A 70688-nucleotide genomic window follows, 5' to 3' on the forward strand; every position below is an offset into this window, starting at 1 on the left:
TCATCATTAATCACCTTTCCTTCAAATTTTGTTAGGCCCCAATATAAATCGACCACTTTGACCTAATTTCTATACTTGTGTTATAGCAAAATGCTGAAATGAGCCTTTTATGCTATGGAATATAAAATATTAAAAATATTGTCTTATGATATCTTAAGTTTTTGAATGATAATGCATAATGGTTCTAATTTCGAGTGTTCTAGACAACTTTATGTAATTTCAGGGGTCTATTCCTTGTGTGAACAAATGAAGATATTATTCAAAATAGCCGAATCATTTGATTATTATTAAGGGTCCGTTTGGCATTAAGGATCACCCAACGTTAGTAAGAAAAATCAAAGTTAGGATAGAAGCATATAGAAAATGTTTCTCTACTTTTCGATAGGATTGCAGAAAATATATTATAACTACAATGACCCGACTTCCCAGGGGGTCATCCATCCTAGGACTACTCCTCTCCTAGCACGCTTAACTCTCTTAACCTCTTGGGTCTTGTCACCACCCAAAATGCTTAAGCCAGGTTAAGAGTTTAGCTCTATTATATCTTATATATAGGACTATCTGGGGTCTCACAATCTCCCCTCCTTTAAGCCCTGACGTCCTCGTCAGGCTCAGACTCATAAGTACCAGACGATGTGAGACTCGTTTTGCTAGCCCGTCATCCAGACCCTCGCTCAGCCGAGACTCATCTCACACTTCCGGCTGGTAATTGGCTCTGATACCATCTTTGACGCCCCGACTTCCCAGGAGGTCACCCATCCTAGGACTACTCCTCTCCTAGCACGCTTAACTCTCTTAACCTCTTGGGTCTTGCTACCATCTAAAATGCTTAAGCCGAGGTTAAGAGTTTAGCCCTATTATATCTTATATATAGGACTATCTGGGGTCTCACAAGAACAGACTTATTGCAATGTACGAAATATGAGATTACTGTATAAATAATTAGAATGTATTTTAATATTATACTTTTTTATCATACATAACGCAATTTCCATGTAATATCAAATGTACCCTTGCTGATAGATACATTGAAAGTGACTGTGTAACATTCACATATATAATTGGTTCTGTGGCATGACTAAGTGGCACCCTGTGTATGGATTAGCTTTAAGTATTTTATGCACACTTTACCTAACATAATTTGATTCAAAAGATACAAAATTGACTCATCAATAAGGTACAAGAAATAATTCAACTCTTTTACATCACTATTTATACATTCTTGGATTTCATGACCCTACATTCAAAGCAAACATGGTCTAACCGACCTTGAAAAATCTTATTTGATTGATTGGTAAACATTTTGAGGGATCTCTAATCATAGTAGTACATACATATATGTAGCCCAGCATATGCTGTATTTCTATTAATTGTCAAAAGAAATTAATAATGTGAAAAGAAATTTGTTTCTCAACGTGTTGGGAGAGCTTAGGTTTTTACTTTCTTTTTCTTTTTTTAACCCCTAAGATATGATAGAATATTCCCTCCTAAATTATTTAGGCCATGTTTGGATGCAGAAATAAGTGTATGAGAATTTTATTATAGCATGATTATAAACAAGAAGTTTGGCTTTTTGCTTCTTCAGAGTTGCGCGATTTATGATTTTGTAGAATAATATATTTCACCTACAAGATAATTTATATTATTCTGAAAACATGACTTTAAATCTGAATATTATATAAGATAATATTTAATATTTGACCATACTCTGCATCAATCAAATATATANATTTTAATAAATTAAACAGATATGCCAAATAAGATTTTGATGCATCCAAAACAAGAACCTTATTATTGTAAAAATCATTTCAACCAATTGAACTGTGAATCAGCTCTTACAGTAGTCAATGAATATTTGGTAGCTGGTGAAAGAGATCCCAAGTATGTGTTTATATAAATAGTGCTGTTTTTAGAAAATATAGTAAATCACACAATATGTGACATTAATGCAATTCAAACCACAAAGTACATAGTTCATCAATTCATTGTTGCAATATCTAATATTCCAAATCTACAAATTAAATCTGTTTCACCCATTTGGCCTCTAGAGCTACTATATATTACTAGTCAAGGCTAAGGGTTAGCATGAGCAAAGCATTAATACGCAATTTATAGGTGATTACCAACCTCTCATTATTAATTTGTAATGTTGATAATCTAAATCGACGGCGATTTATGATGTCTATATATACCATTGAATAGTTGCAGTGGAACCTAAATTCATCTATATCTTTGATTTCTACTAAAAATTTGTTATAGCTAATCAATGCTACACCCAAGTGCTATGTCTACCCTTTTTTGAAAGCACACGCATGGAGATTTGGAATGTAAATAATGGTTGTTCCATTGGCTAGAAATTTTCATTAATTACTTAATTTATTACGACATGCGAGTAGTAATAATTGAATTTGAACTATCATTATCGTATGCAACGCAAAATCACTCACAGCATCGCAACTGCCTACGTAGCTCAAAATCACTACTTTTCGTGCTATCACTTGTGCAGCTTTGTGCTACTGTATGAACTACGTAAAGAACGATTATTTCATCAAACAAAAAGGACCTTTGAACATAAGGGGATTTTTTTAATAAAAATTTAGAAATTTTACGAGAATATATGATTTATTTCAAAAGTTGCAAGAACATATAATCAATATATTATATGAATTATGGTAAAGTTTGGGAAAAAAAAAACATAGCAATTAATTTGGAAGTTTGCAAAATAAAATACACCAATAATTAACTCTACAATCATGTGAAAGATTCCTCCCAAAAGGTGGTAGAGGAATTCAACTAAAGGACAAATTAAGTACACAACAAAGGCAAAGGTTTGACAAAATATTGGATTAATTTGACCAATTTACGATCATGTTGAAAGTGTCCTAAAAAGTTGGAGCTGTTAATGTTTACTTCCCCTTAAACTAATTTTTCTTCTAGAATGGTTAATTATAAGCCAATAACACACATAGTCACACATCTCACTCCCAACAAACAAATTGATTAGGATTAATACTAAAATATGTCAGGGTTGAGGGTTCTCATAGTATATATCGGTGTATTATTATTATTACACACATGATCGCAATTTGTCAATATATTGATTGTGAAACAACTTACTATTCTAAACGATTTATACTTTGTTGTTTTATACTCAATGCTCTCACCGACTTCTACGGTAGAGACTTTTTACCTAGACCTAAGACTTTGAACTTATATTAACCAATAGCAAATTGAATAACATTCGGAGCTTAGTAAGATTTGAAATCAATACAAAATATTAAAATATTATTCTTTAAAATAGTTCGAGTTTTTAGAGACAAGAGGTTACTTCACATGATTAATTTAACATGGTATATTCGCGTAGGAGATCCTTATAAATTAAAATCTCACCAGACTCTTAATCTCATTTGATTAATTGTTTCCCATTTAATTTAATTCTATATTTAGGCCTATCAAAGTTTTGAGACATGCAGATATATATGAAAGGAAATATTGAATGTAAAACATATAATAAATATGAAGATAATATATTCCCTGAGACAGATTAAGCTTAAAAATATCGTTTTCTAATCACTTTCGGTCTTTGTTAAGAACCGCTTACTTTGATATCATATGCAGAATTAAAAGATAGTATTTTGGGAGGGCCAAAAGATTTCTAATAAAGAAAAAGCAAAGTCATAGACGCTTTGGAATTACAATATATATCTACAGTGAGGTGACACTCCAAGATGTGGGAGAGGAGCTAGATTGTGAAAAAGAAGGAACCAAAAAGAAAGGCGTGGGCTTGGAATTCACATGGAGAAAATAGCCACTACATTATCTTGGTGGCCTTTTGGTTTGGTTTCCTTCACATTCTACGTCGCTTTTGCTTTGACTTTCTCGTGCCGTTCCTTTTGGTATTTAATGGTGAGTCGACAAGCACATATGAGCTACTCTCTCCGACCCATATCGATCCACACTTTAATTAAACATAAACACACCTTACCTGTTAGGGATATACTTTGTGAAGTGGAACCTTTTGTGGACCCAAAACTATATTATATACAATACGCAAAAGAAACTCTCCACCACTTAATATATTACACCGAATTATTTAGTCATAAGTTTAAGCTGATGAAAAATGATGTGTTATAATTTGAGATTATGATCGTCTTAGCATAGTTAATTAGAGCTTTTTTGCAAGTACTATTGGATGATTAAAGTTGTTTGTAAAAATAATTCTTAATAATTTTTCTCTATAGTAAAAGTAAAAAAAAATAATAATATTTTTTGAAATAGAGGAACGATTTTAGAAACTATTTCAATACCATTGTAGCTAGCTATCCGATTCCTCCAAAAGCTAATTATTATCCTACACTATAATAGCAAGGCTCTATTATTATGTATGGTGCAAAAATTAGTAGAATATGCTAGAGAGAGAGAGAGAAGTGCCACGTATGTGAGCTTTGGAAAAGTTGCCCGTATTGTGTGGACTTTGCTTTGTGTTAGATTGCGACTGCAGCGAAAAGAGAATAAAGTTATATTTTGTATTTTTGTGCTTTTATGTATTATTATGATTTATTATTGTTATGAACAGTGTGGGGTTGTAAAGGTGTGGCTTGGCTCACTCTTTACATGACTTGAGCTTGTGGCTTTACAGGGAATAAGGATTTTGGCCCCAGTTCACCTTCACCTGCTTTGGGCTGTTTGTTTGCCCTGATTTTTCAGACTGACAATGAGATTTTTAGTTGAACTGAGAGTGAAGTTTTTTTTTTTTCTTTTTTTTTTCTTTTTTTTTTTTCTTTTCTTTTGAGAAATGCTAGCCTTTAATATAGTTTGGCCCCAGTTTACTAACAGGAGTAGCCGTTAGATCATACTATTCAACAAACCATTCACTCAATCCTAGAAAACTACTATCATCCTAATCGGAATCCACTACCATCTTAACTGCACATTCTTTTATCCAATGACCAAAATTTTATAAATACAAAAAAATCTATACTCATAAAAGTAAAGCAGCCACAAGAAAATATAAAAAGTTACAACAGTTATTTTTTTAATTATTTTTTGTATTATCTTTTCTTCCATAATTGACATTGGCACTATCTATATAGGTTGAAGTCAATTAATTTGAGAAAATAAAGTTCCAAAGGAATTTTATTTATAGTGAACCAAACAATATGAATGGATAATTATGACTGAAAATAACTTTACTTTTCTTTGATTTCAGTGCAACAAACATACCCTACAAAACAACTTTAGATGGGCTCTCCCTAGCTAGTGTCGCGAAGAGGCCTTGGCCCATCACGCATCGAAACTCTTCTAGTGCACTGTTCTTAAAGCAAGCAAAATATCGATTACTATAATATCGGTAGTATGTAGGCCGCCGTTTGGTTGGGGTATAAGGGGTGGGATAAAGGTTATCCTCTTTCTTATATCCAAACAAAAAAAAAGGGTGGGATTGCTATCCCACTCCTTAACGGGTTATTCTGAAAATTTAAAACTTTGAATTTTTGAATTTGAGGTTTTTTAAATTCAAATTTTAAATTTTAAATTTTGAAATTTAACCCTTATATATGTAAATTTAAAATTTTAAATATAAAATTTAAAAATTTTAATGCAAATATAATAAAGAGGACAATATTATTTTTTATTTATAATCCCTCACTATTCTTCTTAATCTATTTACTCCAACCAAACATCATTTTGTTTATATCTGAATTAAATCCAATACTCAACCAAACACAAAATTAATCTATATCCATCTTATACCTCATCTTATATCTATTTCTAAAACAACTAGCTTTTAATTATACTCGAACGAATAGGAGTTTGGTTGGTGGGGCGCTCCTTAGCAAGTACTAGAGCGTACTAAACATTTTATTCATTTTTTATTCCCGAATATTTATTCAGTCATCAACTGCTCTGTTACTAGACGGAAAAAAAAAACAAAAAAAGCACTATAGTTTAACTTAATGCCAAACATCTAATCGTTGTTTCTCGAAGTATAAAGCTGTTTCGAAAGAAAAGAAAAGACGTGCAAAATTCGTAATCTATGAGCTTCAACATCATGTGGTCCGAACCGAAACTAGAGAGTCTACAATTGAGTAGCCAAACTTAGTTATCCATCTTTCACCATGTGCATTGCATTTAAATGGGAACAGTTATTCGAGATCATAGCAAAGGATGCTCACGTCCTATGGAGATATTATTCCAAGGACTACATGTGGTTTGCTCATCGAGAGGGGAACAAGACATGTTCTCCACGATGTGAGAACTAATTAGGGTGGATCACTACTCCTGTTGTGCATTTTAATTCAGACTATGTTAACTACTTCGCTCCCCCTTAAACACTCGATAACAACAATTACTTTGCCACTACATTGAAGTGTGATCTACACTTGCCTCAAAAAAGCGAGAAAAGTGAGAAATTAAGTGCGATACGAAGACGCTAAACCTGAAATCTTTGAATAGATAAGCGATTACAGTAGGGTCCACCGCATTCAATCAACGGTATGTTGGTAACATGTTTCAACAGGGTTAGAGAAGTACGTACGAACTAACGTATGCTGTGGACATAGTACGTACGTTCCAAACCTGTGATGATAAGCTGGCGAGTTTAATTAATTACTTATTTTAATTATATACTGGATCCAGCTCCAATATTAGCTAAAAATTATCGTAACTAGGGTCGATTAATGCTTTCTGTACCAAAGAATGTACCTCAAAGTAAGAATATTTCGCGATGATTATAAGTTCAACATAAAGTCGACTACGCTTTCGAAGATCTTCACATTGCCTTCCGCAGTGAATTGCACAACAAATTGTGTAGAGAACATTGGAAGAGAAAGGATTCGCGGTTAAGGACAAATCTCTTACTGATGGAAGTGCAAATTTGACTTAAGCAGACTAAAATTTACTGCCCGTGATTACTTCTCATATGCATATTTATGATACTTTGACTTGCTTCGTACTCGTTCGTTTTGAACTTCGTCAATCAAATCAAAAATCAAGTACCAAAATCGAATTGCTCAGTTTGCGGAATGGGCAATACTATTTGTACACTCATTAGTTTATAGGCGTGAGATTTTTGTCTACTCTTTCAAACATTAAAATTTACTTGTGTAATCAATTTATTTTTTTAAAAAATACTGAAATCCGAAAGAGGTTTCTCTATTACATCAATTTAATAGCATCAACAATTACATTATTGTAAAATTTATTTTATTACAACAGTTTGTGCCATTACCATTATGATAATGCAATCTTATTAGTTAGTCATTTATTACCACAAGTATAACAACGATTTGCAACGATTCTTATTTATTGTACAAAATTATTACTGCAACTAATAGTTATCAATTGACAATAATATTTACTGTTGAAAAAGAATAAATTTCAAGTGATATGAGAATGACATACAAAGGTATAGCAACTTAATTTTTTAGGCCCTACTTGGCACATAAATATGTTATTCAGTATATTTTTTCGATTTTTAATTATTCTGCGATTTCAATAAGATCTTAGTTATAGTAGTTTCCTAACAAGTTTGATATTTCTTTTTTTCTTTCCGACATGCTAGATTCTATCAATAATTGATTTTATCATGTTACTAAAACATAGGATATAATTAAGTTAGGTGCCATTCGAATGATTTCTGGTTGGCCTCTTAAAGCTTGAGGACACTTGGAGACGAATTTATTTAATTTCTTCACTTGTTTTAGGAAAAATATAAAATAATTTGTTTCCGTACTCTATGTAAGGAAAAAAACACACCTATCTTATCTGAACTATGAACTATTTTAATTTGACTATTTAGTTTTTTAAATTTTAATTTTAATTTTAAAACTAACAAATAACTCTAATCAAATAAATTAAAATATTAAACAGTATAACCAAATTTTTTAAAGATTTAAGTAGATGAATGATAGCTCAGATAAATTCTATACGATTTTATCTTTATATAAATAAACAATTGTATTAAAGCTTAAAGCCGTTGATGACTTAGAAATATCCCAGAATCACAAGTCATTGGTTCAAGCACTAGATTAAACAGCATTACCATAAAATTATAAATATTTAATTATTATTTTTTATAGTATATAATAAAAAATAATAATCAAAGTATAACACTATATTATTTTTGAATATTTGAGCACGGATTGTTAAAATACTAACATACAATTTCAGCTGTTTATTACACTACCGTCCCTAGAACAAATGATAAAGGACTTGATGGTTGGTACCCGAGACCCAAATTCGAATCCTAGTTGATTCACATTCTAGCTAAGTCTTAGTTTGGTATTGAGATTTATCTAACGCTATAAAATGGAGTTGAGGAGGGGTATGCTTCTGCACTCTCCAATGGGACCGCAGAAAATATATCGTAACCGACTCATCGCGATATGCGGAACGCAATATTACATACGCAATATTACGTACGGAAACAAACATGTATTTTTCCAAAGTACTTTTTTACCGCATGTAAAGTAATTTTTCCGCATTCCCAGCATTTCCAAACGTAGCCTAAATTTATTTCTAAATGAAATAAACGAAGCAGGTAACGTGCTACCTATCTCTCAAAAAAAAAAAAAAAAAACTATTTATTACACTACCAAATAAGAAAAATTCGGCGGAATCTTAGAAATTCTGACTCAAAGCAAATTTTAAATTAGTCCGATTATATGAGTTGAGTCGAATTGATTTGTGCAGCAAGTCACGTCCAATCAGTTGATTTGATCGATCCGAGTCCTAAAATACTATTAAAGGTAAATTGCACATTCAGTCCTCAAACTATGAGGAGGCTACGATTTAGTCCTAAAAATTTTAATTCATTATAATTTGTCGCTTGAGCCTTCAGAATTTTTGCAATCAAATTTTACAATCCAATTTAAAATTATTGGCACATCATTTTTTTTTAGAGAGATAGGTAGCACGCTATCGCTTTGTTTATTTCATTTAGAAATAAACGTAGCTGAAAATGTGAATTAACTAGAATTCGAACTTGAAACTTCGGGTACCAACTATCAAACCCTTTGCCACTTACTCTAAACACATCATCAATCAGCATACTACTATATTTTTTTTTCTATATTAGTAATATATTAATACTTAGTCAACTATACTGAGTTATAAGATCTAGTTGTAATAATTCTGAAAATTAAAATCAGAAATTATTATAGTAAATTAAAGTCTAAATATGAAACCTCGAATATCATCCATTAAATTTTTTTGTCACTTGCGATAAGGACACAGTCGGTCACTTGCGATAAGGACGGCCAGTAATTGATTGGATATGGTTGATGTAGCGTAGGTGTGATATAGCAAGACATTCTCCTATTGGGGTGGGGCGGAGTGGAGCCAAGCCGAGCTCATCGGGTTGGGCGGAGTGGAAGCCAGGCCGAGCGCTGCTGGGACCGCGGGCAGAGAGATGGCCACGAGTTGAAACGTGTCGCTGGGCGTATGCCATCGGTACAGCCAGGGCCTCATAAATACCAAAAGTTTGCTTTTTAGCTTTCAGTGCCGATCTGTCCCGAAACAGTTCGATGTCATGTGGACCCAAACCCAAACCCAAACCCCAGCCCCACTCCTCCCTCGCCATTCTTCTTTCATACTATATATATATATATATATATATATATATATATATATATATATAGNATATATATATATATATACTGTACTATACGATTGATTTTATTTATATTTATATTTATATTTATATTTATATTTATATTTATGTTATTATTATCTAATCTATTATCACTCACTCTCCCTCCCTCCTCTGAAAGCCCCCTGTTTTTCCGAAAATACCCTCCGTTTCGACTCCCGCCTTGAGCGCTCTCCTAGAGGGCTTTTTCGGGAAGTGAAAAATGGGAAGAGATGAGGGAGGGAACTCTCTCTGCCTATAAAGCAAGATCCCGTTCGGTTCGCTCTCCCCTGTCCACTGCGAGCTCGGAGCGTAAACGGAGAACGAACGCTCTCTCCTTCGACTCTTTTAAATATATCCCCACCCCCCCCCTCTAAAAATCTCTATATTTCCCTATCACTCCTCTAATTTTCCCTCTCTCTCTCTCTTTTTCTTTTTTTTTTCCCCCCCTTGGCGGGGGAGTGGGGGAGGGAAGGGAATTAAGTTTTTGGAATTCTCCTCCTCTTTTCCCTCAGCAATTTAATTAGCTTCGAATTTCACCCAAAAATCGAAGGAACAAACGAGAAATTGACGAAGTTATGGAGAGAGCAAAGCGAGAAAGCCTAGCGGAGATAGCGTCGTTTCCGAGCGACATAGGCTCCGCCAGCTCCGCCGTGTCGAGCGTCCTCCTCTCCGGCACCAACGCCCTCGACTCCATCTTCTCCCACCTCCCCCCTCCGCTCCCTCCGCCGCCCCTTCGGCCGTTTCTCCCGCCGCTCTCCGCCGCGGCTGCGCCGGAGCAGCTCGGCTCCGGCGTCTACCTCCGGCAGACGGAGCTCCTCCGGCGGCTCGGCGTGGCCCTGGCGCGCGCGCACCCCTGCTACGCCCACCGCGGAGGGTTTGGGGGGGCGGCGGCGGCGGCGGCGTCGGCGCGGGGGACGAAGCTGTACCGCGGGGTGCGGCAGCGGCAGTGGGGGAAGTGGGTGGCCGAGATCCGGCTCCCGCAGAACCGGGTGCGGGTGTGGCTCGGCACCTACCGCCCCGCCAAGCCCAACCCCAAGCCCAACACCAACCCCAACCCCAGCAAAAAAGATCCCCCGGCAAACGACGATAGTAATAATAACAACAGCAACCATAACAACAATCAGAGTATCAATAATTCTCACGCGGTGGTAGCACCAAGTCCGTCCCAGGAGTGCCCCGCGAACACGTCGTCGTGGTCGTCGTCATCGTCTTCGTCATCAACCTCCTCGGAGAGCGCGGCGACCGTCGGATTCGCCGAAATGGACGGCGAGTGCTCGCTCGCAAGGATGCCGTCGTTCGACCCCGAGTTGATATGGGAGGTGCTAGCTAATTGAGCTTCCCAGCCAGGCGCGCAAGGTACTAGTTCTAGAGTTATGCAGAGTGTACAAGATACAGCCATATGTAGAAGAGAAGGAAATTTACAAATAACCAACCCTCTGAACTTTATGAAAATTTTTAGAAATCCTCTCGCTCCGGAGTCCGGAGCAGTCCCAGACCTGTCAATGATCTAGTTGGTTTTGTTTAGGTGACCTTTTAATCAGCTTCAAATTCAAATTTTTGCTCAAATGGTTTTTTTGAACCAACTAAAAGATATTATAAAGTAAGGGGCGGTTTGAAAATTTTTGTTTATGTTTGCTCGTTCGTGGGCAACTTGTTTTTGATAGTTGTTATGAAGTAATCACGGCGGGAGTTCAAGTGGCAGGTCAAGGATTTTTTTTTTTTNTTTTTTTTTTTTTTTTTAATCATAAAGTTCAGGGGTTGTTTGTAAACTTCTCACAAGAAATTGAGAGTTGATGTTGGTTGCTGCTGAGTCTTAACAGAGCAGCAGTTTGAGTTTGTATTCAAATCCGAATTTTACATGGATTTTATTGTGAGTAGATAATCATGTGTATGTGCTACTATGGGCTTTTTTTTTTTTTTTTTTTTTTTTTTTTTTTGTAAGTTGTATGCGTATATGTAATTTCTTGAAATTGATTCTCTGCTTGATGATCCCCATGTGCATGATTTATAGAGTTTATGAAGCAATTATCCCCCAGAGGTAGCGTACATGATTTTGCTACCGAATTCGCATGCTTGCAGCATTGTACTTGGTGCTTGTGCACATGACTTTGGTCCTCATTGTCTTGAATGCACAACACTACATAAGTAAGCATCAAGTTTGTTGGTGCTTCTAGTTGAAGCCTAATTAGTTTATATTTTTAACTTGAGTTTATATTTTTTTAAAATAAATGAACCGGATAGTATGTTATTTTTTTCTCTCTTGCTTAAAGAAAAGGGTTGGCACTTTTTGCCCACGGCAGGTTATATCCTTTTCTCTGGAAGACGGACCAAACAGGAGCTAAAATACAAATAAAATTGAGTTGAGTGAGGTAAAATCGTTGGTTAGGATCTTTGTAAGCTATTGCTAAGATGTAGGCACTAATATATAAAATTAAACATTGAACCTCAAATCTACATAAAAAGGAAGCAAAAGTCTTAAATGCGAAAATCTAAATCGGGCTTAATGGACCTATTCAGGGGCCCAAGGCCTAATCGCCGGCCTAAATCTAAGCCGAGCTCAGACATGGTTCGGCCCTAAATCAAAATGGACGTTGGTACGAACTCACTGGGCCTATTTCTGTGTGGACCGCACCTGATCGAGGTTCGATTTGGGTAAATAACGTATCGAATGTATGATTTAAACTCTCCACTCTTCTCCCGTAGTCTCCGTAGGAAATTTTAGTCACTCGCGGTGGGAGAAGAATCCACGCGCGCGGGGTGAGGTGGTGCTTTGAGAAACCCCTAACTTCATGCAACCGAACACTTGCTACAAACCCTCTGCGCCCCAAAACTGCCATAAAATTACCGCAACAACCCCTCTGTTTCGCAACAGCAACAGAGCAGGCGAAGGGCATTTCCGTCCTAAAACCCGTTAAATGTGGGAGTCGACCACGGCACACGTGCTCGGTGATTCTCCTCCTCTCTTTCTACACTTGTTCGCATTAAATAAGAGGCCTACGTTTGGAGTGTGAGGGAGAGGACAAAGAGAGGAGGGACAATTTGTGAGAGAATCATCGGTTTTCCAACTAATTATTCTCTGGTAACCCAAAAGGTTTGATGCACACCAACTATTTGATCCATGACACCACACTAATCCAGCTTTCGGGGGTGATTCCCTACTCTATTGTATTTTAATCCGGTGGGTTAGTGGCTCCTTCTCTGTTATCCACACTGGCTTCCACGAGACCTCCTCGCTTTTCTTGCAAGTTTTCTATATGTTCCACCTGCTAAAGTAAAAATAGTCTCTCCGGTGCACCACGTCAGCTCGTGCACTGCCTCCTCTTACAACCGGTTACTATCTTATCCACTCAAAAATGCCTTGCATTGATAAAATATTATGTAGATCAACTTATTAAAGATCTCCTAAGCTTCACCTATACGTTTCACTTATTTTCCACATTGTTTAAACATACTCGCTCCAACCCCTTTTTCTTTTTTTTTTTTTTTTTTTTTTTTTTTTTTTTTTTGTGCGACTCATACGTGTTTATGGAGGGTAATATACCGTCCACGATTCCAACATCTTTTTGCTATTCTCAGGAAAGTTGTTGGTTTACAAAACGTAAAATCCGAAGATAGAAGTGTCGCTTTCTGGAATTTGTCCTCAAACTTAGTATCTCTTTTTCTTAAGATTTTATTATTTTGGTTGGGACTTGGGACGGAGATCCCAAAGTACCACACTTCACGACACCGTGCACACACTTTGTTTTAGTTGTTCCATCGATCGCCGTCCGTTATGCCACGTCAGAAGGATGTGATCACATCGGACGGTGGATCCTCCGAACGCATAGGCCTTATAAATGTACTTGCGTAGGGAGAGACGTCATGTGATTAATGGGCATTTATGGCATTTCACCATCTTTCGCGGTTTCGTGGCTTCTCTAATTTTTATCTAATTAATTTATATATTTTTTTAAGGAATTTTGGTTTTACTATTAAAGGGGCGATTAGCGATCACCAATGGAGGATGGGGAAGGGCGAGGGCGTGGACGAATTCAGATTACTAAGTTTGGTAACCTCGTCGAGATCACAGCGCCCCTCCTCGGTCGATAGCGAAAAGGACGAGAAGAAGCAGCAGCAGAGGAAGAAGAAGAAGAAGCAGCATTTGCGATTCCCACCACCACCGCGGCGGCGGCGGCCGCGGCGGCGGGGATCATGGCGGTGAGCGTACCTGGTGCGTCGGCGGCTCCGGCGATCGCGGCGGCGGCGGCAATGGGGAGCAGCCCTAGGATCGTCGGCGTCCCCGCGACGAAGGAGTTCGGCGGGATCCGGCGGTCGTGGTCGGAGCCGCAGCTCCGCTGCTCCGTGATCGTCCCCCGCGCCGCCGCGCTGAAGAAGAGCCGCTCGATGGGGGTCTTCCCCTTCTCGATCTCGGGATCGATCCTTCCCGGCTCGATCCGGTCGTTCCTCTTCGACTCCGACGACGCGCGCGGCGAGATGCGGCTCGTGGACGCGGAGGAGGGCGACGAGGAGGCGGGATCGGAGGAGGAGGAGGAGGCGGACGAGAAGGCGGAGAGGGCGAACTGGGTGGAGAGGCTCCTCGAGGTGAGGACACGGTGGAGGGATCGGAAACAGAGGGAGGAGGATAATGCGAATTACGATGAGGAGGAGGAGGACGAGGACGAGGAGGAGGACGAAGCGGATTACTACTGCGGCGTGAGCTACGACACGGAGGATGAAGAGGAGGAGGGAGAGAGCAAAGTATCGGATCGGATCGCCGAGTGGGATCGCGACTCCTTCTCGAAGCTTCTAGTCCGAGTCCCCTGGTCCGACGCCATGCTCTTCTCCCAGCTCGCCCATCTCTCCAACTTGGCCTACGTGATACCCGAGATCAAGGTAACCTAATCGCTCCCCATCCTACCCGTCCATTTCTCAACGAAAGGCCCCTGATCTCATCATTACTCTTTTTTTTTTTTTTCCCTCCTTTTTTTTCGTATGTGCGTTGTTAAGCGCGAATTTGTGTGTTCGGTGGCATCACTACTGCATGTGGGGCCCGCGATTTTTATCTAACGTCGATTTCATAAAATTTTAGGCAGCGGAATTGAGGAAGTGGTACGACCTGCTGTTCGTGACGTCGTCGCTGGAGAAGAAAGCGGAGGCCGCGGCGGTGGTCGCCAAGCTCGAGCTCGACTCAACCCGGCCCAGCGCCGGACCGGCCCGTTCGGACTCGGGCGCGGCCGAGCCCAAGCGCCCGGTCCGCCCCGCGGTCGCGTACGACATCGCCGCGTCGGCCGCGTCCTACGTGCACTCCCGCGCGAAGGGCCTCCTCTCGCTGGGCGCGCGACCCGAGGGGGTCGAGGAGGACGAGGACGACGACGATGACGACGTGGCGAGTTGCAGCGCGGCGCCGTACAAGTCCGAGGTGGCGGCTTACGTGGCGGCGTCGACGATGACGTCGGTGGTGGCGGCCGAGGAGGCGGCGCGGCGGGAGGCCGCGAAGGACCTGCGCTCGCTCCACTCCTCGCCGTGCGAGTGGTTCGTGTGCGACGAGCCCGCGACGCACACCCGCTGCTTCGTCATCCAGGTGAGCGTGTGAAGTTACGCAATCACCCCTAGCGAAGGTGTTCGATCGGAGGTCAACTTCGAAAAATAGTATTGGAGAATAAATTAACTATAGACAATTTTTTTTAAAAAAAAAAAGAAAAAAAAGAAAAGAAATCTTAGCTACCCAATGCCCCGCCAAACTGGGCACGTACGTATAGTAGCATTACTTAAATGTTCTGTAGTTGCTCAAAATAATTGTTTACTCTAATATGTTTACTTATTAGAGTAGTTAATTAGTTATTATCGAATTGCTATTTACCTCAGCGTGCATCTCGATCTTAAAGTGGAAAGATCAATCTTTGGACTTCTCAATAGCGTATTTTTTTTATTTTTCGGAAATTAGAAATTATTTGTCTCAGCGTGCATCTCTTGTTCACATTACACTTTTTGCCAGTATAAACACCTTTAACATGTTGGACGAAATGGGCAGGGATCGGACTCGCTGGCTTCGTGGCAAGCCAATCTACTGTTCGAACCAACTAAATTCGAAGTAATTAATTAAGCTCACGCAACTCATTAATTACTCCTCTCTGTAAATTTCCTACGACTTCCCCACTGAGGTCTCTTACGTGAGTTTCTTAACGCTACTTTACCCAGAACACTGGAGTTCCTGTACATAGAGGAATATACGAAGCCGCGAAGGGGATCTACGACCAGCTGTTGCCCGAGATCGAGGCGCACTTAAAGGCCCACGGCGACCGGGCCATGCTACGGTTCACGGGCCACTCCCTCGGGGGGAGCCTGGCGGTGCTGGTGAGCCTGATGCTGCTGGCGCGGGGCGCCGTTGGGCCCGGGGCGCTCCACCCGGTCGTCACCTTCGGCACGCCCTCCGTGTTCTGCGGAGGGCAGCGCGTGCTGGAACGGCTCGGCGTCGGCGAGGGGCACGTGCGTGCGGTGATGATCCACCGCGACATCGTGCCCAGGGCTTTCTCCTGCAGCTACCCGGGCCACGTCGCGCTCGTGCTCAAGCGGCTCAATGGCGCGTTCCGATCCCATCCCTGCCTCAACAACGAGGTAGAGTCCCTGAATTTGACGTTAATTAAATGCCGACCGAGTATTAGTCAATGTCGCATCGCTCGCTACCTTGAACTGACCTAATTAGTTCTACTTGATTAATCTGACTCTTTTCTTGATGTTCTGAACTTTCCTTTTGTTAAATATTCAATCTCTATTTAATGAAAGACCGGCTTGTTACTGGGGAGTCACTTACGTACTAGTCCTCTCAGTAAAGGCATCAATATTAAAAAAGAATTAATAAGAGTCAAAACTTTCTCATCCAATGCTTTTCCTTCCTGCCTGTACGGCTCCACCAATATTAGCTAAAGTGTCATTTTAATATAATTCTTAGCGACCGTGGTCGCATTCGGTAATATAATAGTTAAAAAATATTATCTTTATATTATATTATTTTTACCGCGTAAATTTAAAGAATCTTTTCTCCATTGGGCGAAGCAGAAGGTGCTGTACTCGCCGCTGGGCCGGACGTACATCCTCCAGCCGGACGAGAGGTCCTCCCCACCGCACCCATTCCTGCCCGACGGCGCGGCCCTCTACGCCCTCAAACCCGCCGGCGGCGCGGAGCGCGGATCGCGCCTTCCTGAACACGCCGCACCCGCTCGAAACGCTGAGCGACCCCAAGGCGTACGGCTCGGAGGGCGCCATCTTGCGCGACCACGACTCGAGCAACTACGCCAAGGCCATCAGCGCGCTCCTCAAGCAGCACACGCGCTCCGTGGTGCGCCGCTCCCGGGCGCAGCGCCTGCACCACTGGTGGCCCCTCCTCACCCGCCGCGCCTGCCCCGGCTCCAACGCGCCGGCGTTGGAGACGCGCCGCTTGGTCGCCGAGGAGCTCGTCACCGGCGCTTAGGCACTTCTCGCACGACTGATGTTGCGGTCTCGGTCCGTGTACTCGACTTAAATTGCGTCCGTCGAGGAAAAAAAATAAAAAAAAAATAAAAAAAATTAAAAAAAAAATAAAATAAAATTGGTGGGCTTGTTCTTTGCAAAAAAAATTTCCTCAAGGATTCCTGTACATGCTAAAATGGGCCGGGCTTGTTCATTCGTTCCTTTTGTATCTTTTCTGGTAAACAATTATCCGGATTCAGTTTATGTTTCATCAGAGATTCAGAGCACATGTAATATCTTTCTCGCTCTCTACTCTCACCCCAGGCCCGGACCAGGTTCAGGTCCAGGTCCAGGTCCAGCTTTCATCGAGCCACAAATTTTTAGATCCCACCCCATATAATGAACCGGGTCGGGTCTGAACCGAATGCATGGAGCCGGGACGGGCGATCCTGGTCGGGAAGATCAGGTGGGATTTTCTTAGTTATTGACTCTCGACGCGAGTCCGAGACAGAAGATGTTGAATGGACTTCGTGGATCAGTTAGAAGGAAATCCTCGAACAAATTACAAATTGAAGGATCCTTAAACGATACAACTGTGTGTGTTGTATACTTCTTTCTTACCTGTATGATGGGGAAAAGAATAGCAAATCACGGGGCAACAAAATTCCTAATTTGGGATCAAATTTAGATCCTTGGGCCGACCCACAGATCCCATTAGTGATAGACCTGCTTTTTCGACGATCCGAGGCTTGTCGAGCAGGTCAAGCCAGATGTTCAAAGAATCAAGTCCTCAGATCATTCGGCCCCGGTCTCGCCTATAGCTGGGCTCAAGTGCAGAGCCCAGTAATATATTACATATGAGAACTTGATGTGTGTTGGAAAGGGCACGAACGTGCCTGGGTTGATAGATGAAAATTTTTATACACATTATATACAGAACAGTATCCTTGTTTAGATCCAATGCGAGATTTCCTAACAATTTCTTGACACATGTTAATTACTACACGGAATAATTCTAATATATATATATATATATATATATATATATATATATATATATATATATATATATATATATATAGTTTCTGTGGATGTCATTGTTCATCCTGTTTCCATTTTTGTGTGATTTCTGCATTTTTTGCATAACGTCAATATATGATCTTCGTACTACCTGGTTTAATGTTCATACACCTGGTTTCTAGGTGAAAGTATGCTAATCTTATAGAGATAAANACGGAGCCTTCCGTGCTTCCAGCTCGTTTTCGATGTTGCGACTTTCGAATCGTCGATCGACTCCGTTAAACTTGATATAGAGTATTTGAAATACCTAAAAAATAAATTATGCAATTTTTCGATATTATTTACCTAGTGAACGAAGGGGCTCAAAATTAACGGCTGAAAATAAAAATATTACAAAACGTGATAATATGACATTAAAATTTTAGATCAAAGATATTGATCTTGTACGTTTTATATAGTATAAAGAATTTTCTTTCAAAATTTCACGTGATTTGGATATTTCTACATCGTTAAACTTGTAAACGGCTCACTACGACCATTAAAATTATTGATTTTGAGCCCCTTCGATCACTAGGCAAATGATATCGAAAAATAATAAAATTTATTTTCTAGGTACTTCAAATACTCTAGATCAAGTTTAACGGAGCCGATCGACGATTCGAAAGTCGCAACATCAAAAATAAGCTGGAAGCACGAAAGGCTTTGTATTATGGCAAATGAAATCCCACTCAATTATGGCACAGATCCAACCCACATGCCTAGTCCCTTAAACAACTACATGCTAAAATACAATTAGGTTGCAGGCGGATAATGTCTCTTATAGATCACGTCTACGGTGTTGGATCCTCGACTATTCATAACAAAAGGCTTAATGGTTGGTATCTGAGATTTCAAATTCGAAATATAGTTGCTTTACATTTTTAGCTAAATTTATTTTAAAATAAATAAACAAATTGGACAGGCATACTATTTTTTCTTAAATAATGAAGTGCTTCAACTCAACTCAATGTATGCCTCCTAATCATATTTAATTATAAAAATTTAGAAAATAGAGGTGCTACAAATTAGAAATAGATCACTTTATTAATCTTTTCTCAACTTTTTTTTTTTAGATTGAAAGATGATAAGCTATCGGTTATTTTTTTTTAAAACAAATAATTTTTACTAAAATCACGAAATAACTAAAATTCGAACTGAAAATCTCGGATACCAATCATTAAGCTCTTATCACTTACGCTAAGGTATAATTTTCCCAACCCGATTACGCCATTTATCGAATTGTGCGCGCCAAAAATGAAGAGGCCCCATGTCCAAAGCTAAGGAGCATACAATGCCACTGCCCTAGCTACCATTTTTTTATGGCCCCGTCCCACTCTTTTATCTCTTGGGATGTTCTCAGACAAAACTCTGAACAGTATTTTTTTTTCCTTAAAAAAAACAACCAAAGCGCCTTTACCAGAAAGGGTGGAAGTGGATAAGCACGCACACCGTACCGTCCCTCTACGCATCCACGAAGAGCCACGCGCCGCGTTGCGCCGCTCCCATTCGTCCACGCGTCCCCGTTCCCACTCCCACGGACACTGTACTACGCGGTGGAGAAACTGTTGCGTCGTCCGAGGTTCTCCGAACACGAGAACGATTAAAAAATGATAAGCACGAACTCAAATGCAGAGTTGTCGGTGTGGAGTGTTCTAGCTAAATTACAACTCCTCGTACATTACTAATTTTCCCTGCCGTAAATATCTATTTGTTGCTAATAGATAGGGATGCAAACGGATCCGGATTGGTGGTGCTCTCATCCCGATCCGCTCCGACGGAGGCAGTAAATGAGAGAAAGTAATCGGATTCGGAACAGAAAATGGGATAAGTTTTACGATCCGAGACAGATTCGGGGCAGGAAACGAAAAAAATTTTGACCCGCCCCGAATCCGCCCCGTCATGATCCGCCCTGAATCCGCTCCGAATCCGCTCCGAATATCATTTGTATTTTTAAAAAATATTTTTAAAAAATAATATATTTATAAAAAAAGTTCAAAATACAAATAAGTTATTACTCTCATTTCTAATGTATTTGAAACATTTGAATTTGTTTTGAATTGTGATTCATATTTTTAATTTTTATCATTAATATTGTTAAATTATATATATATAATATTATTAAAAATTATTATTTTATATTTTATAAAATATTAATAATATTATAATTTTATAAAAAATATTAGTTGGCGGGGCGGATTTGGAGCGCCGGTAGGAGACGGGTTACGAGGCAGGGCGGATTATGGGATGTATTTTTTAACCCGTTACGGATTCGGGGCGGGAGGCGGGGCGGGTTTTGCTAGTTGGGGCGGGAGGCGGGGCGGGTCTCCCGCCCCCAGATCCGCCCCGTTTGCATCCCTACTAATAGAACAGTAAGAATATTGCTCCCATAAAATCGACTGTTCCTTGTGCAAGCGGTAAAAATTTTGGTTGTTGATATTCGAGATTTTAAATTTAAATTTTTGTTGATTCACATTTCCAACTAAGACTTAGTTTGGTATTGAGGCTTATCAAACGCTATTAGATAAAATGAAGTTGAGGAAAAAACATATAGGGATATGCTTCTGCGTTCTCCGATGGGACCGCAGAAAATATATCGTAACCGACTCATCGCGATATGCGAAATGCAACATTACGTACGGAAACAAACAGACTATTTTTCTAACGTATTTTTTCACCGCACGTAACGCAATTTTTCCACAATTCCAAATGAAGCCTAAGTTTATCTTATAAAAAAATAAACAAAGCGCGGGCAGCATGCTACCTTTTTCTTAAAAGAAATATTACTCCGATAAATAACTCTTCTATAGAATTCGTTAATTAATATCCGAACTCATTAGCTGATATTCATGAGTCCGGCTGGGATACTATTGATAGCACCAAATATTTGGTGCTATTAAGCTTTCCGTAGTTAAATTTAACCCTTTGACTATTTTCATCCGTTAGATTATATTATTAAACCAATAACTCACTCAACCCTAGAAGGCCCACATCATTCTAATTAACTACACATTTTTTCATCAAAGGGCCAAAAATTTAATAGCACTTACCAATAGCTTTGTGCTATTAATAGTATTTCAGCCTAGATCTTACATTTATTTGTCGGGAGGAAAAATTGGTAATAAGTACAACACCGCCCATTTTGATTCTATATTTGTTCGAATGAAATGTTTAGCTAATTCTATACGTCGAACCAAAAAATTCTTTCTTTTTCTGATTTTTCTATCTTTTCATTCATTTTCGACGGACCCTTCGTCTTCTAATAATTCTATTTATAGAGAAAAAAAAATAGCTATCATTCTTTTTTCTGACGAATCACGTAATCGTACAATGTTGTGACTAATAAGGTCATTAAATGAAGTGTGACCGCAATTGAAATGATCGATAAAGAGATATATATATGAGTTAATATAAGCTCTAAGGTCCCCGTTGATGTTGTTTCCAATCCCCTACGCATTTCATCCTCCACCGGAAATTTTCTCTGCTCCTATCGTACTCCAGCTTGATAGTTTCCACCGCCTGTTCAAGGTTGAGCCCTAAAATTTGACGGCGGACTTGACAAGCCACCAATAAGCGCTTTACGCCCAATTATTCTGAATAACGCTTGCATCCTTTGTCTTATTGTGGCTACCGGTATAGAGAGTTAGCTGATACTTATTCCTCTGATATGTTCTATCTAAATTACAAAACTCGATTTTTTACAAATTTTTACAAATCTCGTGTATTAATTATCAAACTTCTAGCTAACTAAATTGGATATAACCAGTAAAATATTACACCAAATAGTCATACAAAATAATAGTACCATTAAGATAACTTCTATATTTTTTTTTATAAGATTGGCATTTTAGATAATATAATATCAGAATCAACCCTAAACTCATTATTTTAGAAGTGCTGAGACGTAATATATTTTCATCTATTATTTTGTTGCCTTCCTCGCTACCTCTTCAGTCATTCCACAATATATATATATATATATATATATATATATATATATATATATATATAAACATTAATTTCAGCTTATATATTTTGTGTTAGCCATAAAAGTCATCAATTAAGCGAGCAAACATCAGTCCGACTCAGCTCGAATTAGATTAAGAGAAAGCTCGAGCTTGCAAGAAGCNATATTATAATTTGATTATAAATTTTAGAAAAAACTTCATATATTTTTTCTATAGTTCATCACTTTTTAATCTTAATATTTTATAATTATAACTGTATCACTTATATACCATGTGGTTTCTGTTCTCAATTTCTATTAGCACCCCGTTAAAATAGTCATGTAGCGCGCACGTGTGCGTCATTGATCCTCACTTTTTTTCTTTTTTTTTTTTTACCGTCGAGGACTCTTCAAATACGATCAGAATTAACCACTAAGGGATCGATCTCATCTCTTTGCATGTCGATTTTCTGTGTCTTTTTTTATTAATTTTGTGAAACATTTTTAACCCACATACGCGACGCATGATTTTTTTTTTTTTTTTTGGAGAGATAGGTAGCATGTTATCTGTTTCGTTTATTTCATTTAAAAATAAATTTAGCTAGAAATATGAATCAACTAGAATTCTAATTTGAAATCTCGGGTATCAACTATCGAGTTCTTAACCACTTGCGTCAGAAACTGTCGGTGATACGCGATCATTAACTAGTTCCCAGAGGAGGAATTCTACACTGTCACACTTGCACCACGTCATCAATAACAAGCCAATCACATTCCTTCTTTTCAAACGAAAGTACAATAAAAATACTTTTGACATATATTTTTAAAAGAATTAACTTGATTGGTTTGTTACGCCACGTCACTAATATACCCGTTGCATTCTAGAAATTTTCTTCCCAGAGAGGCCCAGTTCTACAAATCATGGTCCATGCAATAATTTCTCGAGTGACATGGCTCAGGTAGCTTTTTCCTATTTGGAAACCAAAAATATCTCTGATCTCTTTAGCCGGCACACTCTCAACAATCCCCATCCCACAGTAACGGAATAAAAGAGGAACCCACCCACGCACTGCACTGTCCTTCTCACACGTGGACGTCTCCCATTGGTCGATTATTGTGCGGACGTAAATGAGCCCTCTCAAATAATGAAGAGGACACCTGGCACAATACCATTGGCCACATAGTCACGCCCCCCTCCCTTCGTGTGTTTATTTATTTAAGAAGAAACTTCAAATATCTCTTCTGTGTTTCACATTTTTTCACTTTAATATTTTATAATTTAAAATATATTAAGTTAGTATCTTGAGATTTCGCACTTTGTTTTTTTAATATCTTTTAATTTCAAATGTATCAATTTAGTAACTTGTGATTTTATTTTTGTATCAAGTGAGTATCCTGTGATTTTTTTTTTCTTTTTATTATCTTTTTCGAGGTATATAATTTAACGAAATATTAAACCAAAAAATACTAAAGTGAGAAAGTGCGAAACCACATAGTACTAACTTGATATATTTAAAATCACAGGGTACTAAAGTGAGAAAGTGCGAAATCACATAGTACTAACTTAATACACTTTAAACCATACGATACTAAAGTGAGAAAGTGCGAAACCACATAGAATATTTAAAGTTTCCCCTTTACTTAATTAAGTTTTTGGAATGGAGCTACGGCACCGGAGTAAGTGCGGCACACTTACACCATATGAGAAATAATAAATTAATTAGATTTATTTTTAAAAATTATAATAATTTTTTAAATTATGATAAGACAGATTAATTCAAAAAAATTAATTTGATTAGTTGAAAATATCATATCACTAGCATAACTGGTGTATTTTAAAATTTTTCAATGATGAACACGTGGCAATGCTCGTTTGGGGTTTTAGGTTGTCCCTTTTTTTTCCTTTTTTTTTCTCCGTACCCACAACTTAAAAAGTAAACAAAGTAGGGCCATGTTTTACTCAAAAAATAGGGCACCATGCTTTTCCAAAATTTGGCATTTTTTGAAACATGTAACTGTTGTTATTAATTGGCTTTATCTTTGAAGGATACTTCTTGTTAAATCTAAATCATAAACATTTAATGGATCAAGCAATCACCGTCCGTTGCTTTATCCATTAAGGATCGCGATATGATTGGTGCATGCGCATTTCTCGATTATAACAAATTGTGTCCAGCATCGACTGTCCCTAGAGCAAGTGGCAAAAGGTTTGGTAGTTGATACCCGAGGTCCCGGGTTCGAATCCTAGTTGATTTACATTTTCAGCTAAGTTTATTTTCTAAATGAAATAGATGAAGCGGGTAGCGTGTTACTTATCTCTCAAAAAAAAAAAAAACAAATTATGTCCAGCTGAAGTGCTATTAGAAACAACAAATTTTTGACGCTATTAATTTTTTCGTCCTTGTGTTAACTTTCTTGACATAGAGAGCCTAATTAATAGCGGAGCTATTTAAAAAATCACTATATCTTTTTAGTTAAAATTGTTTCGACCAACTTCTGCAACACATATTAAAAATAAAGTCTTCGGGATAGGATTTTTTCTAGCTTTTCGTCACATCAAAAAGTTATAGGCTTTTGTCAGTCAAACCTTTGTTTGCTACACCCGAAGTAAACAACCAGCGAAGTAATCACGATCGCACCGACTTCTTAATAATCTTATCCTGTTGAATTCATTGTCAAAACTATTGCCTGAAAATGTGGGAATTAATTTTCATACTTATCTTTCCAAATTGAAGAAATGTGCTACAATATCTACCAATTGTTTTGCACTTATCTTTCTCCTTCGATTTAATGTTGTTTTTCTAATTTAGTGTCAAATCAAGTACAACTCTCATCGAGAAAAATAAATGAATAATAAGTAGATGTGTAAATTGATTATTCAAACTTTACCTTTCTTTTCTATTAACATGGCTTTTTAAGTTCTTTGTATTATGATTAATTTTAATTGGATAAATAGTTTAAAGATTAAAATTTTGTTAAATTTGAATTTTTTTTTTTTTAGTTCTCTAAAAAGGTTCAATAACAGTTAACAGCCTAAATTATTAGACTTTATTAAATATAACCTAAACTAAAATGCATTAAAAATTAAAATAATATAAAAATAGGACTTAATTTTTAAAATGGTTTATAGTTAAGTGGTCTCCATATATATACAACTACTAGCGAACCCGCGCTTCGAAATAATTGTATTATTTTATAATTTAGAAATATATAACTTATTAGTAATTTTGTATTGTTGTATTGAAGAAAATTATATCGCATGTATTACATATTATATGGATACGTAATCCACATAGGATCAATGTCTAAAAGTTGTATATAATAACAAAAATAATAAATTTAGATAGCAATTTAATAAGGCTATAAATATAAGACTCTTTTTGAGTAGAATATATATAAATACATTTTATGAAGTACTTATATAAATAGATGATATAAATAATGAGGACTCCATTAATATCATGGATGAATTTATTATTTTTGTTATTATATACAACTTTTAGACATTGATCCTATGTGGATTACGTATCCATATAATATGTAATACATGCGATATAATTTTCTTCAATACAACAATACAAAATTACTAATAAGTTATATATTTCTAAATTATAAAATAATACAATTATTTCGAAGCGCGGGTTCGCTAGTAGTTGTATATATATGGAGACCACTTAACTATAAACCATTTTAAAAATTAAGTCCTATTTTTATATTATTTTAATTTTTAATGCANTGAGTAGAATATATATAAATACATTTTATGAAGTACTTATATAAATAGATGATATAAATAATGAGGACTCCATTAATATCATGGATGAATTTATTTATTCTTTTATAAGATATATAGGCAAATATTTAATCTAAATAGGATCTTATAAAGATCATAATATAAGATTACCTTTTAATAGACTTTTATACACAAATTTTTATAAAGAGTAACGCATACATGATTTTTAAAGGGTCTTAAGAAATTTTTATGTAAAAAATTCAAATAGGAACTGAACCATTAAATCTAAAATATTAACCAATACGAATTTTTTATATAAAGTATATAAGTTGAATAAATTTATATATAAATACCTTATAACAATAAAAGTCCAAAGACTTGTATATAAATACTAATTTTAAAGACTTGCGCATAGAATTATATTTACAAGTTGTTAATTGTTAAGGATTTAAATGCAAAAACTACATAACGGGCGAAATGGTAAGATCAAATGTGTTAGAATTTGACTAAGAAACTGATATAGTTTAATTCATATTTTTAATAAATGAAACGAATAATGTACTACTCTTCTCTAAAGAAGAAAACCGAATTTGACAAAGGAGTATTAAAGTACTTTTATATCATGCACTTTACATACGCTATGTATATTTTGCTTACAAAGCCGAGTGTGGATAAATGATGGTAAGAAGTAATCGGAATAAAGTGACACGTGTTCACTTCAGGCCTTCTCATATCGATATACACTAGTGAAAGACCCGCGCGATGCTGCGGATATAAAAATATTTTAATAATAAATTTTGATTTATATTTATATATATTTTATATAGTTTTATAAGTCTAATTATTGATTAAGTAAAAGTTATGTTAAAAATAATTTAATAATTAAATATGTTTAAAGAAAAATAATTAAAACTGGTATATGTGCAACATAAATTTATATAACAGTTTATTAATAATTAAATTATTTTGTAAAGATTTATGTGAAAAAGATTTGAGATAAATCTATTCAAATAATTTAAATAAATCAGTAAATAAAAGAAAAATAAATAGTAGAAGAAATTGTTTATAAAACTATATTTATATATATACAGAGAAACACACACTATGTTTATAAATTGTTATTCCAGAAATTTAAATTTTGTATTTTTTCATATGTCGACATTTTTCATGATTTAGATTGTATCTACCAGAATGGATTTTATTACGCAATTTATTATGCGTATTATTAATACAATTAATTAATTATATAGGGTTTAAGCGTTTAAATTTTGAAGTTTGAAATTTAGAAATAAATATTATAAAATTTAAAATCTGGAGCTTAAAATTTGAAATTATAAACTTTAAAATTTTAATATCTAAAATTTTAAATTTTAAATTTAGAACTTAAAATTATATATATATATATATATATATATATATATATATATATGTATGTGTGTGTGTGTGTGTGTGTGTGTTAGTGTGTGTAGAAGGAGAGAGAAATGGAGGGTTGGGGGGACACGTGTCACTCTAAAGTCCTTCCAAACCATTTTTTAATGTAGTTAGATGGATGTCCTTACACCAGGTGGGTGCCACAAGTTTAACCTTTTACGGATGAACTTTTCATCAATCACAATTTTTTTGATGAGATATTGATCCAACAGTTACAACAAAAAGGATGAAAATTCGTGAATGCCCTCTTTAATTAGAGGTTGTTTCGAAACAGCCTATCTCCTGAACCATTTTATTGTAATTGAAACTCTCAAGTTCTTTTTGTTTAATTTGAATTTATGTATTTACTTACCATTAAAATTTTATCAAATTTAATAATTTTATTATTAATAATTATTGTTGATTAACTTATTTTTATTTGTTAAAATGTGATACGGAAGTAGTTGTTTATATTCTGATAGACCCACGTCATCCACCCAACTAGATGTCTTTACACCGACGTCTATTTTTTTTGTTCAGCTATCCAATCTTAAGTGAAAATAAAATAACTTTTAGGAATAAAGAAAGGGTATACAACGTGGATTGAAAGTAATAATAGGACGTGATGGCGACAAGAATCAGGATCAATGTAATAGTTTTTTAAAATATTGGGCTTGGGGAGAGAGAATTTTATTAATTCACACTACCATCCCCATTAATTATTGGAAATCAAGAAGATTCCAGAAAGCAGTATGATCTAAAATTAATGTTTAAAAATAGTAGTAGTTGATGCAGATAAGGGACCTTCTCTTGGCACTAATGAAATCTAATAATGACAATCCTATTGTTGTAGAACTGGAGCAATTTACAATGAAAAGCAACACACAATGTTGAAAGAAGGAAAGAGTGAGCACATATTATATGTGTCATGTGTGGGGCTTTGCACTGATGTTTTTTTTTTTCAATTTATTTTTTGAGACAAATAATTTGTTGTTACTATGCCTGGGGACCATTTTAAACATATATATATACCCTTCATTTGGTGTAAAATCACTTTGTCACACTTTGTTTTTACTGTTTGGGGAGATTTGAGTTGGCCCCAAAAATAGATCAAGAAGATATATATCTACATGAGCAATTCTTTCTTCAAATTAAACCTCTCTGCTGCATAAGGTGAGACAGCCAGGATCTCAGAAGGGCGGAAAAGCAAAAAGACAAAGGTTCACGAAAAAAGACTAAGAAAAAAAAAAAAAGAACTCAAGACGAGGTCCAAACCAAGAAATAGCCGTAACGCAGGGCTCACTCTTTTGCCAACACTTCGATACGATAGGCTGTTAGATGAATGAAACAGATAGCATGCTACGTTTTTCTCCAAAATAAATAAAATAAAATAAAACCTCTCTGAATTTTGCCTAACCAGCTTATATTCCCATTTTTAGTATATTTGTGGTATTTGCTTTTTGTTTCACATATCTTAATAAGTATTGCCATGTATTCTTGAGACATGCATGATTAGTTTCCTTATTCAACCTCATCTATGACACTCTTATGCTCCATCCAGCTCATGTGAACTATTTATAGGAGTCAAACAAATAACTTATCATGAAAAAGTTGGCACCCAAACTGCTAGCTTATAGTCTTGGTCAAAATTCCCTTTTTGGACAGGTAAGGTTTGAGAAAATTGTACCTTAGGACCATGCATGAGTGTCCCCTAATAAAGGGCCAATTTAATAATCCAATCGTCTCTAACGCAAGTGACAAAGAACTTGATAATTGATATCTAAAATCTCAGATTCGAAGTATAGTTACTTTACATTTTCAGTTTAATTTATTTCTAAAAAAAACAAACAAAACGAAACAGGTAGCATGCTATTTTTTTTAAAAAAAAAATTTAATAATCTGAGTAGTTGTTACCTAGATTTAGCGCACTATATATGTTAATCGTAGAAAATTTTGACTGCCATCCATCTTATCTTTATATCAAACTATCTCGAATTTAAGTTTGGAAGAGGAGATGGAATGAAGAGCAAATTAAAGAGGAAATGAATTGAAGAGCAGATTAAGAAACGATACGTGTAATTTATATTAATATGGTCTTGGCACTCCTGTTCATGTATCTGTTGAAAATTAGGTAGGCTCGTCGTGTACACCGCCGACGAAAGTAACATAAGAAACAACAAGGAGGAGTTTATATTAAGGGCGTGTTTGGTTCGCTTTTTTTTCACCCTCGAATTAAAATTGGAATGGATAAATTCGTTTGTGGGTGTTTGGTACGCGAGAGTCCCATTCCGATTCCGATTTCGATTCCCGAGTGGAATGGGAATCCCCCAATCACCTCTTTTTTTAATCCGGCCTACGAGACCGGATTGAAAGTTGAATCCGGACGTAATGAATATATATTTATTCAGATTAAATTTATTTTTTTTAATTTTTTTTAATTAAAATATAAGTTAAAATTTAAAAATTAAATATATAATTTTAAATTTTAATTTAAACTTAAATTAAAAATTAAAATTTAATCAAGTATTTCGAATCTAACTTATGAATTTGAATTTAAATTAAATTTTAATTTATATAAAGTTTTTATTCAAATTTTATTTCAAACTTAAATTAAATTTATGGATTCAAATTAAAATTTAAATTGTAATTTTAAGTTTGAATTTAAATAAATTAAAATTTAATTTCATATTTTGAAAATTTTAAAATAAAGTGTTTTTTTTAGAAAAAAATAGCACGCTACCTGTTGCATTCATTAGAAGAATGAATTAAACTACAGCGGTGAAACATCACAGGCCTCGAAAGGTGCAGTAAAAAAAAATAAATTTCTGATTACGCTACCAATTACAGTAGTGACTATTTACTGAAAGAAGTTGCTCCCATAAGTTCGTCGATTGTTTAATTTTATAGGCTGTTCAGAAAAAATTTGACTGAATTTTTCAGAAGATCACGCCATTCCTGACTGCCCAAGTGACCCACTAAAATTTGTCATTTGCGAAAGTTTGTAAATCGGATGGCCGGTCCGAGTAAAATCAGGAGATTGGCGAGGGCATTAATGTCATTTCGAGTGAATAACGCTGCGCGCTGAGGCGGCAAAACGATGCACGTGACAAAATGTACGGGCGGTCGAAAAAGGCCCGGGGACAGTGCCGCATTTATTTTTTATTATTTTTTTTAATTATTTTTATTTTTTATTTTTTATTTTTTATTTTGGTTATAAATTGCTAATTTTCACAGCACTATCTCCTGCTCTCCCAAGCAAAGGCGACGAGCGAGCGAGCGAGCGAGCGAGCGAACTCCACTTCTTGTCCTCTTCTCCTTCCCTTTTGCTTCGTGCGTCGTACCCGAGCCCGAGAGAGCTAGGGTTTCGGATTGAGGAGGGGGAGGAGGAGGAGGAGGAGGAGGAGGACGCCATGGTCGGAGATCTCGCAGAGGAGGACGCCTCTCCCCGCAGCGGCGGCGGCGGCGGCGGCGGCGGGGGCGGCGGTGGGGGGTGGTGGGCGGAGGAGATGGACGGACGCGGATGCAGCAGCGCGGAGGAGGAGGCGGAGCTAGTGAGGCGCCACCACCGCCACGAGGTGGCGGAGAACCAGTGCTCCTCCCACCTCGTCAAGCACATCAAGGCCCCCATCCACCTCGTATGGGAAGAGCAGAACCCTAGTTCTAGCCGCGGATCCGAGCGATCCCGTCGTCTCCCTCTCTGTTTTTGATCTTTGATATCGATTTGGTGGCGATGGTGATGCAGGTGTGGTCGCTGGTGCGGAGCTTCGATCAGCCGCAGAGGTACAAGCCGTTCGTGAGCCGGTGCGTGGTGAGGGGGGAGGGGGAGCTCGAGATCGGGCGCGTGCGCGTGGTGAACGTGAAATCGGGGCTCCCCGCGACGACGAGCATGGAGCGGCTTGAGCTCCTCGACGACGACGAACACGTCCTCAGCATCAAGATCGTCGGCGGCGATCACCGCCTTAGGGTTCGATTCTGATCCGACACTCTTTCCTTCGCTTCTATTCTTCTGCAGCATATAACTTTAGCTTGATTTTAGTTCAATATACTTCGAAAATTCTCGCTATCCTGATCGTTTTTGCAGTGTTTTCATGTATACAGTAGTAGTAAGCAAAAATGAACTTAGAATTCTGAGTTCGAATAATTCAATGTCCCCGCGAATTTGGTGGTCGAAACTTTTTTCTACTAAGGAGAATGCAAAAACTTGATCGCCTTGTTCTTCGATTTTATTGTTTGTTTTCTGCAGTAATCAAAAATTAGAATTAAGAAGAACTATGTTGTTGACCGCGTCAATAGACTAACGACAATTCTCTTCATGTTGGAGTTCATTTGGTGCTTCATCCTTATCTTTCGTACAAAACACAAGTACAGTGACCACCGGTCCACAATCTTAGCCATTAGCTATTTTGTATCATTTAAACTTTTGCTCTGTCTCTGCATTATTGCATCGCATTTGGATGGGAAATAACAGTTAATAGTAATTTTCAGTGTGAATGCTATGAAAAAAAAAAAACAACTTTGAAGCTCACCAGTTTATTCCAATCGGTAAGTAATATACTGTGTCTACGGGCCTGTTTGGCTCGAGTGGAGCTTCTGTAGCGTGCGAAGAAGCATCAGCAGCTTTTCACTTCAAATCTCCACCACATTTTTCTTTTCTTTTTTTTTTTTTCTTTTTTTTGAGAGATAGGTAGCACGCTACCCGCTTCGTTTATTTCATTTAGAAATAAACTTAGCTGGAAATATGAATCAACTAGGATTCGAACTTGGATCTCGGGTACCAACCACCAAGCCCTTTGCCACTTGCTCTAGGGACGGTCGGTTCTCCACCACATTTTTCAAAATGAAACTTTTCACTTTGGAGGGTGCGCAGGCTAATTTTACGGTCGGCCACACTAAGTCCTGGTTAAGTGCAAGTTACTGTTGAATCCTTCTAAACCCCTGAATATTTCAATTAAAGGGTGTACTTCCAGTGTCACACCCAAACCTATCTAATCATAGATATGTGAATTAGGGGGGAATCGAATGTTCCGGAATACATATAGCCCAAATCTCAGGCCCTATTAGATTTGCCCTTGATATTTGCAAGATTAAAAATATTATCTTCTATCTATCATTCAAAAAGTGCATCTTTAATAGCTTGCCCTGCTCTCTAATGTATACAGTATACAGAATAAGTGGATCAGTTCTGGGAATCAGCTTTATAGGTACTAATATCTAATCGGCTCGTCCATCGGTGGATTCAGGTCTATTGATTCTCTCCCCACTTTGCTTTGCAGAACTATTCTTCGATCATCACCGTCCATCCGGAGATCATCGACGGGCGGCCGGGGACCCTGGTGATCGAGTCCTTCGTGGTTGATGTGCCCGACGGTAACACCAAGGACGAGACCTGCTACTTCGTAGAGGCCCTCATCAAATGCAACCTCAAATCCTTGGCCGGCGTTTCTGAGCGGCTCGCGGTGCAGGATGCCACAGAACCTCTCTATTAGAACCTCGGCTCTCGGCCGCAATAATGACTATTGAGGTTGTTTATAGACGAAGATGGTTACGACCGAAGCCGCGAGGGGCTTTGAGATTCTTCGCGCCAACTGCATTATGTCATCTTGTAGTGTTTTGCTATGATTTTGTAGCATTGAACTCGGAAAATATTGGGTGGCAATGGAATATAAGTAAAAACACCATTGCCTTATCTTATTAGCTTTCCCTGCCCTATGCCTTGACTAGAAGTTTCTGTATTTAGATGTAACTCCCCTCTGACCAAAGGGTTTAAAATCCCATTTGTGTTGCTTGTGTGCATAATCATGTCTCTGGTGTTGAACAGTGGTGATTATTCAATATAACCAGAAATAGTATAGGTACATCTTAAACGCCATATTGATTTCTAGTGCAACATCGGCTATTTGTATTTTAATATTTGGATTTTGTATTCCCTAATGTGTTTTGAAATGAGTTGGCCATATAAAATCTGAATGGTAAATGGAAGCTCATCTCACCTCTATTTCAAACCTCAACAACCTACTTAGCTGCAGCTTTGTCAGATATTTTTTTAATATATATATATATATATATAAATAGAGAGAGAGAGAGAGAGGGAGAGAGAGAAAAAGAGTTGTGTTGGATATTATTAATAGTACAATGCTATCAACTTTGTAATTATTGGATGCCTAGAATTTGAGTGGATGGTCAGGTAAAAGTAAATAATATGTATCATTAATAATATTCTAGCTGGACACTCTCTCTCTCTCTCTCTCTCTCTCTCTCTCTCTCTCTCTCTCTCTCTCTCTATATATATATATACACACATTGGATATACAAAATTTGAGATTAAAATAAATGGCTGATTTCTCGGCGGTCCATAACCCAGATGGATCAAGTTTAGCCAACGATTCTCCCTTACACGGCTGCAGTAAAAGAATCTCGATTTGCTATATTTTCGAGAACTCATAATTTTGTTATAGAGATCATTTTTTACATAGAGATAACATTTTCGTATACTAGGTTGTGTTTAGTTCGGATATAAATAAGAACTACTTATTTTAAAGACATTTACAAATTCAGGTCTAAGCAAGAATTAGACCAATTTTACGAAAAAAATTAGGTTGTTCTTTGAAATAAGATAAATAGTGTTTGGATTGTTAGATTGGAATAGGAGGGATAAAAGTTATAATTTTAAATTAAAAATATTTTATCTATTTAATTAACATCAAAATATTAATTAAAAATAATTTAATAAATTAATAAATTTATTAGCTAAGATAATAAAAATATATTAATTAATTAATTAAATAATAAAAAAATAATTTAACTTTTTAATTAGTTAGTAAATTATTTTAGTTAGATAACTAGTAAAAAAAATTAATTAGATTAATAAAAATATTAATGATTGACCAATACAAATATTAGTTTATGAATAAACATATTAAATTATTGTAATTAATTAGCTAATTAATTATAAGTAATAAATTAATTAATTACTTTCTTATTTAAGAAATACATAATAACTTAAATATATTACTTAGATTAATTAATGATTTAATATCATAATTAAAATTAAATTTAGGCTTTGATTAATCTTGTTCCTATTTGGGAATAAGATTGTTCCAGAAAAAAGAGTGGAACAACAGCTCTAATCTTATACTGAATTATACTAGTTTATTCTAAAAATCTGAGAACTATTGTTTTCGGGTACAAAAATTTATGTTTGGAAATAAAGGAGGGAATAAAGACTTGTTCCTCAACTTGTTTTTGAGCCAAACGCTCTCCTAATACCGAATTTTTTTACACACTTAGCATTCCGAGAGTTTGCGATAAAAAAAAGGGTTAATTTCATATATATTGCTGCAAACATGATGAATGATAAATATATTCCTACAAAGTTCAACTTTCATATGCCGTCTCTATAAAAGTTCTAATATTTTCAAATATGTCCCTTTTTGTTTGTTACAATTTATATTTTAATTTTGTCATCATAAATATATCTCTTTAAAAGCCATACTAATATAATATAAAGGAACAAAAATATCAAAAACTATATTGGGTTAAGTATTTAACATATGGTTAACTAACTTTTCCTAACAGATTCTAACGGCAGGAACATATTTGAAAATATCATGACTTTTGCAGAGAAAATATATAAAAGTTGAATTTTGTAGGAATATATTTACTATTTACTATATTTGTCAGGACATATATGAAATTAACCCAAGAAAAGAAAGGGGGAGGAAAAAAAACAAAAAATGATCGTACCTGTGGATAAATTTTCGAATACTTAGGTTTAGGTGGGCAAGCGCAGAAAATCCCGACGCACTTGTCCGTAGAGTGTTAGTGTGTCATGTCCTGGCGCAGGTGATGCAATTTTTTTTTCCTGCAATAAAAGAATGAGCCCAAAAGTGTTAGTCGGCGCCGTAGGAGTGACCTCTACGGACCAGATGTCGAACCCTGGTGGAATTGCCGCAGTAGGACGGAGAAGATAACGGTAGTGGTCGGCTGAAACGGTCACCGCCATCTCTTGTCTCCGGACTTTTTACTCGCGCTTATGTATGTCTCCAATTTTACTTTTCATTTTTATAATACAATAATAATCATAATCTAACTTCTTCTAGCAGCTATTGTTATACAATTATTACTTTTAATTGGATCTCCTGAGTCAAAATACTGTGCGGATTTGGACAGGAATTGTCGTGTGCTGGGACAGCTAAGTTACATCCATTCCCCAGAGACGAAAAAAGCTAGTCAATAATCTACTGCCACATAATAATAATATCTATTAATTAACTATATATATATATATATATATGATGATGATGATGCTCGTAAGTTATTATTATGTGCATGAATTAGTCAACAGCTTCTTACATCGAGCAAGGCAATGAATGAATAACAAAGCAAGATCTGAGGGAACTCGCAAGTTTTCTGATGACAACGAAGGGCCACCTCCTTTCTTTCTCGGGGCTGCTATGTTCAATGTCGACGCAGTGAATGTGATGCCCCCCGTGGTTGCGTGGCTCCCAGTCCTCGTGTTTTATTATTTTGTATTCAGCTCTACAAAGTCATGAATTTGCCTGCAGCAGGCTTTTTCTCCGAGCTTATCCCCCTTCAAACTTTAAAAGCTTCGCTCCTCGGCGGTTGAGTGCTCGTGCGACCGGCTCGTGGAGGGGGTCGTCTTTTAGGCGAGCGATGATTGAAAAGGCGTTCGATTTACGAGATCAACGATGGCGGTCACATCCCCCCAAGAAAAAAGTTGTTGAAAACTTTTTTTTTTGAGAAATAGGTAGCAAGCTACCTGCTTCATTCATTAAGTCTAATGAACTGAGCATATAAGTTGGTGGCAGCTTAGGCCTCCGAGTAAGCGGAAAAAAAAAAGAAAAAAAAGAAAAAAAAAGAGGAGGTACGTGAGGGCGTCAGAGCAATGTACTCCAAGAGTTGATCAGAGCTTTGAGGCGATCAAGAGACCCAGAAACCATGGGCGACTTTTCATTGAAAATAGAGTTGTTTCTATCTGTCCAGATTACCCACCAAGTCGCAGCCAGAAGGACCAAGCGTTGGTTTCGCAACGTGGCGACAGGAATTTCAGTACCTTTGGTCCATAGAGCTTTAGCATCACCAGTGTTGTCTACGTTTGCGTCCGGTAGTCCTCCCATACTGAGAAGAAGATACCGAACGTAAACACAGTCGTTGAAAAGGTGGTCGCAGCTTTCCGTATGAACTGCGCAGAAAGCACAGTTCTGGTCTACGTGCATGCCTCGGGCGAGCAGTCTGTCGGAGGTGGGTAGTCTATTTCTAAGGAGTAGCCAAATGAAAATTTTAATTTTAACTGGGATTTTGAGCTTCCAGATGTGCTGATTCGTCAGGACACGAAGTCCAGAATCCGTGATGAACTGGTAAAGGGATTTAACTGTGAATAGTTGGTTGGAGGTCCATCGCCATTTCACCAAGTTGTTGAAAACTACAACTACTACATCAACCTGTAAGATCAAGTAACTTCAAGTGTGCTGTGTGCGCGCGCGCACATATATGCATATAGTTCTGCAACTTATTGTTGGGTGCAGAGTTCACGCATATATGCATATAGTTCTGCAATTTATTGTTGCGTGCAGAGTTTGATCGGCCCCAAAGAACTGCTTAGAAAACCCTCCGAGGCTCTGACTATTGCATCTTTCCATCTTCACGAAAGTGAAACCAAGTATTAATCACATTGCGAGTAATATTGAATACCAAAGCTATTGGTTAGTCAAAATCGTTACTCTCTCCATCATCTGAGAGTAGCGGCATTTAAACCACAGCCGCATCTATTACATCGACAGCGCTCTTCTAACATTCGAAAGATTTGAATCTTGAACAATTTAGTAAAGCACTCAAGAGAGCAAGCAAAAGAAACCACTCTCAGTAAAATCACCCAAAGCTATACTAGATATGAAAAGTTACAAAACCAAATAATAGAGACAAATGACATGACTAACCAAGAGTGCTTAATTGTGACTGCAACAACGTGTCAAAGTTGAGATAATTTATCTGCAATCATGTCGCCCACCATAACAACAAGACCATCCAAGAAATTCAAGTATAAAGCATCATTACTGTATATGTGTCATCAGTAATAACACTGCAGCATACAAGTTACAGCAGCAACCAAAACTGAAAATTTGTAAGCATAGAATCTTATTAATGGACTGGCCTTTTGTAAACCTAAAAATAACAAAAGAGCATGAAATTGAAATAACAAGAGCACACAAAATTTCAGCAACCTGAGCTCTCCTTTAACTGCTGCTCTTTACAGCTATTGCTGACACATGACTAGAAAAGTGTTTCTTTTACGCTCTGACACCCTCATTCATCAGTCCCCCAATTTCAAGTTTGAAGAAATATGATAATTCCCGCATCTCCTGATGGTAACCAATTAGCGGAGAACGTTTCTGTGGCTACAAATAATATTTTCTGATATCACATCACTGTACACTGCTTTACAGTTGGGAAAGATTGGTCTACGTCAATGCAAGCTCCTCCAATTGATTAGAAAGCTCAACTTCTGGGTCGGGGTTGAGGATTTGCTTAATCTCATCAGCATTTAGTGTCTCGTACTCAAGTAGCGCATTCGCTAACGCATGCAACGCCCTTTCATGCTGAAAATAAAGAGTTAGAATTTAATGAGAAAAGACAATTAGAAAAACAAAAATTAGGAACTTTCGAGAAAAATTAGCTGATGCAGAATGGCACAACCCCTAAAAACAGACCTTTCAAATTATCACAATGATGCAACCTTTCAGATCTCACTACCTTCAAACTTTCAAACAAATAAATGATCACAAACAACCTTCAAGCCAAGGATGAAATCTTGATCTTTCTTTCTTTCTTTCTTTCTTTTTTTCCTTTTTCTTTTTAGTAATCTAATGAATGCTTATGCTAATCATCATACCATCTATCCACAACTAGGAAGTAAAGCATGCACTAGTCTGCAGTCATCCAATATTCCCCTGCATAAACAGTTGTTTAGACTAATCTGTTTTTACAACACCTGTAAAGATTACTAGCAATTGTATTCAGTAATCTGTTTTTACTCCGTGTAAAGATAAGCTAGCAATTGTATTCTTGCTCCCTATTTCTTCTTTGTATGATGCAGGAAGGAGTAGCTTCATTCATTCTAGAAGTTTGCTGATGGCAATAAATAACGGAACAACCATTATCTCAATACTTTGATCAGTATGGCTAAAAGGAAATTGAAAATGTACATAGATGGAGAACTGATGATACAAAGGCCCATGGACAGTTAAAACGACACATTTCAGAGACAAACCTTCTTAAGCAATCGTTTGACTCGATCATATGCTTCTCTCAGAAGTTTGACTACCTGCATGAAGAGAAAGCTTTTAGTCAATTAAGGTTCTGTAGAACAATACCAAGATGCAACAGATTATCAAAATAGCATACCTCAAATAAATCAGATGGCAATTAAGATTGTAAAGTATCAGAAAATATGTTGAAACAGCGACTGACGCTTCCTTAATAGTAAATTATAAGATTGGCACTAAATCTAAAAAATATTGAGGCTGATAATATGCAAAAGGCACAGACACAAATTTCAGGCGGTGACTCAAAACTCAGTCTGGTTATAACATGGGAGTACTGATCAATAATACCAGCTACAGCCATGCAAGACAATATATAATGAACAGTAGATATTATAATCTAGATATTTAAAAAAGATATGTAAGATAAGGTTCGTAAAACATGCCTCTGCATCTATCCGTGATTGCATCTCTGAACCTGGTCTCTCTTTAACATGAACAGGGCCAATTGCATCACTCATCCCACAAGTTGACACCTAAGAAATGTATAATAGGTTCAAACGTTTAATATTGACTAAAAAAGAAAATAAAAAAAGGAGGTTTTCTGGACATAATATTGTACCATATAATGAGCGAGTTCTGTCGCTGTATGGAGATCATTACTTGCACCAGTCGTAACATAATCTTCACCAAAGATAAGCTCTTCAGCAACTCTCCCTCCCATGCAGACATCGAGGCGTGCTAATAGCTGTTTCTTGCTAACAGACGTTTCATCTTGAGAAGGAAGCTGTGTGACCATCCCAAGGGCAGAACCACGTGGCATTATAGTTGCTTTATGGATAGGATGAGCACCATCGGTATTAAGAGCAACAATGGCATGGCCACTCTCATGGTAAGCAGTAAGCTAGAAAGAAGATATAATACCATTGTTAATACCATTGTAACATTCCATGGTTCTCTTATAGTCAGTCTGGCCTAGTTGGAATTTCTGTAGAAGTGTTGTTTAAATAAATCTGTTTAAAGAAGCACTAATAGCATTCTTTGGAATCTACTCAGTAGCTTCTTGCTGACAGAAGCAGAAGTTTCATATTTAAGGTTCTGCTTTTGGAGATTGATGGTGCATTATAGCAAATTGCTGCAAGCAAATGCTCCAGGTTTTTTATTAGCCAAATCTTGGAGCACAGCCAGGCACCGAAAACAGCTAAGCATGGCCAGAAACTAATTGTCTGAAGCGAAAAAAGGCAACAGCTCAAGTTCACATGTGAAAAGATTATCAACACACCTTCCTTGATTCTTCAGATATATACATAGTCTTTCTTTCTGTTCCCATTATTATCCTGTCTTTTGCAAACTCCAACTGAGCAGCAGTTAACTTTTCAACGCCTTCAACTGCAGCCTTAATGGCTGCGATATTAACCAAATTTGCAAGATCTAGCAAATAGTGGAAAGAACACTTAGTGTGGCACTTTAGGAACTTCTGGGTGTTAAGAAAACTCAGATTTCAAATGCTGCCAAACATGGTGCAATTAATAATTACTAATTATGTCCATAGATATGGTTTAGAAGTAAGAAAGCAGACCTGCACCGTTGAAACCAGGTGTACCACGAGCAATTGCATTGATGTCTACATCATCAGCCATTGGTTTGTCCTGCAAGTAGAGCTCCAGTATCTCTTGTCTGCCACGAACATCTGGATTTGGGACAACAATCTGCAAGAAAATAAGAAATCAGAAATGAGGAGGGAAAAAACCAAAACACATTTTTTGCACATTTCAACTTCCTTGAAAACTAGTGCAACTAATTAATGCATTTGTTCAGTAATTTCCTCATTAATGAAGCTAATGTTTTCATCGACCTAACTGCAAATGGAGCACCCAAACAATAAGCAAAGCTCTTGAAGCACCCTGATCTAAGCTTATTCATCGAATAAAGTTATATCAAGTCTCTGAGCCGATGTTTGAGTACATTTATTTCCTATTTTCAGGTGCTTTTAATGAATATGCCCAGAATTTTTAGGAGAACTTATACTCTTGACAAAAAATCACAGAACAAAGAATTCATCCCTCAAACTAAGAGAGTAAATAACTAACAGCACAATTTTGCAGAGTCTGACTTGTTCCCAATAATACGGGACTCAACCTTTTTTTACAATTGTTTTTTCAACATATTCCAACAATTTATTTGCAAAAACTTGTCCTGTAGCAAAGTTTGAATAATACTTACATGCCTGTCAAATCTACCAGGTCGTGTCAATGCCGGATCAAGAATGTCTGGCAAATTTGTTGCAGCCATCACTATTATGCCCTGTATAGAAAATTAATGCACTTAAGAATTACATAGTGGCTTGCCTCAGGGTACTACAATTATCAATATAATATACCTCATTCTGCTCAAATCCATCCATCTCAACGAGTAGTTGATGCAAGGTTTTCTTTGTATGCCCCTCCCATTGCTTTCTAGTGGAACCGACAGCATCTATTTCATCAATGAAAATGATGCAAGGCGCCTATGATGAGCACAAAAATATAGATAACATTGAGAACAAATAATATCTATTGAGAACAAATAAGACAAATAAAATGATATGAATTTAAATTGTAGCACAACAGGACGATGAGCAGGAGAGTATGTTTACCTTCTTCTTAGCAGCCTGAAATAAGGACCTTACTCGCCGGGCACCGACGCCAACAAACCTAACATAAAAGATCAAGTTGGACTCTCTAGTTGTAAAAAAGGACAATGTATACTCTACATTGAGATAATAAAAAAGACATAATTGCACATGAGTGAAACCTCATAAATTCCCCAGTAAACAAATATTCTTTTTATCTCCATAAAATTTCTAATCAAGGGGAGATTTAACTTAAAACCAATTGATTTGTTTGGCAATTGATTCCTAGCAAATAGGCAAGAGCACACAGGATGCTGGCTAAGCAGCAAATCGATGACAATACTTGTTAAGACTTAAAGAGGGACCAATCAACATGCCAACTATTTGCAATTTGACAACAAACTGATAATATAGATTGCGCAATCCAAAATGGTAGCTTACATTTCCTCGAATTCTGAACCTGCTCGATAGAAGAAAGGCACCCCAGCTTCTCCAGCAATAGCCTGAAGCAACAAACTCAGCCCATCAGAAAAGTGAGTTTCAGTTATAAACAACGAGCAATTCGCATTGGCCTTAGAAATTTAGAACATGTATATCAACATCAAATGTTGGCAATTTGGCATCTGGTGGCTGCTACCCAGCATGCAAGAAATTCAAGATTCCCTAGTAATACCTAGAATGTCTGTCAAAACTTATCAATTAGAAGTGTTTTAATTCATTAAATCATATCCACAAAAATGCATGTACGTTATCTGCAATCATTCAATATCAACATGCAATTAGAGCAGCGGAAGACTGAACAAAGACATAGTCTTTTGACCTAAACATTTCGAAACAATTTACTTCATCAACAGGCAACCAAATATCAAGTCGATATATCATAACAAAAATTTATTTACTAAATTGGCGTAAGCACATTAGGTTGCACAGTGAAAGTGTATATTACTGCTCAGGGAACCTTTTTCTCACGAAAGAACACTTGATTTTCTATTATTTAAATAAGTTTAAGGGTCAAACTAACTAAAATACCTGTGCCTTAAATAATCAAAGAAGAGTGAAATATCAAATTACATGGTAGATAAACTCGCCTTAGCAAGCAAAGTCTTCCCTGTTCCAGGTGCACCAGTCAAAAGAATTCCCTACAAAGCCATTATTTGTCAAGTTCATGAAGCAGTTCAAGAGAAATTACAAACAATAATCAAAATGATAGCTCGAACTAATTGAACTTTGGCATACCTTCGGTAGCTTTCCCCCGAGGCGAGTAAACTTTGATGGATTTTTAAGATACTCCACTACTTCTTCGAGTTCTTTCTTTGCATCATCACAGCCTTTAACATCCTTAAATGTTTTGACATTCTATATACGGAAAGTCATGTAGAGCATCCTCCATCAATGAAAAGTTGGAACAACAAACCTTTTTTCAGAGTAAAGCAACAAGATGCAAGTAACTAAAGCAATATGCTGAACAACATGTCAACAAACTACTGTATATTGTTCAGCATATTGCTATTATTTAAGCAAATGAAGCTTAAGCACATGAACAAACTATGAGTACGCAAGAATGAAGAAAGTTGAACCTCATAAAAATAAAAACTAAAAGAATAAACAGACATAATAGAGCCATACTACCTTCTCTGGCATAATTTCTTTGTTCAACTCTTTTGGGGAATACGTAGCACCAGAACCAACACCAGAGGTCCCTATGCCACTCAAGCTGCCAACATATTTTTGGAGTGCAGCTGCCCCCATTACCCTGGCAATTACAAGGAGCCACTAGTGAACCAGACAGAAAAATACAAGATCACATTTCAGTTGAATTGACCAGTTTGAACCATCAAAAGAAGCTAAGCAGCAGCATCTGATTTGTTAATAGAACTTAAAAGTTGCAGTTGGTTTTCATATAGTTTGAAGAATAGAATAATGCACATCATAGAAGCAGGAAAATATTTTTTTTTCAAAGTATACAGTGATATATTGAAGACTCGAGATGCAATAATTCAGCATACAAGATCCACAACATAAATACAGTGGAAAGAAAGCAAAAATAATTTAGACCCGAGGTGATAAAGAGCAAACTTCTATTTAGATACAAGATGTTAAAAACGCTTGATGTAACAATAGCCAAAATTAAAAACGCACCACATCAGACCAACAACAACTGTGAACAGGATTGTTGAGAGGAGCTCCTGAGCAAACCTTGTTGACCTACTTGATGCTTTAGGATCAACCTGAAGCGAAAAAACATGAGAAATAGAACAAGAAAAGACAGCAAAAAGCCTAAAGCACTTGATTGATACTACCTATATCTTATAGCACTTTTCCCATCACAAACAATGTCCTAACAGAATTTCTGCTATATACTTTAACTTACCATAACCACATGCAAAGGATGCTTCTCTGATATTCCAGGGTTCAAGAATAGTTCGTCCTCATTCCCAGATGCTCGTTGCTTCAACTCTTGCAACTACTGACAAAAAATTTAAATTTCTGGGAAAGTCAAAAGTTCGTAGCAGCAATAAGAAACTCATTAAAAATGAAAATTTGATAGCAATTTACAGTTTCAAACAACTCCAGTAAACAGGTAGAGAAAAAAAAAAAGAAAAAGATATCAAGAAAATGTTGAATTGGTCAGTGTTGGTAGTAAGATTATAAAACCCTAGAAAACTTTTGCACTTAACATTCAACTATTCAAGATCAGCAATGTAGCTTTCTAAAGGACGATCAGCAAATTATAGTCTAAAATTTGTTAAAGATGCATCTATCATTGTTTACTCAATTTTCAACAAATGCAAGACACTTTTCAAGAGGAACAAAAGAACAAAAGAAGCTAGAGAAAAATGGTCTTAAGAGCAAAAGAAATCATGCATATAACATAATGAAATAAAATCATCCATAGCCCAGTCAAAATTGATATATAGCATCATTAGAAAATAATCAACTTTTAGATTTAATGAAAGCAACAAATGCTTAAGACAAGAAAGTAATTATCCATGATTCGCAATCTAATAACAAGGTGAGAATTATGAGTACCAAATTTGGGAGAGTAGAAGGTTTCCCTGACTGCTCGTCTGGTAGATATTCTGCTATAGCATTAGTCATAACAAGAGCTCGTAGATATTCTGCAACTCCTTTGCTGTCCACTGCATGGCTTCTTTGCTCAAAACGCCTAATTACAGACTCAGGACTGCCAAAAAAGAATTAGGTGCCGTTCATTAGTGTACCTAAAAGTTATCGCTTTTAGAAAAAGAAGAGCAGGCAGTAGTGGCACTAGTGAACAACCTCTAGCATGGGAAAACAACTTTTTAAATTCACAATGTATTCCAAAGAGAGTAGATATGAACATAGAACTTGAAAATTGATTAAAAGATTATTGATCAAAAAATTGGCTCTCCTTCTTTCATTTTTTTTTTTTTTTTCCTTTGATGCATTAGATAGACAAGCATTTTCATTGAATAAAGAATCAAATTTACATCAAGTAGTACAAAGAGCAGGTTTTATGAAATGCAACAGGTAATTAGAGTGTGCAGACTTTTTAAGTATTGCTAGTATAATCAAAAGATGAGCTCTCTACAGTACTAATCCAGGTTCTTGTACTGGTTATCTCTTATATGATCTTTTAACAAGTTCCTTCCTTTTCCAATCGATCTTCTACAATTTTGCAAGTCTTAACAAGATTAGTGATGTCCTATAAGCAAGGTGCTAAAGAAGGCCCCTGTACTCTCTAGTCTCTGCTATCTGATTTTATCATTTTAGTAGTTGATCCATCTCTGTTCTGCTTGGACTCTCGTTTTTCCCTAACTCGAAGGATCGTCTACCGCCGTAGATTCATAAATATCCAACTTTGCATCAAGTTCAATTTGCTTCCACTTAAAAAGATCAAAACTTTCAAGGACTGCGGCATCCGGCAAATAGAACTAACGAGGAACAGAGAAAGGAAAGATGAAAATAAACAGAAATTTGACCAGCTAAAGGGAGAGAACCTAGAAACCAAACCTGTGTTTATTGAGCTCCGAGAGAAGAGCGCTCTGCTTCGCGGCGTCTCTAGGGTTTGCATCGGCCTCCGCAATTAGCCGCTCCAACCTCTTCTCCTGCCTCCAGAACGGCCACCAGCTTAACCACTCCGACATCGCCAATGTATCGAGCCCCTTCCTCGCCGAAGCAAGCACCCCGACCAAAAACGCCACTACGGGCAACCTACTCTCCGCCCCCTTCCTCTCCCCCGCCGCACCATCCGATTCCGCCACGGAAAACACCGCCCCATCCCCAACCCACCCACCCTCCGCCGCATCCTCCGCGGCCCCCGCCGCGCCATCTCCGCGGGAAAGGTCGGAGCTTCCGACGTCGCGGTACTCCACGAGCGGGTCCTCGCCGGGCGAGGCGGGCTCCCGGCCCGAATCCGCGGCCTCGGGGGGCAATGCGCGGACGCGGAGGCAGTGGCGGTGGCGGTGGCTGGGGCGGGACCTCGGGAGGGCATCAACGGAGACGAAGGCCGAGGCGGCGCGCTTCGGGCGGCGGAGGAGCCGGACACACGGCGGCGACGGCCGGAAGAGGAGGAGGGAACCTTGCAGCGCCGACATGGTTGCTGCGGCGGCGGCGGCGGCGGCGGCGATCGAGTTCCTCGTAGCTCTCTCCGTCTCCGCCTCGCTCTCTCCGGAGAAGGGTGTGGGGGCGAAGAGGAGGAGAGAGCGAGGGTTTTGAGGTTAATAGCCACACGCGATGGGGGGGGCCTTATCTCGAGCCTTTGGGTGTTTTTAGTTTTAAGTACGAATGGTTTGACTCGTAAATTAAGGGAGAAGAAAAACGAAGGGACGGGGAGATGGAGAGAGGTTGTGGCGGCTTTTTATTAATTAATTAAATTAGTGTGTTAGCCTCGGGCGCAAGAAAAGTTGCATAGATACTTTGATTGCTGTGGCTGCAATTCGATAACTTGTCCTCTCTCCTTCGGATCCCTTTTTCGGGTTTGAGTAGTCTTATGCACAAATGTAGTAGTTTTGAATCCCAAAATATGATTTTTCTTTTCTTTTCTTTTCTTTTTTCTTTGTGCAATGCAATTTTAAGTTAGGCCTTAATTCTCTTTTATTAACTAAAATATGTTTTAAAAAAAGTGCTGGAGATCTTATCTCATCCCTTAACCGCTTCAAACTAAAAAAATCTGAATACAAACAAATCGTGCTTATTATGAGCTATACCATATTTGTAACTTGCTCTCTGGAGCAAATAATGTGATATAGTTAATAGTTAATTAGGTCGAGTCAAACAGCGATCATCTTTGGATTTGAAAGAACCCAACCCAACCATTATTACACTAATTAAGATTATATTGGGTCCAACGTAATCTGTTAATCAAATTGTGTTTGGTCGGCTCATATGATCATATCAAACTCAACAACATTCAGACTATTGCTGATAGTACAGTTAGTACATCAGAAAATGGGAAAAAAAAAATTACATCGTGTCTATCCATCCAGCATCAGTAATTTTACACTAATCTTCTTATAATGTTTTTTTTTAATATTCTAAACTTGAAAGAAATGTTGAGCCATCAACTGAACCGTCGTAAGATTTACATTCTACTTTTAATTTAAGCGAAGGAGCTATCTTATTATCCAAGAGGCAGGTTACAGATCAACTTAGACAAAATGTTCCCCTCTGCAATTAAAACTCAAATGTAAGATACGGAAATCGCCACAATTCCAAAGCACCAAGAACTCAGCTGCAGCCTACATATCATGTCCTTCGTTTCTTGCCAGCGACGGGGAACCGCGTCCTAATGAACCGAAACCGCTCTCGCCTCCTCGCCCGGCCGGCGCCTTCTGCTCTCCTCCCAGTTCAGCGGGACTCGACCTTCCCTGTCTCGACTGAGCCTCTCCTGCGCCCCGCCACGGAGCTTCTCCAGCCTGAGTCCATCTGCTTGCTGCATCTCAAACACTTTCAGTACATTGCATAGTCCTCCGACGAAGAACAGCAGGCTCCCAAACAGACACAACCATGCCCAGCTCTTTGCCTGCACGTAGTCGGTTAGCAACCGTATGACTCAGTTTCTAAAACAACTTCAGTAATATCAAATAAAGTATATGAAGATCATACATTAAAGTTAACTTTTAAAGCTTGTTTCTGCAGAAACCCTGGTGGCAAGTAACAAGGTTCTGACTGCTTGAATAGCTGTGGAAGCTTACCATGATCTCGGACTCTGGATGAGGCGAACCGGAGACGTAGTGCCGATTGAAGAAGCCGCCAACCAAGAAGAGCAAGCTACCCATGAGGAATGGGAGGTTTACGCTTGATTGCAGGATCTGGGTGCGGCCGTCGGCTCTCTCGTAAACCTGGCACGCGTTGAGGATCGAACCCACGAGCCACAACAGCGGCCCGGCAATCAGTGCATTCAATGCGTGCTTCTCCAGCCTATAACTGTATCCTCTGTTTTCCTGCAGGATTATTTTCATAATAATATAAACTATGATTTGATTAGATTAAAGCACATCCGGGCCCAAATTAAGCGTTTTAGGGCATAACTATGTATCTTGGTCTCAAACACCATTCAAATCGTTTATGTTTAGTTAAGACTATTGCTAAATTGTCTCCTAACACAGAGAATTATGTTGAACAAGGCGACAAGGATTTATCAGGGCAATTGGATTATGGAATTCAGATTTTGCTGAAGAAGTGATTATTGGATATGAAAATTCTCGTCATAGTTCATCAAGATCATTCCGCAACACGCTAATCAACCATTATGCCTCGTTTATTTATTTATTTGGTAAAAACATATCGAACTTATGTAAATTATAAACCATTTTTAATTGACTATGTAATTTTTTTTTATATATTTTTCCACTCAATTTTTTTAATTTGTTTAATTTGAATCAGTCAACGGCACCTTACCTTTAAAATTAATTATTTTTTCAGATTTAGTTACGATACATTATACAATTCTCACCTTTATAAATTTATTAAAATAAGTAATTAGCTAAAATTTTAAATCAACGTAATGTGTACCAACTCAAATCAAATAAAAATTTAAACAAATTAAAAAAAATAAATAATAAATTAAAATTTTGAAAGATTGGATAATTATTCAAAAATGGTGAACAATAAGTTCCGTGAGTTTTTTTTTTTTTTCTTTTTTTCTTAAATCCGAAGCTCGGGCTTACACTGAAATGTGTGTGGAGAGTTTTGAGTATTTGAGCGCCGGACCAAAATTAATGCACGCACCTGACTCAGTAGTAACAGCACTCCGACGAAGCTAAGGACCGATCCCAAGAAGCACACCGCCGGCACTGCAAACTCGACGAGCCCCAGCTGCAGGTCGAAGCGCACGAGCCCGACGCGGCAGTCGATCCCGGCAGCGTGCGCGGCGAGGTCGTGCGCGCTCGCCGCCGCCGCGATCGCCAGCGCCACGAGCGCCACCACCAGCCCGAACTCGCTGCTTCTGCTTCGCGGGCCAGCAGCGGGGAGCTGCGCCGCGAAGCCGGCGAGAAGCAGCAGGGAGGCGAAGACGTAGACGCCCGCGTTTATGTACTCCCAGCGGTTGCGCGCGCCGCGGGGCCCGTACGCGCGGCTCTCCCGCGCCGTCACGAGCTTCACCATGTATATGTTTTTTTTACTAATGAATTACAAATAGCTCAGTGGGACAGAGAAAAGAATAGAGAAAAGATTCATATTTCATAAGAATATATGTACAAAGCGGTGGTGCAGGTCAGGAATGAGAGAAGCGTGAAGGGATTGAGGGAATGGACACGTGGGTTGTTGCATGCATGGGATCGCGTGAAGGGCACTTGCGTGACACGCATGACTCTGGTGTATCATGTATGGGTGGAAATGTAGAAGAGGATTTATCCCTGTGTCTGTGTGCGTCGAATTTTACTTTTATTTTTACCAATGTTAATTAATATTTGCTAGTAGTTATATTTATTTTTCTTAAAGAAATTTAATTGCATATGTGTCCTTACAAGGCAATCTAATTGCATTATTTGTTCCTCAAAATTCTTCTAATGTTGCATAGTTTTTAAATATATTTATCTCTAATTAATTTTTTTTCCTACAAAATAATTATTATATTTTTAATTTCTTTAATACCAAAAATTTAAAATAAACCGTCTAAACTTTTGCTAAAGAGAGAAAAGCACTGTTCAAAATCATTTTATTAAATAGTGCTACATTGTTTTAGTAATATTTTAGTATAAAAATCTCTCTTTAATATTATAATAATTCGGATCCGGGTTCATCCGACCCGACCCATACTGTAGTCAACACCAACACACCGAACTCGAATCAGCGTCTACGGCTTTCACCTCGATCGGCGCTCCCCCGTCCTTCGAGCCAGTATCCAAATGCCGACGCGGCGGCGCGACCGCCGCAACCCGCCCGGTCCATCCGAACCGGCCAGCCCGAACCGGCCGGCTCAGACCCCACCCCCCGCCGCATCAAAACCGCGCCTCCTCCTCGTCTTCTTCTTCTTCCTCCTCCTCCTGCTCCTGGTCTTCGTATCGCTGCTCGCCGTGCACCGCTCCAATCGCGGCTCGCCGAACGCCGGTGCACCCGCACTTTCGGTCTACGAGAGGGGCCTCGTCAAAGCCGATGTTGCGTTCCGAGAAATCCTCGCCGTACGTTCCATCCTTCTCTATTCTCTTTCTCTTCCTCACTGTGATCGATACATATCTCCTTTAGAATTCGCGACATGTGCTTAATTTATACAGGAGAATGCTAGGGTTTCGGAGAACCGATCTCGCCGCCACTTCCCGAATCCCGTCTTGGCCTACGTTACTCCCTGGTGTGTTCTTCGTATCGCGATTTTTTGAGTATTTTTGTGTAATTATTCTATGTATTTTCCCCAATTTTACAATTCCTAGCAACGGGATTAGATAGAGGTTAAGTTTCTCGCTTTTTAGAGAATCTAAAATGGGCTTCATTTTGGAGCTTTTTGCTTCTAATTGCAGCTTAAAGCTGTTTGTTTCACTGTAACGACTTTTATATGGTAGGTGACAGGATTTGCTTTACTCATGGTTATTTAGAGGATAAATTAGTTGAATTGTCTTGTGTATTTTGATATTGTGTCAGATTTGTTAGTTGCATTTGAATGTTCGGAGTAAGGAGGTAAATGATAATCATATATATATTCATGATGATTATGCAGTTATCACCTGAGTTTCTTTTGCAATCTCTCAATTTATTTTTTTTTATTTTTTATTTTTTTATTTTTTTATATGGTTTGCTTGTATTTGGTGTTATTTCTGGATGTATTAATGTATAAAAAGTATGTAATGCAGGAATTCCAAAGGCTATGAAATGGCGAAGCTATTTACTTCAAAGTTCACGCATCTGTCGCCTGTGTGGTATGATCTGAAAAGGTATGAAGAACATTTCTTATTGAATAACCAACTGTTGTTATTTCGTCCTACTGTGTGTGTCGTGTATTCTTTCAGTCTAATAACCTGCTGCTGCTGCTTCTGCTGCTTCTGCTTAGCGAAGGGAAGAACCTAGTTCTCGAGGGACGACATAATGCTGACGTAGGATGGATATCAGAACTTCGCAAGAACGGGAATTCTCTGGTATATCATTATCATCCATTCCGATTGTTACTGGAACTTGTTAAGTCGTTTCTTTGAATACATTATTGTTAATTTAATGATGTTTCGAGTGTCTTTATGCAGTACGTAAGTACGTTGGCACTTAATTTTGGAAAAACAACACGGAGATAGTGATTCTGTGATTGAATGCATATTTTTGCAATCTGTTGATAAATATATCGTCTAGAAATCAATGACTGTTTGTTCTTGTATTTGTAATTTGATGGTAGTAGTAATAACCAAGCAAACTAGATTTATGTTGTGGCAAACTTAATATATGTCTAGTAGGTGGTCCCTAGAGTTGTCCTAGAAGCATTTCCTGTGGAGATACTCTTGAAGAAGAAACGGTGGAGTAAGGCGATCAATTTAATTGTAGATGAATGCAAGTAAGTCCTTTTTTTAAATAATTTTTTACCAAGTATTGATGTTACATTTTAACTTAACATCTTCTTGTGAATTCATAGGGAAATGGGATATGATGGTATTGTGCTGGAATCCTGGTCAAGGTGGGCAGTCTACGGTGTTCTGAACGACCCAGAGTTGCGGAATTTGGTATTTTCATTATTCACTAATGTTTAAGTAGCTAGTTACGATTTGAAATGTTAAATTTGCATAGACTATGGTATGGTTATCTGGTGGCTTTTTATTTCCTTTAATATGATGTATCGATAAAGAGTGGACATTGTTATGCCTGAATAAGTTGAGTACTTCCAGCTGATATGCAGCTCATTCTCTTAGCCGATAATAGTTGTATGTTTCACAGACGTTGCAAGTATCTAGAAACCCATTGATTTGGGATCGTATACATCAATTTGGAATGCATAGTATCATGTGTGCATTTGAATACACTTCTAAATTCCATTCACGTTAAAATGTTTCTCTGCTGTTAACATGCTATATTATTAAGATTCTTTCACAGCCTCACCAGTAGTATGTTAAAGTTGTCGAAGTTTTGTTATCTACTTGTCTATTTATCCATTAAGTGTCAACTGCAAGTTACCAGCACTATTCTTATGTTTCATAAAGAGAATTTTGCTCGATGTAACATGCCTAATTGCTTAGCATCTTCATTTTATCACTTCTCCAACTTTAGGTAGATAATTTTATCTCTCTTATCTCATTTATATATGTAGATGAATAAGCTAGTATAACTGCCTGTGCTCCGTAATATATTTTTCTCATCCTTTCATCTTGCACAAATCATTAAACTAATTTCCTCTTGTTCTGGTGAAACATAGGGGCTACAATTCATTAATCAGTTAGGGGAGGCTCTTCATTCAGTCAACTCGAAGTCAAATCTCAACCATCAGTTAGAATTGATCTATGTCATCCCACCCTCACATTCAGAGAAGCTCAGTTATCATGATTTTGGTCCACAAGATCTTCAGCAGCTAGGTACTGCTGTGGACGGCTTTTCTCTTATGACCTATGACTTCTCAGGGCCACAAAATCCTGGTCCAAATGCTCCTTTGAAGTGGATACGCGCTTCTCTCGAAATGCTTCTTGGTGGTGCTGACTCTGAACATGCTCCCAAGATATTCCTTGGTATCAACTTCTATGGCAATGACTTCGTTCTCTCTGGAGGTAAACGTTTGCTATTTTGGCCTGAGAATAGATTTTGAAAATGTAATAGTTGTTCCTTCAGAGACGTGTTGCAGTGAGAAAAGGACAATCACATGACATTCAACAAGATTAATTTTGACCAGAAAACCTTTTACTCTCTTTTTCCTTCTTTTCTATGAATTTTCCGCTCTAGAAACGTAAAAGACAAATCCCAGGCACGGAAATTTCCTTAATAGAGTGGCACAAAAATTTGGATTGATCGATTTACTACTGTTAATCTTTTATCCGGCATGTTTGACTTGAATGCAAGTAAATAATGCATTCTACATTAGATGATTTGACTATTGTTGGTTCCTTCACTATTCTGTGGCACGCAATACTGCTTGTATCTATAATTACTCATTTCGTGACCGACTGTCACAACGATAAAAACTTGGAAGCCTATTCAGAGCATGTTTAATTGATGTTCCTACAGGGAAGAAATCAATCGCCTTATAAATACATGAAAAGAAAACCTTTACTTGCTTCAGTGAATTTATCATTATGAATCTCTGAATGGTTTCAGGTGGAGGAGCTATCACTGGGAGGGACTACATCTCCTTGCTGGAGAAGCACAAACCAAAGCTGCAGTGGGAGGAGAAAAGTTCAGAGCACTTCTTCGTATACTCACTTAACAATGTGAAGCATGCCGTGTTTTATCCATCATTGATGTCTATTTCCTTGCGGTTGGACGAAGCGCGAGCGTGGGGGGCAGGTCTCTCGATTTGGGAAATCGGGCAGGGCTTGGATTACTTCTTTGATCTTCTCTAAGTTTCTCACCTTTCCATTAGGGCGTTTTGTTCGCAGAAACTGTAACTTAATCATGAGTCTCATTTTGTTTTGACTGTTGATATGTCTTCTATTTATTACCAAATAGTCCTAATTAAGTTGTGTAAATTGTGCAGCAAATAGCTTTTCAAAATTTGTATTTACTCTTGGCTATTAGGTTGGATTTTTTTCTTCTTTCTGCGAAAGACACCTTAATACTCAGCTATTTGCTACTTACTAGCCCATAATGATTCATGGTGGTCTCCTATTTTGGAGTGTTTGATTGTAGGTTCTTTAGTATCATGAATGGAAATTTGAGAATATGTACTTGCCAATCCTGTTCTTCTTATTTCCTTTTCTTTTAGATTGTCTCTGTGGACCACACTAACGCATCCTATTTCTGATGATGAAGTGGGATACAAAACGGAAACCTCGTGCCCGATATATATAGCATGCTTATCAATTTCTCTAAACAGTAGAGGTTGTGACTTATTTACTTGATTTGTCATAAAATGTATTAATGGATTTGTCAATAATTTATACATTTATTTATATTTTCGACTGTAAAGCATATGCTTTTTTTTTTCCGTCGCTTCAATTTAATATATTATTATATTAAATTTGATTGTAATTGTTCTTTATCTGTATTGAGAGCCTAAATACATCATTTAAGGGCCCGTATACCTTTTAATCTGCGCAAAATATGTAAATGTTTTCTGAATAGGAAATTTTTTTTTTTTTTACAAGAGCAATACTACATATAGAATCTAAAGCGAGATGTACATCTTTCATCCATTTTTATCCAAAACTGTTAATACTTTACTTATCATATTAATTTTTTAAAATTTTTGCTAAAAATTACTTGCTAGGATGGAGGAAGTATAGAAAGTATTTTCTTTTTTTTTACAAAAAATACTAGGTCGATTTCCAAAACACGTCCCTTCATTTCAAATTACACTAATGCGCACAATCTCGCTTAGTGGAGGGTACATACGCAAATAATATTTCTCGGGGCACTAATATGCAAAATCCTCTGAAAATATCCACAGGGGTTTTTGTTTCCCCAAACCCTCCATTCCTCGTGCCGAGAACACAAAAGGGTGCTCAACCCCAATCTCCTCTTCTTCAAAGTTCAAACACCTTCACTTCACTTCATGGTATGCTCCTCTCCCCTTCTCTAATCAAATTTATATATATTTTTTTCCCCTTTTAATCAACTAAAATTTTTTCTTAATACCACCAATTTTTTCCTCCAATTAAACCATTTTTATGGATCCAAAACTCCTCTCTCTCCCAAGAACACCATCTCCAACCCCTTTCCCCCTTTTCCTCTCTTACCCAAATTCCTCTTCCATCAATCTCCACAACCCAACCTTATCCTCAAAAACCCATCTTTCACTTTCCCTTACAGCCCCCAAAAAGTCATCTTTTTGGGGAAAAACCCTTCCTTTCCATGGGAAGAAGCCACTGCTCCTCCTGCAGAAGAAGAAAACGCATTTGCCCTTACACCCAGTATCAGCTGTTGTGAAGAGGAGAAAGGAGGCCCCTTTTGATAATGTCATACAAAGGGATAAGAAACTGAAGCTGGTGTTGAAGATTAGGAACATACTTGTGAACCAACCTGATAGGATTATGAGTTTGAGGGAGTTGGGAAGGTATAGAAGAGACCTCGGGCTCACGCGGAAGCGCCGATTCATCGCTTTACTGAAGCGGTTTCCGGCCGTTTTCGATATAGTGGAGGAGGGCGTCTACTCGCTGAAGTTTAGGCTTACGCCCGAGGCGGAGCGGATTTATCTCGAGGAATTGCGGGCGAAGAATGAGATGGAACAGTTGCTGGTCGTGAAGCTGAGGAAGTTGCTGATGATGTCCTTGGATAAGCGAATTCTCATCGAAAAGATTGCCCATTTGAAGACGGATCTCGGTCTCCCTCCCGAGTTTAGGAACACTATATGCGAAAGATACCCTCAATACTTCAAGGTGGTTTCGACCGATCGTGGCCCGGCGTTGGAGTTAACTCACTGGGATCCTGAGCTAGCAATCTCGGCTGCTGAGGTGGCGGCGGAGGAGAATAGGATTAGAGAGATTGAGGAGAGAGATTTGATCATAGATAGGCCTCCTAGATTCAATAGAGTGAAGCTTCCTAGAGGTCTAAATGTCTCCAAGGGAGAAATGAGGAGGATTTTGCAATTCAAGGAAATGCCGTACATATCCCCGTACTCGGACTTCTCCGAGTTGAGGTCAGGTACCCCTCAGAAGGAAAAACATGCTTGCGGGGTCGTTCACGAGATACTTAGCCTTACTCTTGAGAAGAAGACGCTTGTTGATCACCTCACGCATTTTAGGGAAGAGTTTCGGTTCTCGCAGCAGGTGCGAGGAATGCTGATTAGGCACCCTGACATGTTCTACGTGTCTTTGAAAGGCGACAGGGATTCGGTGTTTCTACGCGAGGCTTACAAGGACTCTCAGCTCATTGAGAAGGATAAGTTGTTGCTGTTGAAGGAGAAGCTGCGTGCGCTTGTCGCTGTCCCGCGATTTCGCGGAAGGGGGGCGGGAAAGAGTGATGAAAAGGATAAAGACGGCGAGGCACTGGAAGGACGAGATGGTGAAGAAGATGAAGAAGATGATGGCGAGCATGATGATGATGAGGAATGGTCAGATATCGATGATTCGTTGCTGAATGTCTTGGGAAGCGAATTAGAGAATGTTGATGAGGATTATGATGAAGGAGGTGATTGGAGCGATGATGATGAAAAGGAAGAATCTCCACCACATTTTCATGATGGTGAGAGCATAAGTTTTCAAGAAAGCAAACCGCATAGGAGTAGTGTCTCGAAACCTACTGATGACAAAGTGCTTGTTCCCATGTTTCCGGACGGTAGGCTGAGGGACAGGTGGTGAAAAATTTAGTTGTGTTGACTGATCGAAGCCTTTGCTGCAGAGTAGAAAAGGGACAATGCTGAGTTTGTTCTTTCGCATAATGCTTCAATCGTAGGTGCATGCAAGACTAAACTGTCGCTGAAATATTGAAACGAGACAAGAAATTGAACAAATTGAGAACTTTTGACATGTCAGGAACCTGTATCTTTGCTTGTGGGTAGGAGTTGTATTCTTTTCACAGTGCAAACAAATTATGGACTTTTTTTGTTGTCTTTTACATATACTATTGTGGTTCTTCCTTTTAAGGGCTTTTATGTAGCTTTTTTCTCTTGCATAACTTTTCAGATATTTAGACAGTACTGCCATGTTTGATATTCTATATTCTCACCTCATATTGCTTTAGGGTATGTTAAGCTTTGTGTTCATTAATTTTTTGTTTTTCACACCGCAGATGGTATTTTGTTTTGTGGATCAGATACTATACTGTGCTTGAGAAAATAGGTGATCAATCCTTAATTCTCTTTCTGCGTGAACCTTAGAAAATGAGTTAACTTCATCAATCATCTGATAGTTTCTTTACAAAGATAACTACACTCAATAATGTCAAAAAAGGTTTTCTTCATTTTATGAATCATGTTAGATGAAGGATTTCTTTTTAAAAAAAAGTGCTTTATCTCCTGCTGTTTGATCCACTGTGGGCCGAATTTCATTCTTACTGCATCAAATTCCAGTGAATTTTTCTTTAGGTATGAATGCTGCAAACTAACATTTCAGATGACACCATATGTAGACAATATGAACATAGTTCAAGCTCGTATATGAACTGAATACTTATTAAATGCCGATGAATATTTTCTAATTCACAGATTCATCAGCTTTATAAACTATAGTACAAACAAAGTTACACATGAGGTCTACAAATTTACTCAATTTCAGAGTAAAATTTGCATGTGATCATTTGCGACTATGATATCCTGTAAAATGATATACAGAACAAAAAGCTACAATAATTGGAAATTAAAGAGAGGCACAAATACAATGTGTCTAAAAATCAAACATATCTACGGAGGTAGTCGACCCGAACGGGATGTTTGAGCTTCATAAGTGCTTTTAGTTCATGCTTACGGACCATCTCTCTCGAAATATTGAGGTTCCCTGCAATCTCTCCCAAAGTTCTGTTGCCTTTGCCGTCGAGTCCATATCTTTGTCTTATAACCAGACTTTCTTTAGGTTTAAGTGAATCTAGCTGCAGAAAAACATCACTCAGTGAGAGAACTTGCAAGCATCAATATCAAATTACTCAAATTCGCAAGCAAATCAAATGAACCATATAATGAAAATTCTGCTAGATCCTATTTGAACTATTTCTTGAGAAGAACAATGTTTCAGCAATTTGTTTATCTTGACATTTACCACATCATCAAGAGCAAGTCGAAGAAGTGCTGCATGTCGACGTTTATCGCCACTGATACCATCAATATCGGTTATCCCCTTGATGAACTCTTCTTGTGTCACAGCATGCCTGGAGTTGAGGGATATGACTGGTTTTGAGGCCTTGATGATATCATTGTATCTCTCTGGTGATACTCCTACTCTCCCAATTATTTCTTCCTCTGTTGGTGACCTCTCAAGTTCAAATGACAACTTTAGTTTGGCCTTCTGGATCTCTTGCCTAATCTGCAATGTCCAGTTAAGAGTGATTATTAAACCAGGCTCAGGTTCTTAACATTCTGAATTACACAATTATTCAAGAATCTCAGCAATTTAATGCATTTTTTTTTTTCTGAAAACAAAAGGGACGAAGATCAAATTCTTGCCCCAAAAAAAACAAGTTTCTTAACCAGAATTAGTTCAAATACAGAGAATCAAGAAGGAAATCATAAACATCAGATGAAAGTAAAGAGGACCTACAAAATAATAGATTGCAGCAACTAAAATAACCTTGAGGATGATGATAACTAGTTGATCACAAAATTTTATGATGAAAAGGGGGAAAGCAGCAGGAAAAACCCCAAAAATGGCAAACTTATCTTTTAATGTTAAATAGAAAAGCCAAGATAATTTTTTTCTCCAATTTACGTAGTTTGTCCCTGACACTCATCTAACTAATGATTTCCATATATTACACTAATACATCAATCACAACGCCGACAGTGAAATTATTACACACAACTCCAATCAGCTCTAATAGGCTATCCTTAGTATGCAGCATAGATTGAAAACCCAAATACTCAAACACAGAAGTTGCCTATAAGAATCGTAGAATCTCTTTTCTTTTCTTTTTTTCTAAGAGATGAAGAATCTTGAAATTTTCTGTGTTTATTCTTAGAAAGTAAGAAGGAAGCTCATACCGACTCGATTCCAAAGGGAACCTTGGTGAAGCTTGAGAGCGTCATCGACCGTATTATGGAATGACGGATCCAGAAGAGGCCATATGTGGATAGACGGAAGCCGCGCTTCTGTTCAAATCGATCGATGGCTGTTATCAGACCCTTTACACCGGCTTGGCAGAGGTCTTGGAACTTCTGGCCACTTGCGATCTCTGGAAAGTATTTGTTGATGACAAACAACACTAACCGAAGATTATGCTGCAAAAGGTCCGATAGAACATAATCGGTCTTCAACTCGTGGCAATTAAATAGATTAACTTAATTTGAAAAATAAAAGGAAGCATCATGCTGAGAAAATTAACTTTGGCGTATGTATATTCAAAGCACATTAATGAGCAACAATAGAAATGTAAACTATCAAAAAGCTTTAAACTAAAATTACACATTGTTCTAGCTAAAAAAGTTATATTGAACTATGTATGTAATAATTTAAACAGCAAAATAAATGCGTATAACTTGAAAATTGATAGTTAGAAATGAACTAGTTACAGATACCTTTATTAGCTTGTTTCTTGCGGCCCGACCAACCTCTACATGTTGTCTCAACCGCGAAACCCTCATGTTCATTGCCGCTGCCATTTCACTGTCAGTCGGCTCCCTGAGCAGATCTTTGTGCAAGCTCTCCTTCATCTCGTAAATCACCTATGTTTTAACGGTAAAAGAAAAGATCAAACAGTAAATAATTTGCAAATAAGCAGTTCAAAGTAGTTTTTCAGATTGCGAGATTGTCAAATGAAGCTATAAACTACTTAAGGGTGATCTCATCATCAACAAAAAGCAACCATTTTGGTTTTAGTTTTCACCAACACAATTCTGAAGCCTAGTAGATGTATTAAAGCTATTATTGTTCATTTTGCGTAACATGATATCAGAACCAGTAGTACTTAGCACCATTTGTTCCCGACGACATTCATCATCTAATCGATTATATTCATATCCTTTGCCTCCCCTATCAATGCGAACACGTAAGCAGAGATGTTAACACTGTTCGTGCTTCGTCTCGTACAATTCTCAACCAAAAAGCAAAGGAGGAAGATAAAAAATAAGAACGAGGAGGCTCACCTTCATCGGCTGCATCAGCTCGAACAGCCTCGAATGCTCCGCCGAACCGAGCACCGGCGGTATCCTCATCCTCCTCCAGTCCAAGCACGCCAAATCCATCGACGCCGAGTTGTCCCTCACCAGCTCCTCCACATCCCCACCGTGCTCCCTCCTTTCACCCTCCCCCTTCCCCCTCCTCAGCGCCACCCTCTTCTCAAGGCTCAACCTTTTCGCCCTCCTCCGCCTACTCCTCACTACGCCCGCGTCCCCGTCGCCCCCGCCTAAGCGCTCCTCGTCGGAGACCTCGCCGGGGCTCAGCTTGTAGATGTTCTCGAGCGCCGCGGCCAACTCGTCGTAGTCCAACTCCGGGGCGCAGGGAGGAGCAGGAGCAGGAGCGGCGCGGGGGGGGGCGTTTGCTCTGGTCGGGGCCGGGGAAACCAGCGTCGAACACCTGGTGGGCCGGTTCGAGCCGAGGGCCAGGAAGAAGATGAGCGGCCGCCGCAGCGGCGGNTGAGCGGCGGGAGGAGGAGGCTGCGGCGCCGAGCGGTGCCGGGGGAGCCGCGGCGGCCGCTCCCATGCCCCTGCGCGCGCGCGCGAATCTGGGAGCAGAGGGGATTGCGGTGGACGGTGGGGATCGCGTGGCCGCCGCGGGTTCCGACGTTGAGAGCTCGTGTAACAGTAGAGGGGGTGGAACTGTGGAACTGTGGAAGATCGTAAGCGGGTGGTAAATGGCTACCACAAGCTCGTCGTGGGGCCCCAATGGGATCGGACGGTTGAGATGTGCTTTTAAAAGGATGGATCGAACGGCCGAGGATTTACACGACGTGGGCATCGCGGGGAAGAGAGAGGCGGGTGGGGGGAGAGATATATATTATATTTATATTTTAGGGGGAGAAAAGGTAACCCGTGGATGGCGTTGTTGGCACGTGGATGACTCTGATTCGTCGACCGATATTTCTGGGATCCACGTGTGGGGCCCGTTACACTTACAGGTGGATGATAAAATTGTGTGTTCTCCGCGCGACGCTTTCTTTATGGCTTTTTGTGAGGCTGACATGTGGGGCCTGAGAATATAAGATTGGGTTATTTATATATACACCCGGCGTAATCATCTGTTTACACTCTTTTTAATATTAAGTATAGTTTGTTTAAAAAATATTCTACTTTCAGAAGGTTAATAACACAATTTTCTAAATTTTGATAGATTCATCAATAATTCAAAATTTTTGAAATATTTTCTTAAGTGTCGTCCACAGCCCATGGGAGAGGATAAGAAAATCACGAGTAGCTTAATATCATTTACACCCCGGATTTTTTTTTTTTTTTCAGAAAGAGAAATGCGGCAAAAGAGTGATATAATTAATGTGGGAGCAATAAAGAGGATCTAAAGTACAACCTGTAACATTCACAAAGGAATCTATGAAATAGACAAAGAATCAAATCGAACCAAGTATTAGAAGTGGAGTAGTACTCTGTACGCAACAGGTAAATAGACCACGGTGAGAGATGAGATTGTACAAGGGTTGATCCTTATTCCTTAGGCCACTGTTTGATTCGGGGTTAAGTAAAAATTTATTATTTTAGGAATAGAGTTAAATTCAGGATTAAGATAAGGTTAGAGTAATTTTGTGTTTGGTTGAGAATTTGGTTTAGTCCAGGTAAAGATAAAATAGTGTTTGGTTGGAATAGGTGGGATAAAAAGGATAATGGATAAAATAGTATTTTATTTGGTTGGAGTAGTGGGGTGGGGTGGGGTTAGCTAATCCCACCCAAATGGGCTATTCCGGAATAGCCCATTTGGGATGAGGTTAGTTAACCCCACCCTCCAAATTAGGTGTTTGGAAATAACTTCGGGGTTAAGGGGTTATTCCACTCCTTAACCCTGAATCAAACGCGTGCTTGGAGTGTAAAACAAACCGAGTTGCCACCAGTCCAGTTCGGTCCTGTCCGGTCCGGCCCGGCTCAGCTCCTAACAAGCCTATGGCCCGACACGACATTGCTCATGCCCTAATGTGCGGTCTGTACTGTCCCGTGCCGAGTCTTGCAGATCTACGACCCCCGCATGGCACGACCCATCTGAGCCGTGCCTAATGGGCCGACTTATCTTGGCCCAGTAGATTTTCCTTTTATATTTTGTATTTTTTGTAAATATAATTAAAGTTATTATATATATATATATATATATATATATATATATANATATATATATATATATATATATATATATATATATATATATATATATATATATATTAAAGTTTAAAATAAATGGTTATATATTTTACAAGTAATGTTAAATAAATTAAGTGTAAAATAAAATTTTTTCTTTCAGTTAACTCTCCGACTTTCGACTTTTGGTATCCTAATGGTCTCGTCCATATCTGATTCATCCTTCAAAACCATATCACATCCTAATGATCCAGGAAGCAATTCTGATTCATCCTTAATTAGGAACCATATTACATCCTAATAATCAATGACGCAATCCTGGACGTGAGGAATTACTGATTTATGGATTGGATTTCACTTGACTTATCAATTCTAGTGGCTTTTGCTATTATGACCTTCCCAACCACGGAGAACAAGCTAGCTCTCGATTCAAGTGGCATTAGAGTGGATTCGGTGTAAAAGAGATAGATCAATTCAAGCATGAGATAATGACATTTTTTGGCTTCTCCATAATATTGAAAAAGAAAAAAATTTTAAATACCATCCTTGTAATTTTGCACTTTCTCACTTTGGTGCTTTATTATTTAAAGTGTATTAATTTAGTACCCAATGATTTTATCTCTCTTTTTATTATTCGTTTTATTAATTTTTTTAGTAAAGTTAAAACTAAAGTGTATTAAAGTGAATATTGGATAAACCTAAATGGGATATATAAAACTTTTTGTATATAATTTAACGAAATATTAACGAAGGGGCTAACGAAAAGTGAAAAATAAAATCACATGACACTAACTTGATACATTTTAGACCACAGGATACTCAAGTGGAAAAATGTGAAATTATAGGAATAATATTTAAAGTTTACTCTTAAAAAAATGCAATGCCCTCTCTATAAGAAGTTTAAGTTGCGCAAATATTAAAAAAATCACTAACTAGATTGTGAATTTTGGTAATTAGAAATGTAACTAATCCTTGGCAGCATGATTCATAGAGAAATAGGCATAGAAGTAGGGGTGTCAAACGGGCCGGGCGGCTCGCAGGCTGCCCCGCTCCGCACTAGAGCGGACCGAGCCAGGCATGACACGAGCACTGTAGCATTCGTGTCGGACTGGGCCGGCCAGTTAAATCGGGTTGTGCTGCGCCTTGGTCTCACGGTGCGGTGGCCCGGCACGACATGGGCCTAGGCCGTGCTGAGCCTGAGGGGATGCCACGGCCCGGCCTGGCACGGCACAGCCAGGCCCGTGTGGGAAGTGCCTCCCGAGCTGGACGCAGGCAAACAACCCAACTCCCAAAGCCCCCTTGGGAGATCGGCCTATTGAACTAAAATGTCCTTCCCAACTGTCAAAAATTTGACCGTTGGGAGGGTATTATGGTCCACAAAATTTAAAATTTTAAAATAATTTAAAATTTTAATATTTTTATAAATGTATTTCAAAATTTTAAATTATTTTACTTATATATTATTTTTTTTAAAAAAATAATATTTTTATTTTTATTTTTTAAAAATTTTAAATATTTTTAAATAAAATTAATAAAATAAAAAAAGGCTGGCTCGAAGCCCGGCCCGGCCCGTACAATCCGGGCCGAAGTGCCGTGCTCGGCTGGGGTCTAAAAACTTTGGCTCGGCACGGCACGGCACGGCACGACCCGACTTTGGGACCGGGCTGTGCCGGACTGGCCTTCGGCCCGTTTTGGGCCGGGTAAATGTGGGCCGTGTCCCGGCAAGGCTTACAGTACATCTCTAAGTGCACCAAATGAAACATCGTTTTTGAATCTACATACAGTAAAAACTGCAATACAGACTTGCTCCCTTGTGTAATCGAGTAATCTTTAACTAGGATTAATTTGATCATACCAATTTATAGGATAATATAAAAATAAAAAAATATCTATTAAAATTTTGGATTAGTTGCATACAATTCTGTGTAAATATATCGAATAGCAAATATATCCTTACAAAGTTCAACTTTTATTTTTATCTCTACAAAAATCTTGCCGTTTTCAAATATATCCCTGCTGTTAGGACCCGTTAGAAAAAAATAATTAACTATGAGAAAAATACGTAACCATGGTTAGTGAATCAGTTAAATTGATATTTTTATTGTTGGGAATCCAGTACTCGCCCCGGTACCGGATCTTGTGAATCCGCAACCCGCTCTGATACCGACTGCTGTGGATTCGGTACCGATTGTTGGGATTCCGCAACGGAAGCGTCGAATCGGGTTTTTACCATAAACCCGTCTCCTCAGCAGATGCCGATACAATCATAAAAGAGAAAAATATGCAGGTAAAATAAGATTCATTAAATAAGAGAAGATTACACCTGACTCCTCTTCTGCACAGAGTAGCTACAACCCGAGCCCTCTCTCTGAATCTCTCCTACCCTTCTCTCGTCTTCTATACTCCCAGAAGACATCTCTTTCATCCTGTGCATCCGTGCACAAGGTATACCAATGACCCACGGCTACGAAAGCCGCACACGTCCTCTTGCACCCATGCACTAGGTGCAACCAAAATCATGACCATATTGGTCATGCCATATGGGTGTGGCTAATCCATACCACCACCACCCTTCTCTCTTTTTTTCTCTCTCTGGTACGGCACCCAAGAGGCCTTTTCTCTCTTTCCCGTACTCACCCTCAAAAGCAAACCCATAAAGAGCTATTTATAAGGCTCCACTAAAACGCACCTCAATCCTAATATATTTAGGATTTCTACTCCAATTAATATCTAAATCTATCTTAATTAATCTCTAATAGATTTAAATATTAATCCTAATCTAGTTAGGTTTATCCTCTAATTAATATTTAAATCTTAATTTATCTGAAACAGATTTAAATATTAATTCTAATCCAAATAGGATTCAATTACAAATCTAACCAAATCCTAACATTTATCTCTTATATTATTAGGTAAAATACTTTTTTGAGAGGATATTTCTGAATAATTCTAACGATTAGGACTTTTAATTTAGAGGGATATATTTTTAAGGACAAAAATGTCATTTTATTTAATTACTGTGAAAAAATAAATAGTATTTTAACGGTAAGAAATCAGAGAGGCAAATACGAATATCACATTGCAGGAAGGAAAATAAAAAATTAAATTTTATAAAAATATATTTGTTATTCAATATATTTATAAAAAACTATATGCAATTAATTCTAATTTTTTAAAAAAGCTTCTATATATAAATTATGTATTTATTAATTTATTGCTGTGTTTGGTACAAAATTGCTTTCATCGGCTAGGGCCGCTATGCTGTCACCAGAGCTTTTTGTTACATTATTGAGTGACAAAGAAACTATTTTGTTTTCATTCCAAAATGGTATTTTTATTATTGATAATAAAACATGCAGTGATAATTATTTTGATCATTCTAGTAACGTATTTTGTAATAATTACACCATATATACGAACTTATACTAATGATATTCTCGGTGTAGTTATTGCACGTACCTGATGGATCGTATGTTGCTCTCTTAAATTTAAATTATAAAGATTTGAAAATTGGAATTTGAAACTTTACATATAAATAAAGTTTTTTATAAGTAAGTTGGGCTTTATATTTAGATTGGACTAAAATTTAAATAATAAGAATTTATATTTTATGTATTTAATTACTTATATATATAAATATAAAATTATATAAATTATATAAATATAAAATAAATGTATCTAGTTGTTATCGAGCCGAACATGAACGAGCTGATACCAGTTCGTGCTCGACTCGTTTATTAAATGAGCTGAAAATTTCAGATCGTATTCGGCTCATGTTACTAAACAAATAATTCAATCTCGTGTTCATTTAGAATCGAGCACGAAATGGCTCGCGAACGAGCTGAATTGCTACCCCGACTTAAAAAAAAATGATTTATTAAACTATGTGATAAAATTTTAAAAATATAATCGTCAAAATTAAAATTTCATATATGCCCGCTTGCAAAAGATTTAAAAGTTTTTAGGAGTTCTCTCTACTTTTTTTTTCCAATTTTTTTTTATTCTATTTCGTGTAGTATAATTGATGTAGATACATCAACATACGCAAAGCATGCAACATAAGTTTTATCTTTTACATAGAAAGTATCTGCGCTGATTATTTTACATAATTTTCATTTTTAGTAGACAAAAATGCGTGTACCCATTTTAGATGTTATGATCATGACAAAGATTAGAGTTCCCCTTCTTTTAGACCATTTTCTTAAGTATTGCTCCGAATTTAATTATGAACTCCTCAGATTTTTTTTTTCTTCTTTTTTGAGAGATAGGTAGCACGTTATCCACTTCGTTTATTTCATTTAGAAATAAATTTAGTTAGAAGAATGAATCAACTATGATTCAAACTTGAATCTCGAATACCAACCATCAAATTTTTTGCCACTTGCTCTATAGATGGTACGGTAACTCCTGACAACTTGTTGAAACAAACAGTTTGCCATTTGTTTCTACATAAATTACGGAGGAAGCACTAAACACAAACTGCATAGCTTTACAATGTGGTTTCCTAACTATTCTCTTTGAATAGATTTATTTAAAAAAAAAAAAACAAAACTATCTCTACACTCTAGATTTAGTGCGCTCTCTTTTACCTACGATCTAACGATTTAAAAATCTCTTTCAAGATTTTTATATTAATAAAACAATTGTTGAAATTAATGTGAAATTATTAAAATTTGAATGAGTAGAATGTAAAATTTAAACTCTAATTTTGGATGTACAAGTATTTACTATAAACCAAAAAAAAAAAAAAGAAAAAGAAAAGAAAAGAAAAGTGACCGATGTACTAACTACTAACTCTTCAAGTACAAAAGTGCAATTCTTACTTTCTTCTTCTTTGCAAATAGCCCCATATATAGTTTCTCCTCCTCGCGTCTCATTTGAGGACGCACGGAGCCATGAACAGGGCGAATGCGAAGCTCGGTTGTGCCCTCGCCATGGTTTTGGGCTCTGCGCTCCTCGTCGCCTTCTCCCACTCCGACGCTTCCGAAGCCGAGATCGTGAGATCCGTAGCTGGGAACAAGTTGAAGAGAGGTGCATGCGCCATTACCTATTTACCTTCGTTTAATTTGTGTTTTTTTTTTTCCTTCTTTTTTTTTTTTTTTTTTTTTTTAGAAAGGGCGATTCGATTTTTCTTCTTAATGTGGTTTAGTTTATTTTATGTTGTTGCATTTTTATTCTTCAATGTGAAAATTTTAAATGTNTTTTTTTTAGAAAGGGCGATTCGATTTTTCTTCTTAATGTGGTTTAGTTTATTTTATGTTGTTGCATTTTTATTCTTCAATGTGAAAATTTTAAATGTCATACTCTATGCAAATTAACGAAGTTACAACTTCACTTACCTTACATTCATTATAAATCTCTATAACCTATATATAATATTGTTGAACCTACATTAAAAAAGAATTAATTTGCTATACTATTTTATAGTAAATTTTTTTAGATAAAGATAGAAATAAACATTATAAAATAATTAAGTGTATTTTTTAAAACTATAAAATGATAGAGTAAAAATAAGGTGAACTATTTGCAGGCAAATTAATCTTTAAAAGAAGCTTAGACCTGATTTGGCATCATTACCGTTATATATTTTAAAACAATAATTATATAAAATTTGATACACCGGTAAAAACATTACAGGTTAATTATTCCGGCCAAATAATAAGTAATAGCTTTGTAAAAGGGGTATTAGGCAATTTTTTTTTTTTTTTTTTTGAGAGATAAGTAGTATGCTACCGTTTCGTTTATTTTGTTTAGAAATAAATTTAGCTGGAAATGTGAATCAACTAGGATTCGAATTTGGGTCTCAGATATTAACCACCAAACTCTTTGCCACTTGCTTTAGAGACGACCGATAGGCAAATTTTTATTTATCTCTCTTTTAACATGTTCTGCAATCGTATGAAACGTGATGCAGAGCAATGCGATCTCTTCGCCGGGGAATGGCTCCCGAACCCTTTCGGGCCGGCTTACACGAATGCGAGTTGCAAATTGATCGAATTTACTCGAGATTGTTTGACAAACGGGCGACCCGATACAGGTTACCTCTACTGGAGGTGGAAACCATTTGGTTGTGAATTACCCAAATTTGATGCAGGGAAATTCTTGGATTTAATGCGAAATAAAGCTTGGGCGTTTATAGGTGATTCGCTTCTTCAGAATCAAAGAGGGTCACTGCTTTGCCTTCTCTCTAAGGTGCTGCATTAATTTCTCGTATATCCTATCTTAAATCTTTAAACTTTATACTATATTTACATCCTCGCTCGCATTATTTAAGAAAAAAATCAGATGATACTAACTAAACTTATATATGCATCTTTTTTTTTCCCATCTTTTTGGACGCTAATGCACATCATCATGCACAATTTATAGTGCTAGTTTGTAATAGGGGAGAGTATGCAGAGTCTTATATGAGATTGACGTACATATTAGTATTAGTATTAATAATTAAACTTAAATATTTAAAAACCGATTGCTTAGGCCGAATAAATTGTTATTTACTCTAGTATGGTAGGTTGATACGTACGCATTGTTAATTTTAATCTGAGTCTCTACTTCCACTTTAATTTTAAAACTTTTTTCTCAAATTCTGTGTAGTTTCGTACCTTTTTTTTTCTTCTGCTTAACTAATAATTAGTCCAAACCTTGAAACCTTTTACTGTGACCCAACGCTTCACAAGAGTTACTTAGGGCCCGTTTGGATACCTCTAAAAATGTAGCATAGTTAAACTATACTACGCTAGTAGGAAAATAATCCTATAAAGCGTTTGGAAGAAAAAAAAAATGACGTAATTTTTAGAGTATAGTTATACTATACTCCAAAAAATGGAGTAAACTTACAATCCACTTTAACCAAAGGAAAAAAATTTCACCATTTTGGGCTCCCAAAGATGTATCAATTTTTAAATTTTAAATTTCAACATAAAATTTTAGATTTCAAATTTTAAAATTTTAAAATTCAAATTTAATTTTGATTTTAAATTTTAAATTTTAAATTTCAAATTTCAAATTTCAAAAACTTCAAATTTTAAATTTTAAATTTCAAATTTCAAAAACTTCAAATTTCAAATTTCAATTTTTAATTTTAAAATTTCAAATTTCAAATTTTAAATTTCAAAAAGTTCAAATTTTAAATTTTAATTTTCAAATTTCAAATTTCAACTTTCAACTTTCAAATTTCAAATTTCAAATTTCAAATTTCAAAAAGTTCAAAATTCAAAATTCAAATTTCAAAATTCAAATTTCAAAATTCAAATTTCAACTTTCAAATTTCAAATTTCAAAAAGTTCAAATTTCAAATTTCAAATTTCAAATTTTAATTTTATTTTTAATTTTTAATTTTCAATCTTCAAAATTTAAATTTAAACTTAAATTTAAAATTTTAAATTTATAAATATGTAAATTTATAAATTATTAAATTTGAAATTTAAAATTTTAATTATAGATTTTTTAAATTTCAAAATTTAAAGTTTAAATGGTATACTTTAAGTTTTAAATTTTAAAGTTTCAAATTTCAAATTTGAAATTTCAAATTCCAAATTTCAAATTTCAAATTTAAAACATAAAATCTAATTTACTTTTTAAATTTTAAATTTTAAATTTTAATTTTATATTTTGAATTTTTATGTTTAATTTTTAAAATTTTATTTTTAAATTTTGAATTTTGAATTTTGAATTTTGAGTTTTGAATTTTGAATTATAAAATTTTAGAAATTTAATTGTTATAAATACTGTGGAATTGTATGATATGTATCCAAACAGCTTAAAAATGAGGCTGTGGAATTTTTTTGTAGTTACAGGATTCCGTATTTCATTTAGACCAAAACCATAGAATAAAAATTTCATGGAGTTTTTTAACTATGCATCCAAACAGGGCCTTAGCCTTTTCTACTAGCTAATAATAGACTTTTTTAAAATACTAGTGGCCCAATTTGTCTATTAAAATTATATGAAAATATTGAATAGAAAAGCCTAATGAACTCCTCGGAGAGTGAGCAAAATTGCAGGCGAAAATTTATTTTGTCAGAACATGCACGTTCCCTAGGAATATAAAAATTCCAGATCCATCAAATTGTTTTTCCCTATGCTTTTTGGAACTCTACCCCATTACCTAAAATCTTAATTAGCATATAGATAGGGGCGACCGTGGGCCGGGCCGTGTAAGTCAGGATCGAGCCGTTGCCGGGCCCAGCACGGCCCAGCATGCCCGGGCCAGGCAAGGTCATGCCATGGGCCGGCTGGGCGCGGCCGAGCACGGCCCTAAATCCATCTTCTCTTATATGAAATCTATGTCTCTTTATGCGTGCTTAGGTCATCTTTTTTGTTTGGGCAGGTAACATGATTTATCTGATCTTCATTCTGCACATGATCAGCGAGCGTTTACTAATTCTCTTGCATACATTGATCTCCAGGTGGAAGAAGCTGTAGAAATTTATCGCGAAGCGTTTGCATTTACAATCTGGTACTTTCCTTCTTACAACTTCACCGTCACAGATATATGCGCTCCTTTTCTGCTCAAGGCGGAAAACGAAGCAACGGATCACACCATGCTGCACCTCGACGCGCTCGACGCGAAATGGACTAACAATTACCATAAATACGACTACATTGTGATTTCCGGCGGAATGTGGTTCTGGAGAACAGCCACATTCCTGGAGAACAATGCGATTGTGGGGTGCCACAACTGCGCTGCTGCAGGACAGAACGCGACCGAATACGGGGGCGACTTCTCGTACCGAAAAGCCCTCCGGTTGGCCTTCAGCTTCATGCTCAGCTCCGACCACAAGCCGCTCGTTCTCTTCCGGACGTGGAACACGGAACACTATGAGTTCGGCGGCGACGGCATGCTGGTCTGCAACCGCACCGTGCCGTACAGAGCCGGAGAGTACGACGGGCGCCCGACGGATCATCTAATGCGGGGTGTGGAGGTCGAGGAGTTCCGCAGGGCCGCCGCGAGGAGCGGGGCCCGGATTCGGCTCGTCGACACGTTCCGGCTCTCGGTTTTGAGGCCGGACGCGCATATGGGACTGTACTGGTTGGTCGACCGCGACCCGGGCGACAAGACTATGAATGATTGCACGCATTGGTGCTTGCCTGGGGCCATAGATACTTGGAATGATATAGCTATGGAGATTTTGATGCGCGAAGGAGAGTTCAGGTATTCGTCATGAATTGTCGATCTCGTCGT

General features: G+C 37.5%; 9 protein-coding genes across 10 annotated transcripts in view; 6 read left to right on the forward strand and 3 right to left on the reverse strand.

Moving 5' to 3' along the window:
* Positions 9907 to 11508, forward strand: LOC109716975 (ethylene-responsive transcription factor ERF061). Its single transcript, XM_020242607.1, has one exon. The coding sequence runs from the start codon at positions 10207 to 10209 to the stop codon at positions 10963 to 10965; it is 759 nt and encodes a 252-aa protein (XP_020098196.1). The 5' UTR covers positions 9907 to 10206; the 3' UTR covers positions 10966 to 11508.
* On the forward strand, positions 12616 to 17338 carry LOC109717017. The gene is given in 7 exon segments (XM_020242659.1): positions 12616 to 12961; positions 13609 to 14503; positions 14700 to 15191; positions 15642 to 15701; positions 15809 to 16225; positions 16667 to 16770; positions 16772 to 17338. Coding segments are annotated over 6 exon segments (2061 nt in total). The 5' UTR covers positions 12616 to 12961; positions 13609 to 13822; the 3' UTR covers positions 17079 to 17338.
* On the forward strand, positions 30434 to 33070 carry LOC109717818 (abscisic acid receptor PYL8-like). The gene is made up of 3 exons (XM_020243746.1): positions 30434 to 30836; positions 30944 to 31165; positions 32475 to 33070. Exons 1-3 carry the CDS (start codon positions 30612 to 30614, stop codon positions 32685 to 32687), a joined length of 660 nt encoding a protein of 219 aa, XP_020099335.1. The 5' UTR covers positions 30434 to 30611; the 3' UTR covers positions 32688 to 33070.
* Positions 37150 to 45838, reverse strand: LOC109717209 (ATP-dependent zinc metalloprotease FTSH 9, chloroplastic/mitochondrial). The gene is made up of 17 exons (XM_020242880.1): positions 45085 to 45838; positions 44122 to 44275; positions 43463 to 43555; positions 43231 to 43319; positions 42721 to 42844; positions 42328 to 42447; positions 42180 to 42230; positions 41533 to 41594; positions 41116 to 41173; positions 40861 to 40986; positions 40704 to 40784; positions 40060 to 40189; positions 39763 to 39911; positions 39103 to 39384; positions 38927 to 39016; positions 38489 to 38542; positions 37150 to 37817 (listed from the first exon to the last, which is right to left on the reverse strand). The coding sequence occupies exons 1-17, from the start codon at positions 45666 to 45668 to the stop codon at positions 37680 to 37682; spliced, it is 2385 nt and encodes a 794-aa protein (XP_020098469.1). The 5' UTR covers positions 45669 to 45838; the 3' UTR covers positions 37150 to 37679.
* Positions 46693 to 48678, reverse strand: LOC109717212. The gene is made up of 3 exons (XM_020242882.1): positions 48298 to 48678; positions 47268 to 47516; positions 46693 to 47095 (listed from the first exon to the last, which is right to left on the reverse strand). The coding sequence occupies exons 1-3, from the start codon at positions 48676 to 48678 to the stop codon at positions 46859 to 46861; spliced, it is 867 nt and encodes a 288-aa protein (XP_020098471.1). The 3' UTR covers positions 46693 to 46858.
* Positions 49355 to 53315, forward strand: LOC109717210 (chitinase domain-containing protein 1). The gene is made up of 8 exons (XM_020242881.1): positions 49355 to 49694; positions 49788 to 49861; positions 50358 to 50438; positions 50555 to 50639; positions 50946 to 51043; positions 51122 to 51209; positions 51896 to 52241; positions 52786 to 53315. Exons 1-8 carry the CDS (start codon positions 49422 to 49424, stop codon positions 53028 to 53030), a joined length of 1290 nt encoding a protein of 429 aa, XP_020098470.1. The 5' UTR covers positions 49355 to 49421; the 3' UTR covers positions 53031 to 53315.
* LOC109717520 (protein ROOT PRIMORDIUM DEFECTIVE 1) lies at positions 54081 to 56283 on the forward strand. The gene has a single exon (XM_020243362.1). It carries the CDS (start codon positions 54297 to 54299, stop codon positions 55923 to 55925), a length of 1629 nt encoding a protein of 542 aa, XP_020098951.1. The 5' UTR covers positions 54081 to 54296; the 3' UTR covers positions 55926 to 56283.
* Positions 56720 to 59844, reverse strand: LOC109717863 (RNA polymerase sigma factor sigE, chloroplastic/mitochondrial; the record flags this gene model as incomplete). 2 transcript variants are annotated; one of them, XM_020243810.1, is given in 5 exon segments in its annotated part: positions 56720 to 57150; positions 57318 to 57581; positions 58256 to 58492; positions 58790 to 58936; positions 59357 to 59844. In XM_020243810.1, coding segments are annotated over 5 exon segments (942 nt in total). In that variant the 3' UTR covers positions 56720 to 56955.
* Positions 66336 to 70688, forward strand: part of LOC109717011 (protein trichome birefringence-like 26) — a 4500-nt gene continuing 147 nt past the window's right edge. The window contains exons 1-3 of the mRNA XM_020242651.1: positions 66336 to 66535; positions 67419 to 67696; positions 69913 to 70688. The exon at positions 69913 to 70688 is cut by the window's right edge and continues 147 nt beyond it. Coding sequence (XP_020098240.1) covers positions 66400 to 66535; positions 67419 to 67696; positions 69913 to 70671 — 1173 coding nt within the window. The 5' untranslated portion in view covers positions 66336 to 66399 and the 3' untranslated portion in view covers positions 70672 to 70688. The remainder of the gene's footprint in view (positions 66536 to 67418; positions 67697 to 69912) is intronic.

Source organism: Ananas comosus, linkage group 11, assembly GCF_001540865.1.
Source record: "Ananas comosus cultivar F153 linkage group 11, ASM154086v1, whole genome shotgun sequence".
In the NCBI taxonomy this organism is placed as follows: Eukaryota; Viridiplantae; Streptophyta; class Magnoliopsida; order Poales; family Bromeliaceae; genus Ananas; species Ananas comosus.

What these genes read in the sequence shown, in the direction of transcription:
- LOC109717818 (XM_020243746.1), top strand. Translation starts at nt 30,612, where the DNA reads ATGGTCGGAGATCTCGCAGAGGAGGACGCCTCTCCCCGCAGCGGCGGC. An exon ending in TCAAGGCCCCCATCCACCTC is followed by an intron (nt 30,837 to 30,943) that starts GTATGGGAAGAG and finishes ATGGTGATGCAG; the next exon opens with GTGTGGTCGCTGGTGCGGAG. An exon ending in GCGGCGATCACCGCCTTAGG is followed by an intron (nt 31,166 to 32,474) that starts GTTCGATTCTGA and finishes TTTGCTTTGCAG; the next exon opens with AACTATTCTTCGATCATCAC.
- LOC109717209 (XM_020242880.1), bottom strand. Translation starts at nt 45,668, where the DNA reads ATGTCGGCGCTGCAAGGTTCCCTCCTCCTCTTCCGGCCGTCGCCGCCG. An exon ending in ATCCTTTGCATGTGGTTATG is followed by an intron (nt 43,320 to 43,462) that starts GTAAGTTAAAGT and finishes TTTTCGCTTCAG; the next exon opens with GTTGATCCTAAAGCATCAAG. An exon ending in GGAAGACTTTGCTTGCTAAG is followed by an intron (nt 41,595 to 42,179) that starts GCGAGTTTATCT and finishes TTGTTGCTTCAG; the next exon opens with GCTATTGCTGGAGAAGCTGG.
- LOC109716975 (XM_020242607.1), top strand. Translation starts at nt 10,207, where the DNA reads ATGGAGAGAGCAAAGCGAGAAAGCCTAGCGGAGATAGCGTCGTTTCCG.
- LOC109717210 (XM_020242881.1), top strand. Translation starts at nt 49,422, where the DNA reads ATGCCGACGCGGCGGCGCGACCGCCGCAACCCGCCCGGTCCATCCGAA. An exon ending in TTGGCCTACGTTACTCCCTG is followed by an intron (nt 49,862 to 50,357) that starts GTGTGTTCTTCG and finishes TATGTAATGCAG; the next exon opens with GAATTCCAAAGGCTATGAAA. An exon ending in TTAATTGTAGATGAATGCAA is followed by an intron (nt 51,044 to 51,121) that starts GTAAGTCCTTTT and finishes GTGAATTCATAG; the next exon opens with GGAAATGGGATATGATGGTA.
- LOC109717520 (XM_020243362.1), top strand. Translation starts at nt 54,297, where the DNA reads ATGGATCCAAAACTCCTCTCTCTCCCAAGAACACCATCTCCAACCCCT.
- LOC109717212 (XM_020242882.1), bottom strand. Translation starts at nt 48,678, where the DNA reads ATGGTGAAGCTCGTGACGGCGCGGGAGAGCCGCGCGTACGGGCCCCGC. An exon ending in TACTACTGAGTCAGGTGCGT is followed by an intron (nt 47,517 to 48,297) that starts GCATTAATTTTG and finishes ATAATCCTGCAG; the next exon opens with GAAAACAGAGGATACAGTTA. An exon ending in ATCCAGAGTCCGAGATCATG is followed by an intron (nt 47,096 to 47,267) that starts GTAAGCTTCCAC and finishes GACTACGTGCAG; the next exon opens with GCAAAGAGCTGGGCATGGTT.